This window comes from Cydia fagiglandana, chromosome 9 (genome assembly GCF_963556715.1).
Source record: "Cydia fagiglandana chromosome 9, ilCydFagi1.1, whole genome shotgun sequence".
Classification (NCBI taxonomy): Eukaryota; Metazoa; Arthropoda; class Insecta; order Lepidoptera; family Tortricidae; genus Cydia; species Cydia fagiglandana.
In genome coordinates, this window is record NC_085940.1 from 20,823,582 (window position 1) to 20,890,111 (window position 66,530).

The 66,530-nt window shown below is 38.1% G+C and overlaps 2 protein-coding genes across 2 annotated transcripts; both read right to left on the reverse strand.

The window, feature by feature from the left end:
• Positions 1-8,976: 8,976 nt before the first annotated feature.
• Positions 8,977-13,874, reverse strand: LOC134667809 (ceramide synthase 5-like). Its single transcript, XM_063525213.1, has 7 exons — positions 13,696-13,874; positions 13,311-13,414; positions 12,704-12,966; positions 11,042-11,263; positions 10,192-10,307; positions 9,507-9,651; positions 8,977-9,045 (listed from the first exon to the last, which is right to left on the reverse strand). The coding sequence occupies exons 1-7, from the start codon at positions 13,872-13,874 to the stop codon at positions 8,977-8,979; spliced, it is 1,098 nt and encodes a 365-aa protein (XP_063381283.1).
• Positions 13,875-18,450: 4,576 nt separating this feature from the next.
• LOC134667810 (serine palmitoyltransferase 3-like) lies at positions 18,451-47,452 on the reverse strand. Its single transcript, XM_063525214.1, has 10 exons — positions 47,426-47,452; positions 46,849-47,037; positions 24,074-24,310; positions 23,655-23,837; positions 23,059-23,213; positions 22,477-22,669; positions 21,919-22,146; positions 21,318-21,546; positions 20,614-20,788; positions 18,451-18,637 (listed from the first exon to the last, which is right to left on the reverse strand). Exons 1-10 carry the CDS (start codon positions 47,450-47,452, stop codon positions 18,451-18,453), a joined length of 1,803 nt encoding a protein of 600 aa, XP_063381284.1.
• Positions 47,453-66,530: the final 19,078 nt, after the last annotated feature.

A 66,530-nucleotide genomic window follows, 5' to 3' on the forward strand; every position in this document is an offset into this window, starting at 1 on the left:
GCAAAGTAAGTCATAGTTTCGACTGCAAAAACTACAACACAAATAATTCATATCTGTGATGGTGTTAGGGCAGCCTTCACAATTCTTCGGAATAGAGTATGACATTTTCCAGTATTCACCACAACGCTCAAGACTTTGAAGATAGTAGTGTCCTCTGGTGGACGTCGTGGTAATTATTTTGCAACTGTCTACTCAAACGCTCCGCCTTAACCACTGAACGCAGCTAAATAGTAATTTGGTGTGGCAATACTCGGATAGCTGTCAGTGACACGAAGGCCAATCAGCTGATAGGTGGTACCGTTAGTGCTCAGGAAGATTACGTTGAAAGTGGTTTCAAAGTTGAAATTGAGATTCAAAATCAAAACAAAACGGCTATATGTCGACGCTGGAAAGGAGAAATTGGATAAGCGACATTTTCAGAGATATTGAGTTATATACATCGTTGGAATCGCCAGATTTTTCTGCATCGAATGAACTAGGTTTCGTACCCATCCGACGACTTTAGTGTCGCTTATCCAGTCGGTGATTTGGAGAATCACTGGTACATTTAAGTTACTAAACGACTTAGTTTTCAACAAATTTTCGAAAAGTGGAGATTAGATGAAAAGTTATCGATGTAATGAACCTTAGAGTTTTCTACTTATTTGCTAGTTCAGCTTAACCTTAACTTGGATAATTTTGCCTTATGACAACTGACCTTTCACTGTCGGTTAACTATTTTTACCTGACCGAATAATAGGTTTTAATGTCATATGGATAAATTTACTTAACTGTCAAATGTGAACTATTGGCGTTTATCATCATTTACCTAATTTCCGATATAAACATTTTGTCGTTTATTCCATTTTACCTGAAATTTGTTGGAAGTTTACCTAGTAAATTTTCTTACTTATTAAGTACTTTCTTTTTGTTGTTATTTTTCATAATATCAGAAAATGCCAAGTAAGGGAAATAAATAGATAAAATTAAATTAAATTATGTTAATCTAAGGTATGAAAACACGAGATAATATTTTTTCCCATTTTGGTTTCAAATATAAATTTCCCATTCTTACTGGTACCTCGTAATTAAGTTGACCCTTTTTAAGCAATTTTGATCTCAAATAGAAAAGTGTACACTTGGTAACTTAAGACTCGTTACATAACTTCTTATTTGAAATAAAGCTATACAAATTCCTTAAAGGGTGTTTTTTTTATATGCGTAGGTATGACAAACATTTCCTTGTATTAGTAGAATACCTAACTATAAAACTCATAGAATGTAGATGTATCATAGGTTGAATGTGTCGCATAAGCAGTTTACGAGTTTGAAATTGCTCCTTAAAAAGTGATTAGATAATTTATCTTGATTTGTTTTTTGTCAAATTTTAGGTGTATACTTTTTTGCTTGGCTGTAAAATAAGCATACTTTGCAATTAGACAGTTTTTACTCGATCAATTCTGACAACAAATTAAGCTTGGAGTTTTTTACTTAACTAATTTCTTGTGAAACATGTCGGTAAGATAAATTAACCTAAATTTATTTTTACGACCATTTTGCTTAAGCGACACTAAATTCTTAAATAACTCATTTGAAGGTAAAATAATGATAGGATAATGTAGAATACATCACTGTAACCATATAAAATTTCTCATTTAGGAAATTCGTCATCATTAGGAATTTTAATGATTTCTTTTCAGAAAGTATTGCAGTTTTTTGGCTCCCCCGTAAAGTTAGTTGCGTGTCGCTTATCCAATTTCTCCTTTCCAGCGTCGATGTGTTTCTCACCGTTAAAGTGCAGCTCCTGTGCGCCTCCTACAAGTTGTTTATCGAGGCAAATTCCATGCAGGTATCTTAGCTCTTGATTTCTACATAAGTTTGATCTTCCGAGTTCTATTCTTCCAATTAATATTAAATAAAAACAGTGTAAGCTCTCATCTTCAGTGTTTACATGGCTAGGGTTGCCAGATATATTATTATAACCCGGCAACCTTCAAATCAAGAGTGAACAGGCACCTTCTGGGCGAGCTCGCTCCATCGTAGGCCACGTCTACGCCTCGGCTAGTCTGTGGCCATGAGTAAGCCCATTCATAATAAAAAAAAAAAGTTACGAGGGATTTTCTCGAATTGCATGAGGAATAAGATTTTATGCTATAAAAATAAAATGGTGGTCACTCACTGTCTCAAATATACTTGATTGGTTACGAGCATCGCTAGAACGGCGGACGATGATGATTTTACTGCATTCTTAACGCGACCGAATAGCGAGTTCGACTACTAAAATAACGGTAAGGGTAAAAGCCAGCCGTGATGATGGATCTATTCCTAAATTAGCTGCTCGTACAGGTCACACGGAAAAGCCGAAAGAAAGGTTAACCTTTAATTGTAATTACAACAAGAACTTGAATAAACATGTTAAGTATTGGATAATGGAGCGGGGCGCGGAAGGTTGTACGACGAGATATTCTAGTGGCTCGAATTAACCAATGTCCGTGATTACCTCACTCACCCCTAGTCTGAGTCCGAAAGGGCACTTTATGGCTTCATATAGAGCCTGTGCGGAAAGAGAAGAGTCGTGGAACCCATACATTCTAAACTCTTCTCTTCTTTTCGCACAGACTTATCGATTATGAGCAAGAGATAGGTACAGTCGCCATCAGATATATCGTAGCGGCCAAGGTGTTCACAATATCTGAACACGCACTCTAACGCCCTGGCAATAGAGGCATGTTCAGATGATTGTGAGCACCTTGGCCGCTCCGATATATCTGATGGCGACTGTACCTACTTCTACAAGCCTGCTAGAATATTCCGACTTGATTGATCCAGCACTAAAACGGTTGACAATAAATCGTTGTCCCTCAAAGCAATACTTGACCGTTATTTAATAGTTCCGGAAAATCTGGGACGGATATTTACATGTATATTTTATGGAACACAAAGCTTTGGGATAATAACGAGACCTTTTGTGGAGTTTGACACATTTTTCCTTTCAGCATTCAGCTTCAAAGAGACTGTTTTTGGAAATTACAACTAAATATAAATAAAGAAAGTAAATCGAGTTATTTTGAGAAATATAAATGACATGGTTATTAACATAATTGCAATATTTACGGGGGATTTCAGAAAAAAGGTGTAACAATTTCTTTTTTTCGGAAAACTATTAGCATCTCTTGAATCCAAGAGTTTAGTTGATTTAGACTCAGAATCAGGAATGCCGATAAAAAATGAAGGTTTTACTTTTATTCTAATTTTGGGTATCAGACAGTCGCTTTCGTAAAAACTAGTGCCTAAGTCAATTCTTGGGATAAGATACCAAGCGGACCCCAGACTCGCATTAGTGAGCAAAATGCCGGGATAACGCGAGGAAGAAAAAGATATATATTACAAAATTTTCTATTAAAGGAAAAAATGGAAAAAATTACGCTTCCGGCAGGAGTTGAACCCGCGACCTCCGCAATCCGTGCGTTTAATTGTTTGGAATACCTACTTATCGCTTTCAGACGTATCTGCTTGTTCAAAAATTAGACAAATTACTAATTTCAAGATCCTATGTCAGCCGATATCAAAATGGACTGTTTTTATTATAATTATGGTTTGAACTCTTTTTCGATTTCCAGAAACAACTTTGATATATGACCAGCACCGAAACCGTTAACAACATTGCCATTTTATATTTTACATTTTGTTCAAAAAATCCTAATATGTTCCATGATGGATACATGCCATTAATTGTGGTGACGTCACAATGATATGATGAATCACCCGATACGCAGCTTTGGGGACAGATTTCCGTAAAATTGTTAAGTACCGGAAGCAGGATTCGTGCATTTAAAATGGCAGATTTGATGTATGGTTTTGGAGTATGGAAGGCATGGTTTGGAGATAACACGTGGTTCGTTTGTTCATTTTATTTTGAACCTAACTCTTGACTTAAGTTTATCGAAAGTGACTTGAAATTATTTATGATTTTATCTAGTATCAAAATTTACCTTTTAGTGAAACACACTATAATTCTTTTTTGTTTTACGACGTCAACTTGAAGCGAACTGGTGATAAGAAATCTTTTAGTAGGCACTTAAAGTGCGACATAAAAGAACAATATATATTAAATAAAACGAAACTAAAAAATTTCCTTACTAAATTGTTGTCATGTTTAAGCAATTTACGTCACAAATATGACCGTTACAAGACAGTTATGTAGAAAATGGCGCCCTCGATTAATTACTACTATTTTATATCGTACTATATTTATATTCACCAAAGTTTCTATAATAATGATTAGTCACCATCAACCCATAAAATCACTCATAATCAAAGTTGAAATATCCTTCCCTGTGACGTTACGGGTTTTAAACTTAGTTCCGCGTCTAACTAAGAACTCATAAACACTCAGAATGGCCGCTTTATCACCGCTGCAGATGCGACCTTGCCAGGTCCAGAGACGAGTTCATGGTAAAGACTGTTAATCGACATGCAATGTTACTTCCATCATTGTTGTAAAATGCTGCTTAAAATCGCATTTAAAAGGTTTAATAAAAAATAGGAAAACGTGGACAGTTAGCTGGAACTACTGTCTTATTAAGAATGTGCCATAATGCGATTATCAAACCTGCACCAAATTAATGCAAACGGCCAAAGTTGTCCTCTAGGGCTAATTGTACCCAACTTTACGCAACGAATAAAATACACCTTACTCTTACATTCCACTCTCAATTATCTTATTGTCTCTGTCACCAAGAAACCAGCGGTAGGTAACCTTTTACCCTCATGTTTCGCGGCAGAGATCGTAATGTCGCTCCGGAATTTGGCTACAAGATATACCGTTGTATAATGCATGGCCTTTTAAATTTATGGCCAGTGCGGACCTGAACCTTCATATGCGAAGTTGCCGCCGTATTCGGAAACTCCCACGCAGTTTATTTTCGTTAATCTTCCACTACTTTCTTTATGTAGAAAAATATGCTAGGTCAATCGAGGCAGGTCATGTGGGGTAAGAGCAATATATAGAGTTCTCTATCCCTCCCATCGTACAATAACAATACCTTGCCATCGTATATTCTTGGAAGCGTTTGTATTTGTCATGCTACTTCAGTCAGTACTTGTTGTATGTATGTGTATGTATGTATGTATCACCTAACCCTTTGCCTATGTACTTATGATTGTTTTAATGTAATAAATTCCTATTATCTGTACTTGTTGTACTGAGACTGACTAAAGTAGAAGAACACGTTCGTGCATTTCCATGAAAATACAAATCAGAAATCAGAAATATGGCACCTTTGCCATTGTATTTTACTGGAAATATATCCTTATATACTATTCTGACTTTATTTTGGTTGAGAAAAGAGAGACATTACCAGTACCTATGAGGATTCCCTACAAGTCTAAGTGTTCCTTATGCTGGGGCATGTTGGGTGTTTCTCTTACCCCACCTAACCTCATATTTTTTTAAGTCCAGAATACGCTCCAATATTAATATTGCATGACGTTTCGCGTCTCGCATCGAGCGGTTACGGCCAACTTGGCACGTTTTCGATTCTATTTAAAGTCGATGAATTAGTAATGAATGCCTTTAGCGGTGCTCGCTATCTTTTCCCTTCAATAATGTAAGGTTGGATTCAAAAATGTTTACCGTCGTAATAGTGTTCGGGGTTTGTTTTAGGCATGTTCAGCATTTTAAAACTACGAAGGTTGGGACTAAAATAGAGAGACTTTTGTTACATTAATAGTTACGATTTCAAAACAGTTTGAATTAAACTTAAATTAGATGATAAATAATTGTAATTTAGAAGCCACAATTCAGAAACGACTAGCAAGAGCTTAGGCATAAAATCGACGAGTATTTCTATGGAAAAATGTGTATAAACTGCTATAAACGTAGAAAAAGTTTAAGATAGTCTTAAGATAATACCCATATAGTCGCGATATTTTTCTTTCACCGAGTATAAAAACGGAATTCCGTTTAAAATATCCACCGTAAACTTATTTCGGCTTCAAACTTATAACCTCAACTTTTCTGAATTTAATCAAAAGAAAATATAATTATAATCATTAGTATTAAGTACTGACCTATTTTTCTTTTGATTAAAGAACTTTTCAGAGGCTTACGAATCTGCAAATTCATGACACTGATTGGATGCGACAGAATTAAATCTTAATTGATGATTTTCAGAAACCGCAAATAGAACCGATACTTTACAAAATTGTTTTATTTGCATAGTTTAATTAAAAATACTTCGTTTGCGTACAGATTCCATACATTAACCCCGAGCTCTTTGTAAACTCAATTATCTACGAGAGTTTTTGCATACCCTGGGATTATTTGCGTTTATTTCGGTTTTGCAATTTTATATAAACTATGGCGCATAATTACATTTCATTTGTATCAATAAGTAGACCACATCTACTTAACTATACTTAAGAGTGAGATGCACTGCGAAATATCACATAATATATTTTTTTTTTAATTAAATTAAGATCAATTTGAAAAGTTTGATAAAAATTTTGTCTGTTCAGAACTTTCCAGTGACTTTTGCTTAAACGTAAGTCTATAAGTAAGGAAAATTGTCATAAAGTTAGACCGTAAAAAGTCTGCAGCGATTTTGATAGCCCACGCAGTGCAAGTGTAATTTTAAGCGTCAAACTTCTATGAAATTATGACGTATAAATAACACTTACACTGCGTGGCTATCAAATCCACTGCAGATTCTTATTGGTGCGACTATAATCAAACAAATATGTAAAAAAATCATGGGTTTTTCACTCAAGTATTTGACTTTGACCCAGCGGACTTTCGATGTCAGAAACATTATTAATAAGAGCATTTTATCACTGTACTAACATTAAAATACGGTTGATCTTTATTTAATGCAAGGCGAAATATAGCAATTATACGGGCTATAACAATATTTAACAAAAAAGTTCAATGCATATTTTGCCGCAACCGTAAAAAATGTTTCCCAATTGTCGCGAAAACGAAATCCACGCAAACATAAAATCGAATTGGAAAACGATAATCAAACGAGTGATTAATCCGGGTAGGCACGGATATGACTCGTATTCATCCAGTGGGCACAAAAGGTGTACCGTGAATAGCGAGCATTACTAACGCTCGTATGAAATGCAGTTTGGGCTCACAGATGAGTTCTTTGCAGAAGTTCATTATAAAATTTTGACAAATAATACTAAATATCTGGGAGACCGAGCTTTACTCGGAAAACATATAAAAACTTAAAAATGCGCGTTTTCTCAGAGATAAGACCTAGCTAGATCGATTTTTCGGCCCCGAAAACCCCCATCAGGAGATTATTCTATATACTTGTTTACTTCCTATATCATAAAATGGTAAGCAAATAACGTAGAATGCTTATTACAATATTATTTTTCTGTATAGGTAGGGGAGACCGAGATGAGTTGTGACAGAGGAGAGTTGTGACATTGTCGATTTTTTGGAATCTAATAACTGTTAGTGAGCTCGCAACAGTGTGCGTTTGTTAGCTCGCAACTTAAACCAAGAAACGCGCGCTATTGCGGCCTAGTTTTTAGTTAATAGATTCCAAAAAATCGACAATGTCACAACTCTCCTCTGTCACAAGTCACCTCGGTCCCCCTACCCACTGTTTGCAATATTTTTTGCTAGTAAATTTGACATAAAGCAGCAAGTTTCACGCCAACCTAAACACTTCCTCTTCTGTTCCCGCGTGTGGATATTTGTCGCGGGTTATTGCCTTGTTTTCGCACTAGTGCCATAAATAGCCGCGTTAAACAGCCTAAACAATAACATTCGCTATTTATGTCCATACAAATTATGCAAGCGCGCAGTGGGCCGCGTGGGGGGCTACTATCACATGCCTACGAGGGCTACAAGTAAGTAGTAACAGTGTAACCAGGCCGCGTAGCCAAGACGCCAATCGCTTACGCTTCGTAGCGATCGAAACGCAACTGTCACTGTCACACCAATAAGGAAGAGTGATAGAGAGACATAATGCTTTTCGTTGTCGAAGCGATAGCGATTGTAACCTTGGCTAGACCGGCAGGACCGATAGAAAGTTTAAAAAAGTGTAGAATAAATTAAATTAAATTAAATTAAAATTTCTTTATTAAAGACAACTTATGGTCCATACATTTGTCCAATAAATAGATTACGATACAAATGCGAAAAGTAGGAAATTCGCAACCAGTGACGATAAATTATCATATATTTACAGTTCGTATGGCCCTTTAAATTTTGCTGCGTAAGAGTTGCCTTTTAAGGCTAATGTAAAAACAAATATTAGCCGTACCACGAGTTGGCATTTCAAATTTACGTTAGTGAGTGCATGAATTCGATTGCATTCCCGCTCTGTACATACATCAGTGCGAGCGAGATGACTGCGATCGCATTCGACTTCGAGTTGATAAACTCATGGTACGGTAATATTACACCTAACGGGAAAAAAGTTGGAGAGAGCTTTCATTTCATTACACTTTTTAAAATATTCTTTATACTTTAACACCGCGTATTGTTATACAGTATTTTTTTATTCGACTCAGTTAATTGTAGTATTGCATTTTTAATTTGTAATGAAATGTACGCGGACCATACCTATTCTCGACCCTTTACCAGGCTGAAATTTCGAAGATGACAATGGAATGTCGGTCTTACTCATCGAAAATAGAACACATGTTTGAACGGCCGTAGGTATGTACTACTTACTTACTATTTTGGTGCGATAACCTAAAATTTGCCTTGGCCTCAAACACGAGAGCACGGCATTTTACTCGGTCCTGCGCGAATTCACGCCAGTTTTCACTGACGCCCAAACTCCCGGAGATCTGCCTCCACTCGATCCGCCCACATAACAAATACGAACGTTTCCGCGAAAATACACAGTAAAACATTTACACTATGCTCTACATCTGTAGTTAATACCTTTATTTTTTTGTATGAAGAGCGGCCTATCCTGAAATGAAATGTAGACCTATTCTTAATATAACTAGGTACTACTAGGTAGTTCAGTTGGTTGTGCCTTGGTCGGAGTTGTCGCTGATTTCAGAACTTGAACTGCGGATGTCTTTCTTTGTCTGCAAAAAATACCATTCAGAATGTAAATTAATATGAAAATCTCTAATTTCATAATAAGTGCAAAATTAGGTACGTCTTGTCTATCAATAAGAATATATTACATCAAAAATTACATTTAAAAATATTCAATTGGCCAGAACTTGGGCGATCTCGCTCCATCGTAGGCCACGTCTACGCCTCGGCTAGTCTGTGGCCATGAGTAAGCCCATTCATAATAATAAAAAAAAAAATTAAATCTGATCCCTCAGTATTTTCTTTAACTAAAAGAGGTACAGAGTAAACTGCAATAATATGTTACTCTTCGAAGGCCGCAAAAATATGTGACACGCTCTTATATGTAGCTCCATAAATAACATCGTGTCAGATATTTTTGCGGCCTTCGTTGATTAACATAATTATTGCAGGAGACTGTACAATAGAGATAAATGCTTGAGAAAGAAATATAAAAACCATAACTCACCTCTCCATGCACGGCTGCCTTGTATGCGACTTGTAGGATTAACCACGTCCAATACACGTTCAAAGCCATAAGTACGCAGAGCAGGAATAGGAAAACGTACACCATGGGGAACCTGCGTACGTATAACGCTGCGCGGTTTGGTATGCTGGAAAACATTAATGTTATTATTTTGCTAGTTACTTTTATGCATGTATTTGATTCTAATAATATCGTCACATTTTATTCAAACTAACTTTAGTCATGGGAATCACGATCACGTGATTCATATCTATGAATCATAAGAAATCGCAAGCTCATCACAGTGTAAAACCTAGTAGGTAAATATCCCGTAACAAATTCTTTATGATGTCAGCTTCAGCGAGGTAATAGCTGCATTTGATTTTTCTCGCAGTCGAAATGTTTCTGTTTAGTGTATAACTTTAAGTAAGATTCGGAAACCATAAATATAACGTCACCAAGATGTGTTTCACCAGAATCCTAACCTTGAGCATCAGATTTTTTTGTATCATTAATTGGTAAATACTCTAAGGCCCACTTGCACCATCCCACTAACCCGGGGTTAAGCGGGTAAACCGTTAACCTAGTGTCAAATTGTACTGGTAACCATGGCAACTCCAGGTTTAACCGGTTAAACCCGGGTTAGTGGAATGGTGCAAGTGGGCCTAAAGAAATCAAAATTGCTTACCTCCATAAAATGTAGGGATAGAACGTAAGCCTAGTCGCGACCCAGAGCAAGCCAAAGACGACAAACATGCAGATACTCGTTCTCTCGTAGTTGGCATACCTCACCGTCTTTGTCGCCTGCAAAAAGATGGCCACCATTGAATAATTACACAACAACAAGTAGACAAGTAGAAGTAGTAGTAGTAGAGTGACTAAAAACAAGTGAGTCTAAACCGTAAAATTATTCAATGTCTCACAACAGTTTAAATTCACCCGCTATCACCACTGCACTGACGGATGTCATATAGAAATAATTACTTATTAGAGTACTGCTTAGAATAATGTGTCCATCATCATCTGCTAGCCGTTCTCGGCCACAGCGACTACTTTATACCGCTGAGTGTCGCTGGTGCGCTTACAGGTGACTGACGTAGCAATTCTTTGCAGCAAATGTTCCAGTTGTGGGTGTGAATTTGACTCCATATATCAATTTCCTTACTTAATACCTATTAAATTGTGTGATGGTAAAATGTATTCTTAATATTTTAAAATTGCAAAAATCTTTATACTTATTCCTTTATAAATGTTTAAAAATAAAGCTACAATTCTTTTAAAAGAAGTTTTTGCAAAGCTCGCTTATTACCAAGTAACTATCTCGAATATAATTTTTGAGTTATCACCAACTAGTACGATGTGCGTTACCCACCAGCTCAAGAAAAGCAGTAACAGTGATGTTGCGTGATGTAACATCATCTTTCGGTGATCATTGGGTCGATCGTCAAAGTGTATTATTTAATAAAGTTTGTTCAAGACCAGTTAGAACCTTTGATGAGGCTCTGTATTTTTTATTGATAAGAAGAAAGCCTTCATACCTCGAGTAACAATTCCGAGCAATCACCAATAAGTAACACTAAGGATCCCGTCCTGTGTGCGTTACACACCCAGCTCAAGTACAGCAGTAAGAGTGACGTCACGTGGTGCACGGTCATCTGGCGGTGATCCTTCCGTCGGACGTCGAACTGTAGTGTGAACGCTTGGGACCAGTTGAACGCGAATGCAGTCATGTAGTACCACCACAGGTCGTTGGATATGCCCTGGAAGCGAATATTATTAGGTGATAACAATAATGCTGGAATGAATTAATAATTCAAACGTCCGCGTTTAGGGTTAAAGTTAATCAGGATTCTTAGCATATGTCACTGAAACGTGCTTATCTTGTTACAAAACCCATGTTGCAGTTTATTGAAAATGAAGGCTCGCAAAACTGTGTACGTACCCTAAACTCGCCCTAAACTTTGCCGTAACTGGTATTAACATTCATAAATCTTTTATTAAATTATATTATTATAAATCGGGCGGGGTGTCACGGGCGTTTAATAATTCTCCTACTTATTTATTTTTATTTACGCAACTCTGGGCCCGATTCGGATTTTGAAATAGACATCTATTAGATGTCTTTTAGACATCACCAAGATACGATAACGATATGAAGATCTAACCTGTCAAATTTGACATTTGCGCGATTCTGGAGATACTCTTCAACGATTTCCACAGGATATGACTTAGAGATCCAATTAACATGTAATAGATAACTTACTCTATCTAACGTAAAAGTGACATGACAATGGTTGCCCGAATTGCGCTGCAAAAGAGAGCTAGTTGATATCTAATCTATAACGTATCTAGAATGGATCTAGTACGTGCCGTCTCTTGTGAATATCTTGAAGTTCCAATACGGCAGTCTATTGATTGTGAATAGGTATAGGTGAATAGGTAGGAATGCCTACTTACTATTCGCAAAAAAATTAAGCGGACACCGCAGTTGTGTAGGTATTATGATACTACTTAATTAAACATTACATTACAAGTTTACTAGGTAATAAAATAAAATCTAAAATTCAACATGTCAGCCTTGACTTACAAGTCTTGATACTAGCAAAACAAACAACTATTTTTAGAACATTTGCGTCACATAAGTCGATAAACTCAAAATTTTCCGGAATAGAAGGTGAACGAGGTCATTTGGATACTATTTTAAGGTCATTTGGAGTAAGGTATATTTAAATTCACATAATAAAACAATTAGATTAGGACAGGGCAATGACATCTCAAGTCTGAGTCATCTAGGATTACTATTTGGCAAGTATTTTAATGAGCGTAAACCTACGCTACGCCCACGTATATTACCCTAAAAAAACATCCTCGTTGACACTAGGTATGTTTTGAGTTTTTTTTAATGTGTTTCTTTGTGGAATCCTGCAACATTTGTAAGTCTCAAATATTAAAATCACCTTTAATGGTTTATATTAGGCTCAAATTTATATATTTAGATAAATAAGTACATATATACCTATGCTACTAAACATACCCACCCACATACTATTTAACCCCCTCTTACTCTAACAAACAGAAATGTCATAAATATAGGATAGAAATTATGATTAGATTAGATTAGTCAAATGATTATTATGAATAACGCCACAAGTTATATTAAAAAAGTACAGGATGGTTCAGTATAATCAAAAAAATCTAACCTGATGTGGATACCCGATGAAACAGTAGTCAATATCCCACAGCCACTCCTTATCCCACAAGACGTACAATCCGAACATGAGACTATACAGAAGGTAGGTACTCCGCCAGGCGCTCTCACAGAACTTGACCAGCACTGACGGCTTGTCCTGGAGACGGCGGTGGCGCCACCAGCGCTGGATCTGCCGCTCGGACATGTCCAGCTGTTTTGATAATGCGGATATCTGAAATAGTACACACAATAAATAAATATTATGGGTTATGGGTTTGGTTTAACCAGGCTTGTGTCGTGGAAAATTACGACAATACATACATACCTATAATAGATAGATATATGTGTCGTTCCACGGCAAACGGTACCTTATGGCGGCTGGCGCTTACGCTGCATAGCGCAACAATAATATTGGAGCGGTGTTAATGATAGCGTACGATTGGTGGTTCTAGATAATAAAGGAACAAATACTTAAATACACAAAAAAGTGGATAAGTAAAGAGTTCTTTGTTAATGTAATAAATAATGCTTAATAGCTTCAATTCATTAACTTGACCAAAATTCGGCCAAACGCAGCTCAGCAGCCGTTTGCAGCTAATTTATTACCTTTTTCGAATCGGGATCGGCCGTGTAAGCGGCTTCCAGCTTGTAGTTTGGGAATGCCTTCTTATTTCTAGTGTATTTAATGCCTATTGACTTGCCAAATGGTACAAATACATAACTGAAACAAGATAGACACAAGTATATAACTGTAAAATAAACATTTGAAAAGGACGGAACTTGGATGCATTATTTCCAGATTGGTTTGGTAAGGTCGAGCGGAGGAAGCATGGGGAAGCCTATACCCAACAGTGGGACGCTAAATTAGATTATAAAAATTCCAACCATCCAGCCGCTCAGACACCAAAACTTGCATTTTTGATTTGTCGAAATATAGTATCAAATTAGAATGGAACGCGAGGCCTTTTTTAGGCCGCTGGGTAAGTGAAAAAAGGTACTCACTTATGTAACACGAAACGCAGCGCCATAAGCATGAATGCCATTGGAATTGTTAGCAATACATCCCAATGGTCAGTGTATGTAACTTTCTTGTTCGGCCCTGGGGCCACATCTGTCCATGAAGTGTTCGGCGGCAACCACACATCCTCGTCCCAAAACACGTCCAAAACCGAGCGAAGCATCTTGGATTTTAAAATAAATAAAACCTTTTTAATTTGGTGAAGATTATAGGTACGCAGGGCAAGTGATGGAGTCAATGTACGTCATAGACTGGGTAAAAAATTGTAAACAAGGTTAATCACGGATAAACACTGACTACCTGGGTCCCTGACCAATTTAGGTCCAGCTCCGGTCACCTTCAGTAAGTATCGGCAGGAGAGTTATTAACGGACATAGCTACAGAGACTAATAATCGCAAAAAGAGTATTGAATGGATAAATTATTGAATGCAAAAAAATATCTCAGCGCCATCATAAAAATAGAACAACGAATAAGCACAAGGGCCATGACGTACCTGAGTGTTCGTTATGTTTTTATATATTTATTTATTACAAATGCATCCTATTTGCTGGCGGCAAACAACACAGTCAAGGACGCGAAGTGTAAATTCTATTAGAGAAGCGGAATTTTTGCAAAAGCAAATTTGAAACAAAACAATTTATCGGCGCGTAGTCACGTCATATTGAAAACCTCCCAATGGTAAGGTACCTACTACTGGCGGCGTAGCACGGTCGCGTTTTTATCGCTTGTCACCATGCCTGTCACGTTCTAACAAGTACGTAAGTGCGAAAGGGACGCGTATAGTGATAGGCGATAAAAATGGAACCGTGCTGCGCCCGCTGGTAACTATGGTATCACTTCAATAAATTATAAAGTAGGCAGTTGTAGAATGGCCAATTGGCCACATCCTGTCTCTTTCATTAGTTCAGTCCCATGTCATCATAATATTCCATTGTCATCCGATTTACAAAATGTCAGCACTAAGCACAAATCCAAGAATAAGTTGTGGAAGTACCTAAGTGTACTTCCACAACTTATTCTTAAGATTTTTAAGTGGTTTACTATAAATATGTATGTACGTAAACACTTTATTGTACATAAGACAGGTTAAGATAAAATTAAACTGAAAGTATACAATGTGCAAAGGCGAACTTATCCCTATAATGGAAATATTTCCGCAGGTCACTCCTAATTAAGAAAAACAGTGGAGTGCTCCCTTAAGAGACCCGACAATATTTTCACACTGTTATTCTTCATTACGTAATTAAATAACCAAGAAAAAAATCGCTTTAATAAACTCCGCTGATATTGCACCACGTCTTATGCCGTTGGTTCTGAAAACTAGCACCCTATTGTCTATGTATTAAGGTTGAAAGTTCAATGGTTTGGTGGTATAAGACGCGTTTTATAAAATGCGTTAAGCTTGTAAGGCCTAAAGCTTTTAGCCGCCAACTAGACTGTTTTCATTAATAAAGGAAGATTATTCAGACGTAGCGAGCAAGTCGCCATTTAAGTAGGTAAGTACCTTGACCTCTGATTGGGCACAGTTAGAACGTATTAATGGGTAAAAATGTTTTAGGAATGATCAAAGACTCGTTTAAAACAGTGTTGGTAGGAACTAGATTATTTTGTCGTAACGTCGTCTTATAGAAAAATTTCATTTTTTTAATGAGATAAGTGTACAATATACATTAGCTTCGATTTAAAATAATAGGCAATTATTAATTTTCAACGGGTTTTTCAGTTTTATAAGAATAGGAAGTTAGCCAGTTTTCATGTTTTTTTACTTCCAATATTTATTTTTTGCAGATGCAGTGCATAATTTCTTTTCCATTGTATTTTTTCGGAAATGGTCGTATATTTCTAGTCATGCTACTTCAGTCAACCTGTACTTTTTGTACTAAGGCTGACTGAAATAGCAAGACACGTTCGTCGTTTCCGTGAAATGGAAAATGGAAAATACACTATACATCTGTAAGAACAGTTTACAGTCAATTTTGAATTAGTATTAAGTAACGCAGAAGAATAATAAACCAATATCCAATATGATTGATCTAAAGTTATGGTTTCCTTTAATTTTAAATTTCCCATCAACTGCTTTTATATTACACGTAGCTGTACTGATGTAAACATACCGGTCAAAATCATAACCCTCCTTTTGCGTTGCCGTAGTCGGGTAAAAATTAAGTTGATTTTTGGGTAAGGACTTACGTAAAACGTAAATATTGTTATACTTCCGGGTTTCCGGGTGTTAAAATAAGGATGGAATAGACGCGGAGTAAATCCCTGTGGGTCTCTTAAAACGTGATACCGGGTTGAACCAAGGGACCATTCGTTTCAGGTAGAAAAATACCTACGATATTTGTGTTTTCCAGTCCAACAGGCCTATTCGGATTTCGAGATAATTTCAAGATCTAGAGATGATTTAGAGATCAACTAGATCTACATTCGATATCGACTAGATGTGACTTGGATATCTAAGTCATAACTTGTCGAAATCGCTCAAGAGGACCTCCAGAATCACGGCAACGTCAAATTTGACATATCTATCTTACAAATTTCTTTAAATTATCCATATCGTAACATGTTGAAGTCTAGTAGAAATCTAATTCATTTTCCGAATCAAGGTGCAAGGTTTGGGTAAATATTCACTTCGACATAATTCTGGAGTCAAACCAAGCTATGGACATCTTGGAAGCTAAATTTGACTTACTTAGGTCAAAATTAGCTTCTAAGATTTCGCTGGCGCAATATTACAGGATGTTTCACTTTTATCAAACTTAATTTGAACATTAATATCATAGTGATATTAAGTCGAATATCAACTACCTATCTTGAAAATGTAACATAGAACGCTGTAATATTGGGACAGAGATTTGACCCACACTAACAAACTAACAGGGCAAGGTGAATAAAAGGTTCGGATGGGCACTGCAGCATACTGGGGAGAGATGGTGATAGGCTAAATAATCCATCTTGCCCCGTGTTCCTCTCTGAATGCATTGATGTTAATGTAGTAAATAGTTATAAGTGTTTTTATGTAAGTACTAATATAGGATGTAAGTTTTTCTGATTAACTAACAAACTTATGGATTGGATGGTCTATAATACTTATATATATTTTTAATTGTTACAACTATGTAGACAATATTATACTATTATACTGTACTGTAAGGTGGGCCGTGTCACTATCAAAATAAACAAGGACAATTTATTTTACACAAGGTAATTATATTTTATATTATAATAAGTAACATTAAAGTCCTAATACTGGGTATGCTAGTAATACAGAGCATATGTACCTATAGCAAAATTGTAGCAAACAATAGTCTCACATACATTGTCGTTATGCTCTTTAAATCTAGGTCCGATATTTGTTTAGATTAATTAAATCAACTACTTTTGGTCGTACCTAACATGGTATCTTGGGACAAAAGTAACGTTTTAAAAAAGGTCCATGACTTTCCGAGTTTTTTCAAAACAGATGGCTAGAACCTTGTACACACTAGTTGATGTGCTGGCAGGTTTCAGACGTGAGTATCGCAGGCCCAGCTCATCTGCTACATCTTCTATGGCCGCTAGCGCTTTGTCGAGTTGCTCGCGAGTGTGCGCTGCAGATATGCAGAACCTGCGATCAAAATACACCCAAATTAAATAGCAATACTTCGAACAAAAAAAAGGTAACGGTCAGCGGTAACGGATGGACAAGCTCTGCGAAAAACGTATCTTATTAAGGACAGACGAGTGAAAAGAGCCATAGGGAGTCGATGGTTACAGTTTCCGTAGGACCACTTTGTTGTTGATCGATGGAAGTTTACTATTGTTACTGATTTATCCTTTTCCCATTCGTGCCTATAACAGGCCTGGTGTGGAGGAGAAGCAGTAAGCTGCACGTATTACGCCGACATCTTGGTTAATTAAGGGCCACTTGCACCATCCCACTAACCCGGGGTCAACCGATTAAACCATTAACCCAGTGTCATAAAGTACTGGTAACCATGGTAACTCCAGGTTTAACCAGTTGACCCCGGGTTAGTTGAATAGTGCAAGTGGCGCTAAGACAACACTGACCTCATCCTCGCTTGGTACAGTGGCGTGGCGGGGAAGCAGACGCCAACGGACGCCACTTCACCCGGCTGTGAGCTGCTTCGCGCACGCCACCATCTTGGTTAATTAAGACAACACTGACCTCATCCTCGCTTGGTAGAGTGGCGTGGCGGGGAAGCAGACGCCAACGGACGCCACTTCGGCCGCCGTGAGCTGCTTCACGCACGCCACTATCTTGGTTAATTAAGACAACACTGACCTCATCCTCGCTTGGTACAGTGGCGTGGCGGGGAAGCAGACGCCAACGGACGCCACTTCGGCCGCCGTGAGCTGCTTCACGCACGCCACCATCTTGGTTCATTAAGACAACAGTGACCTCATCCTCGCTTGGTACAGTGGCGTGGCGGGGAAGCAGACACCGACGGACGCCACGTCGGCCGCCGTAAGCTGCTTCACTCAGGCCACCATCTTGGTTCATTAAGACAACACTGACCTCATCCTCGCTTGGTACAGTGGCGTGGCGAGGAAGCAGACACCAACGGACGCCACTTCGGCCGCCGTGAGCTGCTTCTCGCACGCCACCATCTTGGTTCATTAAGACAACACTGACCTCATCCTCGCTTGGTACAGTGGCGTGGCGGGGAAGCAGACGCCAACGGACGCCACTTCGGCCGCCGTGAGCTGCTTCACGCACGCCACTATCTTGGTTAATTAAGACAACACTGACCTCATCCTCGCTTGGTACAGTGGCGTGGCGGGGAAGCAGACGCCAACGGACGCCACTTCGGCCGCCGTGAGCTGCTTCACGCACGCCACCATCTTGGACAGCGAGTAGACCATCATAGGTACTACTGGAGACTGCGGGTGCCCGTATATCACCACGCCCATCGCACGGAGCCTGCAACAATATTAATTCGGTTGCATAAAAAATAATTAGGTACAACAGTTTGGTAAATAGCCAACCACACATCAATATCTCGTGCAACATTTTTGATTTATTTTCTTCCAAACAAACATAGGAACTTAAATACTACCTTTGACGTATTATGGGACCACATTTGAGGTAACCTTTTCCTTAAAAAATGCTTGATCATACTTACTTACGGCTGTGGCACAACCCAAAGTGTGTAGCGATGCTACATAATTTCCTACACCAAACATATACTTTCTCATACAACGTAACCGGTACAACATTAGTGTCGCATTTTCGACAGAATAACATACACCAGAGTATGACACTTATGTAAAACTGTAATGTACCTTCTCAGCTGTAGGTTGATTAACATATCTTGCCTCCTGGCTAACTGGTTTCGAAGAAACAAGTCCAAAGAGCATGCCACTCGAACGGAACTTTTCACCCAGATTGTGCAGAGGTTGTCGAACCAAACCTGGCTTCACGCATATCAAAATGATCCTCGTGATCCACCCTAACTGCTCAAGTAGGTCACATCCTAATTTAATTTGTATTTTAGAATCATTTATGAAATTATATAAAAACATAAAAAAGACTTTCGTTGGGTAGTCGTAAGTGTGACAGCCCGGTGACAGCTAAGAATATAGGCGTTTTGTTCAGGCATAAGCAAGGATATATTCCAAAGGAAACAAAGTAGAAACGTACGATAAAAATGTAATTATTAGAAATTTTTATTAACCACTTAAAATATTACAAGTATTAATGAGCATTGACATTTTTCGAGAATCATTTGATTTAGAAAAGATTTAAGTTGGTTTGACGTTTAATGTGTTGATGTGAATCGAAACGCAACGTGAACGGTAGGGGAAGATTTTCAGACTGTCACTGACACTTGGAATGGGAATACGTAAGCATGTGGATGGCTCCTAATTAAAGGTTGAGAGGAGTCGACTCGTCTCCTTCCGCCGCCTGGTCCGGCTGGTGGGAGACCGATTTGTAAATTGCGTATATCGCTGTGCGTGAATTGTGCGCGTGATTTACTTAGTGCGTCCCGTGTCGCCGATGGACATGAGCACGGTTGGTGATCGTGTTCCCTGGCGCGCTGTTGCGCGTCCCCGATTTTGCTGAGCGTCATGCTGGCGCTGCTTCTACGCCGTAGGACGCGGCCTTGACTTGCAGGCCGTGTGTCGGATGGCTATGCTGCCGTCCGACGACTCCAAGGTGTCTTCGTGCGGGTCCTTCCCGTGAAAGTCCGAGCGCCGCGGGTTGTTCTCGCCTTAGCGTGTCACAGCTGGGGCTCGATGAACGCCCGCCGCTGATCTACGTCGATCTGTCTGCTACGCTAAGTTCCAGGATGAAAGCTACACCCGGTATCCGTGAGTGCACTAGACTTTCGTTTTAGGTTTTGGCCAAAACTCCGCGTTTCGCCCGTCTCGCGATCGTAGGTTAAGAATTGCCATAGTGTCACCCCACAGCCGCCAACGGCTTATAGAAACAAATTGTATTTTGGGTAGCGCCCGCCCCGAAGCGGAGTGCCTTGTAATTATTTAGGGGGGTATATTAAATTGCATGTCAGATATTTGGTTTTATCTTTTCAATATCCTACCAAGTTCCCATTAACCAGGTTAGAATAACAAGAGGACCCTTGTACTCCAAAAGTCCAATGTTTTACCGCGGATCTTATCCGAGGCACTATTTCCATTAATTATTTAAACATTTAAAACATTATTATTTTTTATACACTACAATGTCACGCTACTTTAAATTATATTTTTTACACACGACAAGTGGATCTGGCCTTTGCCACCAAAGACTTCACTGTGTAACGCCGTTTCTGTCCAGTCGACTGCACTAAATATACTTATCTTATAGCACTTTCCAGCGGTACCTAGGACGGCCTTTCGTTTGATTGAAAATCTGTACATTTTTCTTTTCTCGCTCTCTAAGGAGGACAGACTGACCGTTCGCGAAAGTAGCGCGTGTTGTCCCTCAGCGCGGCCGCTCGCGCTTGGCCGGACGGCGCGCGCAGGTCGTGCAGCGCGCTGAGCACTTGCGCGACAACGGGCGGCGGCATGCTCTGCGCGTACGCGTGCGCATGCCCGTGCGCACGCACTCGGTTTACTAGCGCCGTGGAACCTGGCGAGACATGTGAAAAGTTCACTAGATTTCAACCGGCGGATTTTACGGCGCGATTCGGGAAATGGTTTAGAAATTCATTAGATATGAAATAGTAAAGATATGTGACGTTCCACGGCAAAAAGTACCTTATGGCGGCTGGCGCTTACGTCGCATAGCGCCGCAATAATATTGGAGTGGCGTTAATAATAGCGTAAGCGCCAACCGCCATAAGGTACCTTTCTTCATACCATCTTGGCCGGTTTCAACTGGTACTTTTACCCGTGGGACGTCACATATCTTTACTTTTTATTTTTATTTTTTATTACATAGGTACATGGAAAACCAACGGCTATACACATTTCTAAAAACTATTTCATATCTAGTGAATCTCTAAACCATTTCCCGAATTGCGCCGATAGTAGATTTGAGCAGTGTACCGAGCCAAATTCTGAAATTATAGATTTTATGCGTCCAGATTTATGAACCTAATAAAAAAGAAAATAGCAGATTTTTACTACTTGAATGACTGTAACAAATTACTACGTACCTGCAATATACCCGCCCATGCCGACAAAACTCTTGGTAAAAGTACCCATCAGAACGTCGACATCTCTCGGATTCACGCCGTACATATCCGTCACCCCACGGCCTCGCGGCCCCAGCCCGATGCTGTGGGCCTCATCTATATATATGTGGAGGTCTAACTGCTTCTTCAACGCGATGGCAGCTGGTAGCATTCCAATAGAACCCTCCATGCTGTATACGCCCTCCATCACCTGCCAATGTGGTTTTATAAAAAAGATTTCGTTAAAACAATAGCAGTCCTAAAAAGCGTATAACGTGCTACACACAATCAGGATCATAATCAGAAACATTTTTTTAATGTATGAAAACATAGGGACAACTTACGTGTTAAATTATGTATTATGTTTTCTCTATGTTTTACCCACGAGTGCAAGTAATTATACAAATTACTTATTTTATCACATGTAGCACGCAGATTAACTATAGGATAGCAATTAATACAGGATAAATAATATCACGTTAAAATAAGTGAGAGTAGCGAAATACTAGACGGTGATAAAATTCTAGGTCGTCTTCGCTGTGAACGTTTTTAACGCTATATATTATAATGTCTAAAAACTCACCACGACAATCTTCTCCCAGCGCCCCTCAGCGCGTGCCTGCCTTGCTAGCTGCTCAAGATGCCTCATATCGTTATGTCTGAATACCCGCACGGCAACACGTCCGAGCCGCAAGCCCAGTCGCAGGCTGGCGTGATTCTTCGCGTCGCTCAACACCAGCGTGTCAGGCTCCAGTAGCCCTGGCAGTGTCAGCGAGTTGGCTGAGAATCCGTTGCCTATCACCATTGCTGCCTGAAAATAATGCATCTGTTAGATGAACGAATTGATACGAGCTTTATTGACTTTTTTGACATGGATCACTAATAGTTAACCAGATGTATTTACTATATCTACTCCATTATCCTGGTAAATTATACTAAAATATCATTTGTACATAATAAACTTTACTTTCCCAATCACACACAGGGTGCCAACCCTGGCGAGACGAAAGCGAGATATGGTGAGCACTCTGATATTGACAACATAATTATAAACTATCTCCTGAGAACGCTACATGCTATCGCCTGCACAATGGGAAAGCACTGCTAGCTGTAAGCATTGGATAGCATTGATAATGCTGACCTCAACACCAAGGAAGTCCGCGAGCTCGTTCTCAAGTTGAGCATGCAGCGGGCACGAACCCAGCTCAGCACGTGGAGAGCTCAACGTGAGGCCGTAGCGCCGCGTGGCGGCCTCAACCTCGGCCTTCCCGCCGCGGTAGCCCAAGTAGTTGTACGAGCCCAGGTTCACGCACTTCAGCTCGCGACCGGTAAATCTGAAGTAATAAAACTTTACTTGGCGCCAAAATTTACATTTACTTTTCTGTAGCTCAAATTTTACATTTAAATTTCAAAATTTATTCAATTGCACATGTTCCGTAAAGGGCAGATGTCAATTTTAAAGCACTATAAATGGACAAAAAGGTTTGGTGTTGAGTCAACAATACTGTTGACCGCGCCGCGTAATATCGCTCGTCGTGTGACGCAGAATTACGCGGCGCAATCTAACGTCGTGTGACGTTACATGCGGTGAGATTAGAATTTAAACGGATAGGAAATGGTGGATGGCATCGCTAGTAATACGTATTCTCACATGAGTTAAAGCGCAAAAGTATTGCTCCTCACAAATTTATTTTAGTGATTATAGTTTAATTCAGTGTATCACCTGAATGTCCAGTTGTAGTCGTCACTAGTGCGCTCCATGAGTGTGATGTCGGAGAGCGGCGCGGAGCACACGGGCCGGTTGTAGCAGATGCGCCCGCGACGGTACACGTACTGAGAGAAGACCTGCTCGAATGGGCTGTACAGCGGCGCGTAGCCCTGTGGGGAGAATATCACTGTATAATGATTCACAATGTAAACTGTCAATTTTGAATTTTTATTATTAAATACATAAGGCCCACTGTGGTCAATTAAGAGTGTTGTTGTTGCTACTGCTATAAGTAGAAAACGTTTAACCGTGGCTTCTGTTTTCCGACAACATCTTTTACTTTCCTAACAATAATCTATGATATTCAGTAAGAACCTTATTGGGAATCTGATCTGGACTCTCTCATGCTTCCCAGATTATTATTTGTCAACACACACCACCAACCACCAACACCATAAAAAGTTACCTTCGAAAATAAAAAAAAGACATCATGTTCAACCGCAAGTATGGCGTCGTTGTTCCACAGTGCGGTGAGCCAACGTAGTTTGAGTAGCGGTGTGATCGATATTTAAACATGATCCGTATTGCGATTGTCTTTATAGCATAAATACCTCTCTATTCCTCTCTCTGGTGACGTTATGCGGAAAAAGAAATCGGTTGAGGTAGCTGAGAACCAGGTACAAGTAGAAGCCGAAGTGTACGAGCACCAGAGTGAACAGCGAGCAGCGTTCAAACGGCGGCTCTGTGTCGAATGAGGTCCAGTCGAGGGGAGGCATAGGCGGAGCGAGCTGCAGCTACGGAGAATTTTAAGGGAATAAGTTAACAGTCAAAAATTTCATTGTTGAGGTTGCTTATTTATCACAGAGTTCCTACGGCCACCTTGTGTCCATCATCAGATCAGCTCGATTGTATCTTAATTGGCACACAGGTATATGATGAATAAAAATTCGGTCAAATTCCTTAACATACACAGACATAAGCGATAAATAAATTGATCGTGATGATAAATTAATTATATATACTGCAATACCTCGTTAAACATTTCTTGATCTGGTGCTGCCTCAATCTGCTCCGGCACCTCAGAAGCTTGTTCTAACGAAGCCGTTGAATCAAGCCCAACATCCTCGACTGTCCAAGTCATCTCTGAAGCAGAACGCGCTTTTTTCTTTGGACTTCTCAACGGTGATAACGCTATCGCCAATCTCCTCTTCCTAATTCGAGTGCGTCGTCGTCCTTCCGAAGTATCTTCAGTATTGGATGCAAGAACCTTAAATTCAAAGTGTACATTGAGTCTAGGAATCGATGAGGCGTGATGAAGGTAAGTACCTAACACCTTCTAGAAATTTGCGAGATTCTAATTAAAAACCGACGAAAGATGAAAGAAGGTATGAAAAATCTCGATGGAATGCAAATATTCATTATTTTGTGGTGAGCGTTCCGACTGAACATCTGGCAGCCGTCATCAAGGAGTTTTGGCCGAAGGGTGTCAAATTCCGGCGGTGCGGTGCCGCGCCGACTGCGGGGTGGCGTAAAGCATCGCAGCCACAACGTGTTATGTAGTTAGTTCTATAACATGTATGCTAGTTTTATAGTGGGTATTTATGGGCCACTAGTTGCCTGAAATATTTTTTTTTCATATAATTTTTAATCGATTTGAGTTTTAGAAAATGATGTTCACTAATATGCGAGTATACATGTTACAATAGAATAGAAAGAACGTTAAATAATATTTGTATTAAATTGATTACCTCTACCTTTATCTTTCGTATTTCAGCATAGAGTAACTGATTATTGATAGACACTAGACAGGGCTCAAGTGACTTTTAAAGATGACTTTCATCACTCATATTTGACATGGAAGAGGTTTTTTGTATCAAACTAAGGTAAATCAATCGCCACCTTTTTCTATACTTCGTTTTTTTTAGCATTAGAAATTAGGTAAACAATCTTGATGTGTCTTTTAATTTTAAAACACATTTTAAAAATAAGTTACGGCAAATATGTAACAATTATGAATCTAATACGATCATTTATATTCTTCTGCTTTCATAAGTAATAGATATTGATTTTTAAAAAGCGTTTTTCAATTAAAAGACATGCCAAGATCGCTTACCTTCTTTCACGTTCTTTCTAATGCTAAAAAAAACGAACTATAGTGTGTTTCGGCTTGATCTTTACCTTATAGGTACCTCTCACGTTGAATGATGGTCCCTATAACAATTCATTTTTATTAGGGGTAGACTGTCACGTAAATGTTTGTAGATGTTTATTGGAAGTTCAGCGTAAAATTTGGTAAAAATATATTTATTGACCATTGACGGAGCGTTAGCGAAGCTCTCCGTTTCAGAATGGGCAAAAGTGCTTTCGTAATCCCGATGTTCTCCTCTCTGTCGCAATCCTCAACCGATTCTCTTGAAATTTTGTGAGCTGGTTCGATAGTTAAATAGTTTTTTTTGTAAGTAGATTCAGTTTTGGTTATTTTTCGAAATGTTGGAGCAATACATATATTCAGTTTTAAGTTATATAGCTCACAGAGCCACAAGTTTAAAAATACTTTTAAATTAACTTAAAGGGCCCAACTTAAAAAGACTTGAATGAACTGTCATAAGCGGCATAATAGGAGAAAAACTTCTTAGGCCCACTTGCACCATTCCACTAACCCGGGGTTATGCGGTTAAACCGTTAACCTAGTGTCAAATTGTATGGGTAACCATGGCAACTCCAGGTTTAACCGGTCAACCCCGGTGCAAGTAGCGCTTAGATACTTAAAAATACATACCTCATGGCGGCCATTATATATATTCGTAACCTTCAAGTATTTATTTTTATAATTTATCTTTCCATCACTTTTGTTTCCACATGTTAACCCCTTGGCTCGAACAAAACGTCCGTACTCTGTCTCTGCCATATTTCTAATGTCCAGTGTCAAGTTAAAATAACAATTTGATTTATGAAACTACTAATTCAACCTCTAGCCGCCTACGATCCAAAATTTTAAGTCAATATGTTCATTAAAGGTAACCCAAAAGGAAAACTTAATTATTATAACAATTGAAAAAGGAGTTATAGCTCTATACAGCTACAACCAGCAGTTTGGCACTTAAACGCTAGCGTGAACGTAACTATCTATCCATCTCGCTCGTACTGGGCTATTAGTGCGAGCAGGATATATATAGGAGGTAAATGACGTATGTCAGTGTTGATACTGTCTGTGACTCGTGGTACGGGTACTAATTTGAAATAAGTCTAGCCTAATATACCGAGAGAAAAATATTTGGGCTTATTTGCGATATTATGTAATATGAGTTACCTATAAATTATCAAAAGTTTACAAAAAATACATAATAAGGGACATTTTTACACACATTTACCTAGCCCCATAGACTGTAAACTCAGTAGTAAGTAGTGTTATGATAGACAAATAAAAGCCCTTACCAGGATTCGAACCCAGGACCTCCTGCTTCGTAAATAGGCGGGGTCACTACCACGTCACTACCTTCCAGGCTATGCACTCTAAAAAATGAAGACCAACTAAGAGCAGTTTTGTCTTAGTTGACGTTAAGTTAATTACAACAATAACGATCTTATATAACCCAAAGAAAGCTGATTACTTAAAACAATAAGTGTATCTGTGATTGAACTAATAAAGTAGGTATGTTATTAATCCTAACAATTGTATACTTTGCATCTATTATTAACTTGTTGGCATAATTATGTAACGTAGGTTAATTCAATCCTTAACAATTTAATTAAAACAGATAAATATGTTAATAGTTATGAACATTTTAATAGTTTATTTGATTATTTTGTCTTTGTTGATTTACATAAGATTTGCTAGTTGAATCAACTAAACATATAATATTTAGAACAACGAAGATAAAACACTCAATCCCATTATGATCAAGTTATTGTATTGATTACGAAACTAATATTCCATTCTACTAAGAATTATTTGTTAAATCGATTTTCTTAATAATTAAATTAAATAATCGGTTAATCCGATCAATCAAGAGATAAGTAGGGGGATCGCCTGTACACCCGCTCTCCGCCCCGCCTGCGCCCCTCTCGTGGCGCGTGCGACCGAGCAGTCAGTCTCTGTAGCACGCAGTTGCGTTAAGCTCATTCAATTACTTATTCCTCTGGAAAAACCTGGTGTGTACAAAGTTGATTGCAGTTGTGGTAGTTCGTACAGTGGGCATACCAAACGCACTATTGCCTGCAGAATTAAAGACCACATCGCTGCGGTCAAGAACAACGACGCTCGCAAGTCAGCTATTGCTCAGTGTCACCTTGAGTCGGGTATAAGTCACTGGATCGAGCTGCATAGTCCCAAGGTCATTTCGACAGCACGCCACTATATACCAAGATTAGTAAGAGAAGCCTTAATTCACAAATACAACAATTTTAATCGTGAAAATGGGTTTTTAAACTGTCAAATGTGTGGAATCTTGTGATTTGTTTGACTAAAAAACAACCAGTGACATCCGAATCAAACTCGTGTAGTGACACTGTGAGTGTAGTGTGCTTGGATAGACCAACAAGTGTGAACGTGATTGGACCAACGAGTGTTAACCCCTCGTATGCTTAGACACGGATCCGTGCGTGTGAATTAAAATGCAAAACGTTTACTTTCTAAATGAATAAATAACATCTTATTATAATATTTTTTGTTTTATTCATTTACCCCCTTTTTATAAAACTTTACGGGCTTGATTTTGTTTAATTATGTTTTATCCTTTTCTTTGTTGTTATATTTATAAGTAGTGACCCCCAGCATTATTCAGCACGGCGAGAGATCCGAAAGAAATGTTTTAGTAAATGCGACAAAGTAAGTCATAATACAATTGAACAAGAATGGTATTGTACTAAACAAGCTTCATAGTTGAAATGATTAAACAATTAAAATTCAAATTGAACAATATCTTAGTTCAGGCTAATAAGATGCATAAGTCGATGTAATCATGTTCTTAGTTGAACTTATTTGGGTCAAATAGTTAATACAGTAATTCTTCATGTTAACATTGATTTACATCTTAGTTAAACTAACTTGTTTGTTTTCATTATCAAGCCCTTAGTTGATCTTACTAGGATCAATTAGTTAGCATAATTATTTTTCGTGTAAATATTGAACAAGATCTTAATTGGTTCAGTTACCTAACAAAGTAATAGCAATCAGAATTACCTTGTTTGATGTGTTTATGTTCTTGTTAGGCTCGTATGGAATCAAGATGCTTGATTACGGCCATCAAGATATTGATAGGGCCAACCAAATTTTTTTTAGAGTGTGAGATCGTCAAAATAAAACAAAACAAAAAAAAAACACATACTAAATAGGTAGTTATAGTTAGACCGTAAAAAGTCTGCAGTGTTTTTGATAGCCCACGCAGTGCAAGTGTCATGTTAAACGTCAAATCTATGAAATTATGACGTATACATAACACTTACACTGCGTGGGCTATCAAATCCGCTGCAAACTTTGTTTGGTGCGACTATACTAAAAATCCAGTTTAAAAATATTTTAGCTTTATTTATTTCAGCAACATCCTAATGCTGCATCCTGTAACAGCCCGCAACAAAAAGTCACTTTAAAAAAATGGCACCGCGCTATTAAAGGCAACACTTCACTGGCCACCGTCCAAGCGCTGGCGCAGACATGTATATGAGTAGACCCCTACGAACTAGAATAACTACAGAAGTCTGATTAAAGCCCAATTATGACCATAATATAATATTATGTTATGTTTATTCTGCCGTCAGGGCATTTTCATTTAACTTGTACAAGTTAAGCGCGACTTAAGTCGTGTTTCTGTAACGTTTAACCGTTACATTCCTGACAAAATGTATGGGATTTGACATTGGCCGTTAGTTTTGTAACGATTGCTAACCGGCCGTTAAAGGTGTTCAATTAAGTGAAAATGCCCGTCAGCGACTCAATTGTATGAGTATTTACCAACATATTACGCGCAGCTTGACAACGATGTCAAATTGAAAGGTGTTCGACATATACAACTTTATTTAGACAATCAAAAATTTTAGTGGCCCATCACAACTATAGGGACCGTGCGCATTGGAGGGTCTGCCATCTTGTGGCCTGAATCGGAAACATATGTGCACATGTTGTACATTGCCCAAGCAAGTGCTACCATCTACCGTTCTCGTCGGTACGTTTCCTTGTGCATACTAGGTTCTGTCATCTTGTGGGCTACATCGGAAGCATAAACGACACATTTAGGCCTCGCGCCAAAAATCTGACGGCTCCTATGCTGCCCCTATAGTTCATGCACGGGGCCTATTTTCTTAAAATAATGAAATTTGTATGTGGAGTTCTGTGAGTGATACGTGTAAAATAAGTGTCAATCAGTTCGTCTATATTAAATAGCGGTAAAGCGGGTAGGCGCTAATGCGAATGTATAAGTTGTAATAATTATATGTTAGAATTGATTCGGTTATAATTTGTTGTTGAAAAAAAAAATACAATCAGCGATAAAAACTTGTATCAAAAACAAAAATAAATACTTATTTAAGCCAACCTTATTATAATATGTCTGTGGTGATACACTGACCGCGAGATTTGTGGGCGGGCTATAAAGCGGTTTGATTGAACGAGCCTCTCAAGTGCCTTTATGCCGATAGCGTTATGGTGTGGGCACTAGTTTATGACATGTGCTATGAGGTGCGGTGAGTGGTTTGATTTCGGTGAATTGTATAAAGGAATCCAGATCCTTATCTTCAAAATTTAGTATCTAACTTCAACCTAAAATGCTATATTACTGAACCAACAAGGGGAAAAAACTGTATCGATCACATCTATAGCAATATAAAAAATGCTACTGGTGCAGTTCTACCTCTTGGCCTCTCTGATCATGACACAGCACAAACGTTATCCTTTAAAGTAACTAATAAACCAATTCGTCCTAGTTATAAGCCTATAGTTATGGCTAAAAGAGACTATTCGAATGAAAACATATTAAAATTTAAGCATTGCCTAAACAAATTGTCATTTTCTGATGCGTACGAAACTCCTGACATAAATGATAGCTTTGACAAATTCCATAACAACCTATGTCTCTTTTACAATCTCTGTTTTCCTGTCATAAACGTAAATGTGTATGCAAATCCCAAGCCGAAATGGATTAGCAGGGGGTTAAAAATAAGCACAAAAAATTAAAGAAGGCTTATGCTCAATTATTATAAAACTAGGACGGAACAAAGTAAAATAGAATATACCAAGTACTCGAAACTTTTGAAGAAATGTATTAGATTAGCTCAAAAAAACACAAATAGTAAATATATACAAAATAGCAAAAATGTATGTAGAGCATCTTGGAAAATTGTAAAAAACGAAGTAATGACTTCTCAGGATAATGGGTGTATAAACAAACTTATGATAAATGGAAAAAGTGTTACCCAGGCTTCTCACCTTGCGGAGGAACTAAACAACCACTTTATAAATTCTACAAATATGTTAAGAGACAAATTTTCAAAGACGTTAGAAATTGATGCTAATATAATTGCAAACAGTCTATTCCTGATGCCTTTTAGTGAACAAGAAATCTTAAATATTATGACAGCATTGAACAATACTAATGCTGAGGGCTATGATAATATCGCAACAAATATAATCAAACAATGTAAATACGAACTAGTACACATTTTGACATACTTAATAAACTTGTCTCTAGAAACTGGGAAATTTCCAGATAAATTAAAATTTTCAATTGTGAAGCCAGTTTATAAAAAAGGAGACAAAACTAACATTGACAATTATCGACCTATTGCTTTAGTACCAATACTCTCAAAAATCTTTGAGAAAGCAATGCACTTACGACTGAATGATTATTTCCTTAAATTCAACATAATCGCAAACGAACAAAATGGATTCCAGCGAAATAAATCAACCACGTTAGCAACGTTTAATCTCATACACGAGATTGGGTCAAAGTGTGATGATAGGAATTTTACAACTGCTGTTTTCTTTGACATGTCAAAGGCCTTTGACTTCGTAGTGCATGATAAACTGCTAAGTAAGCTTCAATCCTATGGTGTCAGAGGACTAGCGTTACAGTGGATTGATTCATATCTGAAGAATAGATCACAGTGTGTGGAAGTAAAAAGTATTAGTAGCAAGAATGAAAGCATATGTCATAGATCTATGTTTAGAAACAATAAATTTGGGGTACCACAAGGAAGTATCCTTGGACCACTTCTTTTCTTAGTATACATCAATGATCTTGTAGATAAAATTAATTACAAATGCGTCCTATTCGCTGATGACATATCCATTGTAGTTACAAATGATTTTTCGATGGGCATCAACCACCACGAGTCACAGGTGAATGAGACGGTAAATATTGTAGTTGAGTGGCTTGAACGTAACAACTTAAAGACTAACTTAGATAAAACCAATTTCATTAATTTTAATAATACTAATCAGCATTTAGACATACTTTATAATGGACATAAATTAAAAGAAAATGACATTACAACATTTTTAGGATTAATTGTTGACAGTGATTTAAATTGGAATGACCAGATAAATAATGTGTGTAATAAAATAAATAGATTTGTATATGTCCTTCGTAGATTAAGAAAAACTACAGATCACAAAACAGTTATGGCCGCCAACTATGGATATGTTGAATCTGTATTAAGATATGGTTTGATTCTTTGGGGCAATAGTGGTGACATCCAGAGAGCTTTTGTTGCCCAAAAAAGATGTATTCGTGCTATGTGTGGAGTTAGCCCGTTGGAAACTTGTAAACCTTTATTCTTTAAATTGGGTATACTACCTCTTGCATGTTTATATATTGAAGAAGTGTCTAAATTTGTAAGAAAGCACAGAACACTTTTTAAAACTGCTAGTGATTTATATCCACGGAACACAAGAAACGGTAGCCGACTTGTGGTGGACAAACAACAAAAAACAAGCCGATTTAGGAAGAATTGTACGGTGATGTGTGTAAACATTTACAATAAAATACCACAACAGCTCAAAGAAGTGCCCGATGGCCAATTTAATAAAAAAATGCGTGAGTGGCTTTTAGAACGCAGATTTTATAAATTAAATGATTTCTTGCTAAATTAATGTAAATTATAATTATTTGAATGTAATGTTAGAAAAAGATTATTTGGGTAAATAGTGTTATTTAATATTTTAGTAAAGTTCAATTGAAATTGTACATATGTAAATAATTGTGAATATTTTGCATGCTATAGATTATGGCTAATTAAGGAATGTGCATAAAAATATTGTAATAACACCTGTAAACCAACCCTTATTATAGCAAAATAAATTGATTGATTGATTGATTGATTGAAGTTAAATTTATTATGTCTCTTTTTAGATGACTGGCGTGTTAAAACGAGATTTTATGGATTTTTGTTGGTGTTTAGATTAATTACTAACTAGTCCCACAGTAAGCTCAATGTGGCCTGTGTTGTGGGTTAGTAGTATTAGTACTTAGATAATGATATATTAAATACTAGCGACCCGCCCCGGCTTTGCACGGGTTAACTAATTATACACCTAAACCTTCCTTAAGAATCACACATTTCATTGATAAGTGAAAATCGAATTCATTCAAGTAGTATTTGAGTTTGTCGCGAACAAACATACAAACACACACAGCCAGACGCGGCGGGGTACTTGGTTTTATAAGGGGTTGTGATCTATAAATACCTACATAGAAAACCTTATGAGCTCACACGGAGAAAAAAATCTAGTGTTCTTTACCAGAATATTGTAAATTTAACTTGATTTTATTGTATTATATGTGACAACTAGACTTTTTTTACACATTAATAGAAAATTCTAGTTCTTTAAAACATCATTTCTAGTTCCTATTACCCACTTACCTAGTATCGTAGAAAATAAAATATTTTGTGTAGTATACAAAACCTATCTGTAGCCATCATTATAGGACAGGGTAGAGTTTATCAGATATTTCATTAGTGTTCACCAGATTTTTTATTAGTTTTAAGTATAATTTTAGCTGACTGAAATAATCAACAATTTCTGTTTACTATATGCAGTATTGGAGAATACCAGATTTATGTTTGTGTTAAATATAATTGTTGTGGCATGAAATAAACAGTATGTTCTGTTTACTATATATATTGTAGAGTTTAACGGGTTTTATATTTGTGTTCAGTAAATCATTATTGCGGACTGAAATTGTAATATACTGTCGAGTGAAACAGAGTTAGGTTAAGTATCTTAGGTGAGTCTTCGCTTTAACATGCTTTTGTTGCGACGAAGACTTACCTAAGGTGTTTAACATTATTCTGTTTAACTCGGCAGTAAGTACCTACATTGGCTTAGTCCCCAAGATGCATGATGCATGATGCATGAATAGCATGATGTTTGTGGTATAGGTGTGGTGGCCTGAAACATAAACAGAAAAATCTCAATCCTAAATAATTACTATGAGTAAAGTAAAAACAAACTTTTTTTTAAAATTCGTTTTAATTTTAGTAGTACATAACATAAATTATCGGCCGCAATTTTAGTGAGCGTATGGCAAATATAACACAGAGATAATTTTGGTAGCAAACACAACACACAAACAGAACACTCCAATATAACCTTATCACTATTAGCAACACCGCTATTGCTAAAACCGGTGATCTAAACAGGAATGCAACCTGATTCATTTATTATTGGCGACACTTGAAATGAACTCTGTCCGGACTTCGGTGAAAATGACAGAATGTTCTAGGCGCTGCGGGCGGCGACGCAGGGGTGCGGGGGGCCGCAGTTAGCTCATATCGTGGACTGAACAGTTTTTCGTTACAGGCAAATAATATTTTGTTTAGTGTGCAATAATATTGTAATGCCAACAATTTTTATTGTTGCTGGAACCACTCTTTATTGTTATCATTAAAAAGAGTATGTTAGACAACAGAGAACGTATCTAGTTATGTGTAAAAATATTCATGGTAATCAAGAAATTTCGAGTAAGTAATAGGTATTAAAAATCCGCTAACAGGTACGAGAAAATCTAGTACGTATAAATGGATTACATAAGGTGGACCCTAAACAAAGATTTTGTAATACACACTTTTATTATTGGTGTGTTAAACTAGATGATGGTGAAGCGAATTAATAAATATTGTAAACATTGCAATTATTGTAAAGTGTTGTATGCTAAATGCATATTTTACTCTGTTACTATTAGATTGTTACCAAAACGATACCAGAGTTTTAGTGTACTAGAATATTTTAACTAGAATATTCTAATATTGTCCAAAATACGAGTCTATTAAACATGGCTGAAATCTGTTTTCCTACACCAGAATCATAACTACTATACAATCTGGTAATATTGTAAAATATTTTTTTCTCCGTATGACTCAAGAACTTATATCCGTGCTCGTCAGTCTCGTCACACGAATAAATGCCCTTACCAGGATTTGAACCCGAGAGCATTATCAACTACCCAATAGGCCAGACAGTTGGAGTTTCATCATTGTGTATGGTGAGTTTCATTAGTAGTTACTCTCATAGAGTACGTCTGAATGTCTGTCAAGTTAAACCAGTTTGACAGCACTGGCTTCCCTCGAATGCGGATGACCCAACTGTTGGACAACTTTATATCATTTGCAGAAATTGAATTGAATCTCATTACCCATTTTAACACTGCAGATTAAAAAAAAAATACATTATAGAAACCCCGCAGAACTGAAGTTGAGTGCTCATCTTAAATCAATATTATGTAAAGTATGGACACAGTAACTCGGGATCCAGAAATCCGATTCTTATTATAGGAATGGCTGGAATGGCTCTCTTAAGCGCTATGAAGCTTATATATGGGCACTGCGTGTCTGCCCGACTGCATCGGAAGTAACTTAAGAGATATTCAAGTTTTTGTGAGGAAATGCGGATTATCGTATGAATTATGAGAAGCTGGAAATTTTGTAGAAATTTTGATTGCTTAGGTTATTTTCTCTTATTTACATATTATATTATTATCGAAGGAGCGATCGAACTTGTAACATGGGGCTGGCTAGCTGGCTAGCTGAAGGTCCCGACACTTCGATGTTTTTGACTGCACTATCAGAGGATAGTTTGTTCCGCAATAACTTTAGTAAATTTGTTCTAATTTAGCTTTGAAATCTACTTGTTGTAGCAAATTTTTTAGGAAAACAAGTATATACTTAAACATAACTTTATCAAACTACCTATAGTTAAAAAAATCGAGTGACTTCCCTGATTTCACAGCAGATTCAACATAAAGCCTCAACAGTAGGTACACTGTTAAAAGGCAACGTTTTATTATAATAAATCTTAAGATCTTAGGAGAGCACAGGAATAAATAAATGAAAAAGAGTAACGGCGGAACGGCGGCGGCGTTATCGAATTGAATGCGTTCCTGCCGAACTCTCTGGGAAAAGTAAATTTTGATATATCGGAGCGGCCAAGGTTTTCACAAAATATCTGAGCAACGCCTCTATCGAGATGTTAAAGTGCGTGTTTAGATAATTTTGACCACCTTGGTTGCTCCGACTGACCCGCGATTTTACTTCCCCAGGTGGGCTACTTACATTTTGAGTATGATGACATTATCATGCGGTGTGTTTTAACTTTTATTTATTTATTTATTTCCATATGTTACTCTGTCCATTTCCTTACTCCTCTAGTAAAGGTTAACAAGTTATGAGGAGCAGTTGTGAGTTAAATCCTTTTTCATTTAAAGTTCTGTGGCAGCTGCAACACAAAGTTTCCACGCGACATTTCCAACTTAAATTATATTTTGTTGTCACTTCAAACGCAGTTCTGTTTCATTTTAGTGTGAGTTAGGATGCCTGTTCTTTCGGGTTTGTTGGAGTTTGTTCTTTTACCCGACTACGGCGATGCAATATGAGGGTTATGTTTGAGTCACGGGTTTGAGTATAGCTTGAAATATGTGTCGCAGTATTGGTGCCGCATACATACATCTGTTGCTGTCTAGATTTTCGCGCCAGCAATACTACAGTCAAAATTAGGTATGAAGTTTTTGAAGTCATGTTACTGCTGCAGTAATGTCACCAGTTCCGTTCCGTTTCATTTTGGTGTCAGTTAAACTTGTTACCTATTAGGTACTTATTTTATGGAATTGTTTACGAGAGATCAAATGTTAAACAAGATCACATAATATAAGCAGAGATATATATAACTCCGTATAAGATAAATAAAGTCTAAGAAAAAAACGTGCCTCGGACGGCCAAGGAAAAGTCGTTCTCGAATAGATGGCGCCATTACCTTTTTACTATTCTCGGCTAGATGGCGTTAACGACACCGTTTGGTATTTAACAATTTTAACACATATCAGTGAAAGAACATGGGTCAGTAGGGAACAATAAAAATTAAGAATCATTTATCCGTAAACATATTTTGATTATTTTATACATTTTCAATTTTATTTTAAGTTTTAATCGTGTGTCGATAGATGGCAGTAAATGTACCGTGACTACAAAATTGACAATGACAGGACCCCTCTTGATATAAGTATACTATGAAAACAATTTTCGTGCAAATTCTTGCCACAAAATATAATACGATCCTAGAAATCTTTTGCTATGTGATAAGCTCACGGAACGTAGTAATTAAATAAATTAGCTGTAATTAAATGTAATAAATACGTCGGTCGTCGGTGTATTAAGTTAAGTTTTTTTAATTTTTAGTTTTAGTTATTTTAATTGTAGTTAGTTTTAGTTTTACATTCCTGTTTATGTCTTTTAGTAATTTAAATTTATCGTATTAGATTCATAATTTTTACATATTTGCCGTAAATTATTTTTTAAACGTGTTTTTTTATTAAAAGACACTTCAAGATTAGGTACAAAGCTCCTCTTGAACATATTTGAATTATTTTAAATTACGTAACCCGTACGTGGTGACAGCGGACATGCAAGAGAACAATCTCACCTGAGGATGCCGAAGACCGGGCAAAGTGGACAAGACTGAGCAGGAAAGCTGACCCTGGCGCTAGGCCGGTAAAACGCTAGGTTGAAGAAGAAGAACCCGTTTAAAATAATTTTGAATCACTTTAAACCCCGACTTTATTCATAATCACTAACCGGCCACTGGATCGGTCCCATAAGTCCCGAGATCCCGTAAGTCCCGGGATCAAAATCCCGGGTGTCCGGGCATTAGTGTCGACACTGTAGCGGCTTAGCCACCTTTATAATGCTAATATACTTGTCAAAATTCACCCCTACTCTGAATTATGTGGGGACAAAGACAGGTAAATATTAGAGACTGATGATTTTCTATATTACTTAATCCAGTTAATCCAGTATCGAAATGTTAAATGGAACAACTATGGATATATGAGATAATGACGCAATTTTTTAAGGTAAAATGAGTAGGACTGCTGCACATCAGGAGCGTCAGGAGCGAATTTTATTGTAAAATATTAATCACTATGACATTTTGTTTTGTCACCCATCCATTTTGGTCTAAGTATCCCGCAGCGAACACAGGAAAAAACTAATCTCAGTCTTTCACTACATTTTAGTATAGAGTGTAGATTATTTTTTTACAAAGGCACAACTCTCTCAGAAGTATACTTTCAGAACTGAGATCTCTCCTAAGGGAATCTACAATAAACAAGACAAATAGCAGTCTCTTCTTTACTCTGTCTCTGGTCATAACCCGAATTTATGTGCGAACTACAATTTTTGGCGTATTCTCCGGGAGGTCAGACATGATTTTTCCTGCTTTTGTGAGAATGTTAACGAAATTTTAAATGGAACGTAAATGGGATTCAGAAAGTTTTTCGTTTAGTTTAGTTTTGAATTATTTCGTGTTGGTAGGAAATAGGTGAACTTTGTTTACTATAACTTTTCCAAGTATATTTAGTGTACGTACCGTAACATTCCACATTTGTTCCTGAGTTATGGATGTTACTTAGTATGAATAATGTATTAGGTAGGTATTTAGGTACTGACTACTGACTACTTAATTTTAGTAGAGGAAATCCAAAACGATTGCAAGTCATGTCCATGGACCTTTTTGTATTTTAACCCAATGAAAATGCTTGCTCTGACTGGGCCTACAAAAATTGTGCGAACGTGCGTAGTTTTGCCACGGCGAGTGTACAGTCACATGCAATAATATGTTACTCTACGAAGGCCGCAAAAATATGTAACATGCTCTAAATAATGGCTCTACAAATTTAATAAGATCGTGTCAGATATTTTTGCGGTCTTCGTTGTGTAACATATTATTGCAGGTGACTGTACTCGTAGATTAATTTACACCCGCCTAACCCATTATTATAACCTCTGGCCGTCCACACGTCAACACTTGCCAATACAATCTGCTTGCAATAGGTGCCTAGTTGACAGAAGCCATTGGACCGGTGTTTCAATGGTCGCAAGTTCGAGTTTTGCTGGAGGTGTAGGTACATATCTCCAATGTTTAAATTAATAAAATAAATAAATAAATATTATAGGACAATTTTTCTCAATAAGGCTTGTGTTGTGGGTCTAGACGACGATATATATAATATACACATATATATAAATACTTATATACATAGAAAACATCCATAACTCAGGAACAAATATTTGTGATGAACACACAAATAAATGCCCTTACCAGGATTCGAACCCGGGACCTCCTGCTTCGTAGGCAGGGTCACTACCGACTAGGCTAGGAGGCCGTTAATGTTTCCTTTAATATACAAATTTGTAATAGTACCTATCGGTCGCAGACGTTTCTGAATGATAAAAAATTAGTTAAATTTTGTTGTCCACATGCGCGCTGTCCAGCAGTCGTAATGTCAGTGTGTGACAATTTCACAGTAACGTTTTTGATCTCTAATCAGACTTGTATAGTTTTGCCGCAGACATATTTCTAGAACGGTCGATAACCGCACCTCGTCAATGGCGTGGAAGGCCTGTCAGTCACAGCTTACATGTGAGACCGCAAGCTACGAGTTATACACAATTCTAGTGCTTCTCTGGTAGCTAGTTTACCATACACACACACACATTCCGTAAAACTACTATATCACAGTAGTACTACAATTACCTATACAAGTTTAGTTTGTAATTGTACATATATCAATATCATAGGGCAGAGTGGCGCTCTTTTGTGTCAGAGCCCAAGATCGTTTTTGGATCACTGAGCCAGTGAAGTTAGTAAGTATGGCTTAGAGATTTGACAAGCAAAGGTTTCAGCAGAAGCTGGCAGAAGTAAACCAATCACCAAATGTTCCGCGCGCGCCACCAGGTATCATATTTTGTTCCTTTCTAATTTCCTGACTTGACGCCTTTACGGCTTTACTCTTAACATATTTATCAAGCAGGATATATTCCTGATAATATCTGGTTTCTAATTTGTTGGCGCGAGTAACGGGACACCGGGGCTGTCAATCAGGCGTTTCTGGTCTCGGCAAACATGTCGGCAAGTTTACCGTAGGGGGCTAGGGGTGGGGAGAATACAATACCGATATTAAGGCGCCGTATGATTGCAATATCGGTTTGATATCAGTGGTGAATTGACCTGACTCAGTACCAATTAAAATCTTGTAAGGCTTTAAATCAATTATTTAACTCCTTACGCTACCAGCTCACAAGCTCTCTAAACAAAGTTCCCGGAACTTCACATAATACGTAATCCACAAGCCCGGGGCAGCCATGGAGATGCCAATCAAAAATGGAAGTTGCTGATCCTGATTTTAACTTAATAAAACATATAAGATTTCCTATTATGCTGCGCTGTTCGGGGCCCGGCATGTGGTGTGGCGCCACTGTCAGTGAATAGGTAGTAGAAAAGGTTTTTGTCAATTTCGTTTTTGATACAAGCTTTTATCGCTCACTATACTTTTCTTTCCCAAACGAACCCAAACACAATCCCCAAAAACATTTATTTAATAGAGAAAATCATTGGCTCGGGCGAGAATCTAACTCACGGTTTTGGGACACCAATTTACTGCTTTACCAACTGCAAAATCAAAGTTTTGCAATGGGATTTTTACCATTTTTCGTTTTTTATTGTTCTAAATTTTACGAAACGCCCGCCGTTGAGCCCAACCCCTTAGCCGGAGTATTAATAGATATCTCTCTGCTCGTATCAAATGTTAATAGAGAAGGGGTTCTCTAGACATTAGGTACTCAAAGCAAGAATTTAGTACTCAAGTGTATCAAGTACGTGCTATGTTATGCTATTAATTCGGTAGGTACAGTCAGCATCATTACGTAGTGGATGAAACAATGATCCTTATTTTCCAAATAGAGATATAAGTATTACGAGTACCTATCTCTACAGTTTACGTGTGGTACCCAATAGAAATACTTTTTCTAGTTTTAATTTTACCACTTTGTCTGAATAATTGATTTATATACCTATCCTTGCCAAATTGCAGCTTTCTAGCACTAACGATCACGGAGAATAGCCTCGGACAAACAGACAGACAAGGCGAAATTAGACGTTCCCAGTTGACTAAGGAAACCTAAAAATACAACAGTGCCATGAAAATATTTTGGCCCGAAATGCACCAGCCTAACTTTAAGGATCTAGTGGAAAATTCTCTGAATATGTGAGACATGGGTAAACATACAAATACATAGAGATTTTCAGCGTTAAAGCTATTAAGTTACAATATTATTTCAATAGTATTGTCAACACGAAGCGTTGCTTGTATAATACTCAGACGATAATTATACAACAACACGTCCTAACCGAATTCCGAACCTAACTAATAGACCATTGCGGGCGCAATATCACGGCCTGAATATTTGATACACGAAGCATCGAGCTGATGTATTATTGTGTCACACCGAGCGACGGAGATATGGATACAATGACGTATATTATACTGTTAGAGTTACACTATATTCTCTATTGCACGCCGCATACAATCTAAATATAGCTAACCTACCAACAACCTACCAACCAACAACCTACCAACCTACAACGCAAATAAATTCGTATAGGTGAGTTGTGACAGAGGAGAGTTTTTTGGAATCTAATAACTGTTAGTGAGCTCGCAACAGTGTGTGTTTGTTAGCACGCAACTTGAACTAACAAACGCGCGCCATTGCGACCTAGTTTTTAGTTAATAGATTCCAAAAAATCGACAATGTCTCACCTCGGTCTCCCCTACCTAATGCTGCCGGCGTATTATGGATGGTTTTATCCACGTGATAAAATAATGGTCACTTTTTAACACCGCGGGACACTAAGTGACGGATATCGTTTTATCACGCTATCAGAACGGTCATCATATCTGTACTGGTAAGACATAGTGATACTAAGTAAATAATTGTAACACCTAATAATTGTAGTACCTACTATGTTTAACAAATAAAATTATTGATTGATTGATTGATGATTGACATATAAAGATATTTAAGTAATTAACCAAGAAAATAAATTTAGTAATAAATTATTGCACATTTATGCGATACAATATTTATTGAAGTTAAATATTGCATTCTTTTTCTGGTAGAACATCATCATCATCAGTCGTTCCCTCAATGCTGAGGATCGTGACATCATGTCCTAATGTTGCTGACCAGTCTCTTCCATAGGCTTCTGTCACCCGCCATATGTAGATCCTGCAGATGTAGATGCAACGGTGTAGCATCTTGTGCGCTCCATCTAGCGGGTGGTCTGCCGCGAGTCCTCTGTCCCTCAACTTTGCCCGTCATAGTCGTCATTTCTAGGCTATCAGGAGAACGTCGTGAGAGGTGGCCAAAATACGCAAGGATGCGGTCTTGACATATGGTCGACAGCCGGCGGTTTATGCGTAGCTCTTCTAGAATGGACTGATTTGTACGCTTTGCAGTCCAAGGTATTCGCAGAAGTCGATGCCAACACATTTCGAAGGCATCGATGCGATTTTTCATTTTGGGTCGGATAGTCCAGGTCTCTGAGCTATACATAAAGATCGAGAATACTAGGGATCGCACTAGTCTGATCTTTGTGCTCCTCTGGATAGCACGACCCCTCCAAATCTTGTCTAACCGGCTCATCGCCCCCTTAGCCATCTGGATCCTCCGGACGATATCCTTGTCGCAGCTCCCATCACTCGTTATGAGTGAGCCCAGGTAGGTGAAGCTATCGACGCACTCTAGGTCCTGAAGTTCGAGAGTCGAAAGTAGTAGTGTGGTAGAACATAAGCAATGTTTTTTTATGACTATACCTAATATAATAATAATATAATATATATATTTTGCAATTTAATTTCCTTGTCAATGAATTTAATTTCCGTATCATTTCGTACCTTGCCTCAGTAACAAATTGACAATCAACATGAAAATAGATATGGACTTCATAGGTAGGTACCTACTGTCATTTTGACAAAATACGAATTGGTACTGAAATTCAATTCCTCGACCGTACAGTCACCTGCAATAATATTTTACTCTTTGAAGGCCGCAAAAATATCTGACACAATCTTATTTGTAGAGCCATAAGAGCGTGTCACATACTTTTGCGGTCTTCGAAGAGTAACATATTATAGCAGGTGACGTACCGGGTCTCTATTGTTTCCCAAATAGTTTTAAGTCATAATGTATTGTTAGTCCGAATTTTCGTTAGTCATAATTGGTTTTTCTCAGAAACGTGTAGCTTTTCAGGATTCCCATAAAACAAACCTAACCTAACCTAACCTATCTATAGAATAAACTTACGAAAATCCTGAACAGTTAACGGTTACAGTTTTATGACTAACGATAATATGACAAACAATACATTATGACTTAAAACGTTATGGGAAACAAAGGGACCCCGACTGGACCATATAAATAAACCGTAACCGTTTTTTTTTTTTTTTAAATCTGCGTATTTAGAAGGAGCCTTTATCTATGGGACATGTCGGCTCCGTTGGGCCTCTACATTACATTACTCTACATTACATTAGTGTTGCTAGATATCAAAGAAATGGTACACGAACTTCGCATGTTTAGATAGGGGTTCCGCCAATATCGACTGGAAAACCCCAACATCTGTTGCTGTATAGCCCCCAGCTTCAAATAATTGTGCCCTCTTGTCCCGAGTCCGAACACATTCCATTAAAAAGTGCTGTACATCCTCCACAGAGTCGCAGATATCGCAGTTGGGCGACTCTGCTTTCCTCATCAGATGAGCAAACTTATTTAATGGAATGTGTCCGGACCGAAGTCTGTGAGCACGTACAATATTCGCCCGGTTTAATTCAGCAACTTCCCACCAGGGTATCCGAGGAGGCTCACATTGAATGGTCTTGTACCAGATTCCTTTCTCATGCGATCTTTCATCAAAAAACTCCTTCCAGCGACCATACATTTTACTTTTATACTTTGCGACTGTTTCTGAGAAGTCTGGAGCGACATCAAACTCAATTCCCTCAGAAGCAGCCGCTGCCGCCAACCGGTCAGCCTCCTCGTTTCCCGCCAAGCCGATATGTGACGGAACCCATTGTATTTTCAAACACCTTCCGCAATCACGGAGCTTAAAAATTTGCATCAAGATTTTGTACGCCAGCGAAAAGCACCGTTCCCCTGAGGCACACCGGTTTAAATGCTGAATGGAGCTTTTACTGTCCGTGAAAATTGCCACATTGGGATAATTTTGATTTTCAACAAACATTAAAGCCTGATAGATCGCACTGAGTTCCGCGGCCATTATAGAAACTCCAGTTGAAATTTTATATTGTGCTCTTGTGGCACTAAAAGGATCAAAAAAGGCAGCCCCTATTTTTTTACCGCACTTCGACGCATCAGTGAATATTCTATAGAAACTGATATATTTTCTATTCAGTTCTTGAACCACATCGATACGCAGAGCATCGGCGTTGTGTTTCTGTTTTGCACCAACAACAGATTCTAAACCGCTGTACAAGACGTCATGTAATTCAATTTTTGACACCCAAACATCTAATTGAAACATTGGTAATGGGAATGACGACTGAATATGCTCTTCAGAGATTTCCTCATTTACGACAGCTAGCAAAGGTTTTTTCCTTGTCTTAGTCCAGTACCCTCTTTGGCATGAGTCCCGCAACTCCAGAACCTCATCAACCGTGGCGCTATTTGAACAGGTCAGTGATTTCAAGCAAAACCTAGTGGCCAGGAACCATCTACGGAGATGCAGTGGCACAAGACATAGTTCACTTTGCATAACATGAATCGGTGTAGACCTGATAAAGCCTCCGATTACCCTTAGACCTTGGTTTTGAATTTTTTCAAACTTATAGATATGTCTGTTGGCGCTATTGTGAAAAAGTGCACTCGCGTAATCCAGCCTACTTCTAATCAAGGAGATGTACAACCTCCGCAGGTGCTTAGGATGTATTCCCCAAGACGCGCCAGCTAAAGTTTTCAAAATGCTAAGGTATTTTTGGGTTTTTTCGACTACATAGTTAACATGCTCTCCCCATCGTAGATGTTGGTCCAGCAATACACCTAAGTATTTAATATATTTATCAGAGCAAAGCGGTTGTCCTCGAATTAATAGGTTTACTTCATGATTTTTACCACCTTTGCTGAAAATACAAAACTTTGACTTACTGGCTGAGACCTCAAGTCCTAAACTGTCCAAAATGTTTAACATTGAGTTTAAACTGTCTTGCATTAAGCGGGCACTGTCATGTAAATTCTTTTGCCTGACATACAGCACGAAGTCATCAGCATATTGGGAAATTGAGACATTGACTATGTCGTTACAGATCTGGTATGTAGCAATGTTAAATAGAAGAGGGGAGAGTGGATCCCCTTGAGCTAGGCCCTTGTCTGTCCACCGTACCATAGACAAACCGACATCAGGGTCTCGTAGCAGAAGATGCCTTTCGCTCAAGAAGGCCCATAAATATCTACAAAAATTGCCCCCAACTCCTAAGGTGTCTAGAATATCAACGACTTTAGAAACCGAAACATTGTTATATGCACCTTCAATGTCTAAAAAACAAGCTAGAGTGCAAGTGTTTTTGGCAAAACCCACTTGTATGTGGGATATTAGGCGAGCTAGGCAGTCCATACATGATAGACCTTTCCTAAAGCCCGCGGTATTTCGTGATAGAATCTGGTTGTGTTCTATAAACCATTCCAGGCGTCTCGCAAGCATTGTGTGGAATATTTTAGATACACAGGACATCAAAGAAATCGGCCTTAGCTTCGAAGTGTTATCTTGGCTTGACTTAGGGATAGGTACGACCTGGATAACTCTCCACTGCCTGGGCACCTCGCCTGACACAAAAATCAAGTTATACAGCTTTAGTAGAAATAACAATGCTTGTGATGGCAAATTGCATAACACAGCATACGTTATTCCGTCTAACCCTGGAGAAGATTTCTTATTTTTTAGACACCTTGTTAGTTCTTCTAATGAAAATTCTGCCTCTAATTGTGGGTTCACAGATGTAAACGTCGGTGACTCCTGTCGCACAAAATCAGGCGTGAGAGAACGCAACAGTTCTACTTTTTTTTCCTTAGATGCAACAGCCCTAGAACGCATATGGCCTTTTATCCACCTCATACGATTCCACATGTCAGACGCGGAAATAGTTTCATCTATACTTTGGCAGAACTCCCGCCAACTAGACGCCTTAGCATTACGAATGAGGCGTTGTGCTTCTGCAACCTTTTCTTGCAACAGTTTTAGATTAGAAGGGGTCGGATTCCGTCTGAATTTTGCTAGTGCTAGTCGCCTTTGAGCTACAGCCAAAGACAATGAGGCATTCCAATAGCTTTTGGGTTTGAAATTCCGAGTAAATAGGATCAGTACACGTTTTAGTTACAGGGATATTAATCGCTAAGGACTTACTGATACCTGTCTCAAAGATGTCATAAGTAACTTGAATATCGTTTTGCGTAGTGATTGGCTGCTTAGATAAGTATTCTGTTAGGTAATCGCGAAAACCGGGCCAATCCGCTTTTTTAAAATTTAATCTTTGCTCAAAGTGCCTGATGTCTCGATAATCTAAACTAAACTTCACAATTAGATGATCACTCCCTAAATTTTCATTGGTGACCTGCCAGGTAAAATCAACAGCAATATCCGACGAGCAAAAGGAGATATCTGGAGCGCTTTCCTGGAGTGACCCATTTACGAGTTTAACCCTTGTCGCATTTCCATTATTAAGAGACACAAAACCATGCTCAAGTGCCGAATCAAACAGGTGATTTCCTCTACCGTCACATTTATATGACCAATTAGTATGATGGGCATTGAAGTCCCCTGCTACTAATGATTTACTCGGAAGAGCCGTGAAAATTGAATCCCAGTCGAGTTGAGTTGTTCGCACTGATGAAGGGCAGTACAGTGATATTATATTATTTAAAGTGGTACAGTTTAAAAGCTTAACACATACAATTTCAATACCAGGGTTATTTAAGGCAATGTGAAACGACTGGGCCTTGATAGAGTTATGTATAATGACCGCGACACCCCCATACGAGTCGGATCTATCGTTACGAAATATAGTGTAAGAGTTTATGTTAAGTGTAGAGTTACCATCAAGCCATGTTTCACTAACTAAAGCAATGTGGACCTTTTCGCTATTCAATAGGGCTTCAAATTCAGTTAACTTAGGCCTAATACTTTGCGAGTTCCATTGTATGAAATTCAATTTAGCTTTTTTACAAGAACTAGCCATTTACATTTGGAGAAAGCAACTTAAAGAAATCTACGGAGTTGAAAATCCCCATTAGCAGTACAACAAATTCCTTAACTAAAATATTAACTATTAGGCTTAGCTTATTGGTCCAGTTATCTTTAGACATAAGAATGTTTTTCACACTTTCAATAACTCGTGTAAAAAGCGTAGAACCCTCGTTGCTATCCCTAGCGGTAGAATCTTCGGTATCAGGGGTGTTCAAGTGTGATGGGGGTACCGTTTGTATTGGTTGTTCAGCCTCTTCGTGGCTTTTTGCATTCTCGTTCTGTGGAATGTCTTGATCTGTCTTCTCTTGTTGCAGTTGTGTATTATTCCTCAATTCTTGAACCGCGCATGATTTGATGACTTTAACGGTGTCATTGGAGTCTTTACCGTAACCGTTATTTCCAAAACTAGCAGTTAAAATCTAAAATCATATAAAAACCAATCAAATGTTTACTCTATACGCTATTAGAAAAAAAAAATATGTTGTTAACTTGTTATTAAATTATCACAGTAACTCGGCAACAGGCGCTTTGTTACAAAAATCCACTAAATTTTATTTGGTATAGGCACGTATGTTCCAGATTTTTTAATTGTTTGAATTTGAACTCACAACTTTATGCTGTTGAATAAAAATTGCACATTTTTACAAACCACAGTTAAAAGGTTAAAACTACTGTTCTATTTCCATTTATCTTCAGGGCGTTGCTTGCTAAATTACACAATAACAAAAGGTTTTTTTTTTCAAAACTGTTCGGCTTGTTTTTTTATAAAACAATCCCTAACGAGTCTAAACCACTTTCATTGTGTACCGACTGACCTATAAAATAGTTTCCCATTTTTCCGCAATAGCGCCTGTTATTTTGCTATCCGGCAATGCTGTGAATTTTCATTTACGAGTATCTGTTAGTTTTTGCAAAGTGCAATTCCGAATTTGAGCAGAAAATACTTTTTAATATTGTGTTTGCAAAAACTCCAATTACCAGAGATGCCAATTTAAACTTAACTAGTGATATCAAAATGATGTCAGTTGCCCGTGCGTGTGACTGACATCATTGACATTGTAGTTTCATGTCAAAATGTAAGTTTGAATTGGCCTCAGGGAAACGGTTAAAATACACTCGAAGGAATAAAGACTGATCTTAGATTCAGAAAAACTGTCTGCTTTTTTTTTCATAGGTACTTAGTTTGATTTATATTGTCACTTGTTGTTTACTGTCTGTGACATGAAGTCCGTACAGTAAAAAAATTGCGTCGAAATCAGTCCATCCGTCGGAGAGCCATGACACCACAGACAGACACACTCAAAAACTTCACTCTTACTCGTAAAATATAGCTGACAAAAGAGACGACATACACGCAATAAGCTTATGAACTTACAAGTACCGAAGAAATGTTAGTCACTCATGTTCTGTCAAGTATGCTACTTAAATGCCATACAAGCGTTACTGTTAAAATTTTCTTATATATACGAGTACGTGCAAGTTACAAGCTACAAGTATTAAAACAGCCGGCCTTACATACTTGAGACAAGATCACAAAGTAAGCGAGTGGCGTCCAGTCTTGGTAATTAGTGAGCGGCACAAACACTTATCTGGTCTATGTCACGAGAGAGAGACTCCATTCAATAAAACATTGGTTTAAAGATTGATGATAAAGGAGGCAGACGAGCAAACCAATCGACTTATGGTAAGGAATTACCGTCGCCCAATGGACACCCAGAAATGAGCATGAGCATGGCATCAGAAATGCCATCCGCAGCAGAACCAAAGTAACCGATGTAGCCCTCCGAATCGCTAAACTTAAGTGGCAGTGGGCGGGGCACATTGCCCGTAGAACCGATGGCCGTTGGGGTGGAAAGGTTCTCGAGTGGCGACCACGTACCGGAAGGCGCAGCGTGGGTAGACCCCCCACAAGGTGGACTGATGACCTGGTGAAGGTCGCGGGAGTCCGCTGGATGCGGGTGGCGCAAGACCGATCATTGTGGCACTCTTTGGGGGAGGCCTATGTCCAGCAGTGGACGTCCTCTGGCTGATATGATGATGATGATGAATGGACGCCCGCAACATCAGAGGGGTTGTCAGTGCTTTTCTAGCCTTTAAGATGGGAGTACGCACTATTCATGAACGTTTTGGTGAAGGTGAATCATGGAGACAAAATATTTTTTTTAAATGTTTTATATATGTGATATATGATATGACCTAAACAAAATCGCTACCGCTCATAACAGTGTACCAAGCCAAGCACTGATTGAGACAGTCCAAGCGTCTAACTAAGAGTGTGGTCACCAGGGTAATTCCTGGAAGCATTGATAGCATGGCCACTTTGTAGTGGAGCCCCGGGGTGCGGTTTACTTAACTTCGTATATTATAGTTATTTCCTTAGTGTCTTGTTATACGGCGTTCTAGTTTGGGGTAAAATAACCAATATACAAGACAATTTCGAGTTACAATAATTTTCAGTAATAGTCATACCAACCTAGCCGCCGCCATACAATCGTAGCTACGCTCTAATTTGAAAACGATATTCTGGTAAACATGGAATTGGACATTAATGTTCAAGTACCTACTTACCGAATATTTTTTTTTGGATAGTAGAAAATAGTTATTTGTTTTACAAGGGGGCAAAGTTGTTGTTTAACCGCTCGTGCTAAATTGATACCTGAGCAAGCGAAACATTCCAAAATTGAACCACGAGCGTAGCGAGTGGTTCGACAAATGGAATCTTGAGCGTTACGAGGGTTTCAAAGCACGAGGGTTAAACAAAATTTGCCCCCGAGTGAAACACAAATTTTTTCACCACACCAACCCGAAGCAAATATTAAATGTAAAATACGAAACAAAATCAAACCAAATCAAATCCAAATGAATGTTATTAAATATTTATCATCCAAAATCATCATTTAAAAGTCAATTCTACCAGCAAACATAAGAAAACCACTCAAAATTTGCATTTGATTACTTTGCCTCACATGTGAATAAAATGCAACTTTGCTATCAGTGTTTGAAGTGCAAAGTAAGCCTTTCCGAGCTGGTGTGATGAAAAAACATTTATTGCATAAAAAGTGATACTGATATAGTATTTTACAAATAATTACAAAGAAAGTAACTATTAGTCAAACCCGTTCTGTATCGCTTCTGGTGCAAAAATGTCCATAATGCTCACGGCATTACCCCGCTGGATGGCAATGGACAGCCTCTGCACCAGAAACGATTCGGAGCGGGGATCCTCTCCCGTTGGATTAAAAACCGGTACCAGCTAGACATAGACATATTCTTACATAAATGTTCATGCAAAGTTATACATACAGACATACATACATAATTATAATATAAGCATATTGCCTTTAAACTGAGAGCGTTAGTGGGTTCATGTGACTCTGTGCATAGTAGGTACTCACTTTATGCTTGAATTCTATTATTTTTTGCAGTTTGTAGCTTTTTAAGAAGGTACTTACATTAAAGAGAATTTCTGCCTTCATAATACCAGAGTTCAGAGAGAAGAGAGACAGGGTTTACAATACCCGCTTTGTTTTATTATATTAGTGTCTTATTACTCGTATTGTATACCAGTCTCATTCTTTATTATTATCTGGAGTAGCAAGTTAGTAAAACTAATAACAGAGCGATAACGGAGAGCCCTCGATTCCTCCCCGATGGGTTTATTATATCGCACCTATGATCCACTCCACTTCATTGGAACAAGAATAGTCGGAGTCAAGGTAATGGAGGCGTTGTTACAAGTAGGGATGGGAAGCTATTCCTACAGATACCAGATTGTTGCTATTTTTGAAAATGTCTTCTATCTGTGCGAGACAATTTAAAGGGGCCCTGGTCCTGACCGTGTCTCCACATTAAAACAACTCACTGCAACATGTATTAAAATAAATTTATTTCAGCTCCACCAAAACATACATTTTTATATCATGACAACACAATATCTTCTCCTGTTTCTATTCAATTGTTTGCTATCATAGGTAGACAAGAGTAAAGTAAAAAACCTAAAGAGTTTTAATATAAACTTAACTTGTGTTCGGTTATGAATACTATCGGTATGGTAGGAATAGTTTAATTTATTGTCAGTAGGTATGGTTGTAAATAGGTTTTTATTCAGTTTCTTTTTTTATTTAAGTATGTATTTACTAAAAAAAACTGTGATTTTGACACTAGCCTGACCCTGACTCGTCGACTCCGCCTTTAATAGCATGACGCAGACGCATGCAAGAAATATTTCAATTTTCGAAATTTAGGATTGAAAACAAAACAAGACTTACCGTTTTAAATAAAATAAAGTGCTTTTGCATTATATATAAGACGAAAACTTAATGAATCATTCTCTTATTTTATGTCAAGGCAGTCAAGGGTCTCCAGTGGATATGTTACGCCTCAAAGATCATTATTTATCTCTCAGTCTGGTTCTTATCTATCTTTTCGTCTAAATTAATGTTTTTTCGTGGCTGAATAATTTAGTGATATTTATTTAGAATATAATAGAATAAAGAGCGTCTATTCTAAGGCAAAATAAAATAAAAAAAGAACACGTGACACAACTTAACGTAACAAGCCACGAAATGGTCCCGACATAGCATGCAGCAGCAGCGCTGGTCTTCCGTCGGGGCTATGATTTTGTGTAACACGAAGTGTGTATATTAAAATAATAAAATATTTTATGTTCAGCTATAACCTTAATTGCCTGCCTACCTATACCTACCTGTTTATGAGGGTATTATTTAAGGTTCGATAGGGTAAGAATCATTGTTTGTTTCCCTGACAATATATGTTTCTCTTACCCCACAATTACCTGTTTATCTTTTTATTGTTTTAAAATTATTTACCTACACAATGCTACTCACAGAAAATATCACAACACATATAAGTACCTATTGGTTTTATTTTGTGTTCTAGATTCTTTAGAATTCTACATTACGGTTACTAAAAGCCGGGGGTCATACCTATCTATAATCCGCATAGAGTCTAGAGTGCTCCATTTAGTCTAAATCTAAATAGCATTTGAATTGATATAACCCGTCGATTGCAAAACGGATTATTCGATTGAGTTAAAGCTTATCAAATCAACGCCTACATCGATTTGTGTGCTACGGCTCAGTCCAAACGATTATTACAATACTAGTTCAGGAGGTCAATTCTATATATTAAACCTTATCGAGTTAATTTCATTGGTAATTTAAAACTCAATTCAATCGTCAGGTTTTGGAAAATAAATACTTATTAGGACACGTTGTGAGAGTATAAGTAAGAAACACTTAGGCCCACTTGCACCATCCCACTAACCCGGGGTTAAGCGGTCGATGTTGCCAATGGTTACCAGTACAATTTGACACTGTGTTAACGGTTTACCAGTTTAACCCCAGTTTAGTGGAATAGTACGAGTTGCGCTTAGTGTATAAATATCAACCCATACCTATACTTAAAACTAGTGAAGCACTTAGACGAACTCTATCGTCATTAGCATGACAATCCCTGCGGCGTAATGACGGATGGCCCGGCCGGCGCGGCGGCAACCGACGGGTCACGTACTAGCACAGTCGAATCCATGGGAATTTCAAAATGCATTCAGCTTATTTTTCAAGCGATTAATCAGGATAATCCATTAATATGTTTCAATCTGGCACGAGAAGTTAATTTGTGTTAAATTCGGCAGGTAACAAGGTATTTTGTTGAATGGTATAAAAGTTAAAAACCAATTAGTTGTTTATTAGATATCATATTTTTTTAATATACCCACCTAATTGAACATAGCAAAATGTACAAATGGTGGACTTAATGCCAAAAGGTCCACAGGTCAGGTCAATCAGTTAGCCATTGCGTCAAACAGAGGCATAATGTTGGTGCAGGAGAGATTCATAACTTACAAGCATAATCACTACGAAGTCTGCTCAATTATCTTATTAGACGGATTATTGCTATCAGACGGACTTTAACTCACTAATTAGGGGGCTGTATTGCAGCCCACGGCCCGCGTCACAAGAAGTGACCCGCCCTATAAATCTACTGGGCGATTGCTGCAGCTTACAGAATGAAGGAATGTCTTATAATAGTTATAATTTATAATATCTGAGACCAGATTATTATAGAATCAAAACATATTTCTCAAAATATACACGACATCACGATCCGAGTCTCATAAAAATGAGTCCAAAATACTTCAAAGGCTCGAAATGGCTCGAGTTAGTGTCCCGATAGACTTCAGTCTGGAAAAGTGTATTACTGCCAATTTTGTGGCAGATTTTTTTAATAAGCATAGTCGTTAAATTAAGGATGAGTCAAGCTAGAGCGGTCCGGATCCGGGACGAGGCGTCCGCTACTCTTTGTCTGTGCCAGGTTATCGGAGATCACGTGTGATGCATTCTGCATAAAACGAAGTGTTAGACGCCGTGACCCGGATCCGGACCGTTTAACGTTAGCCATCGTTTATGCATAACTGAGATCTCGTTTTTATGGCTAACCTGAGAATCTCCCGTCCAGACTCGGGCAGCGATAGTAACGCGGCCTGGACACGGACAGACGTGGCATGACACGACGCTTTGACTTGGCATTTCGTACCGTGATGGACACCTTCTGGACTTTGAACGTGATATTATTATAAGGGCAGTTATGATGGAAACAATCTGGCGAGTAGAAGATTTATTTACCTACAAGTCTGATTCAGATCTGTCTCTGCCAAGATTTTCGTGAAAATTTAGCGTGGTCGGAGTTTATTTCCCTGTTGATTTGTAGGTAGGTATTTATTTAATCGTAAGGCAAAAATATATCACATTTTATAAATAACTGAAAGTAACGCTTGATTCTATTCACTAACTGAAAGTACCTACATAATATATTATGTTCGTCACAAATCAAAATTTCAATCCGTTTTGTAAAAGAAACTTTGATCCTAGAAAATTTATAAAATTTTGACTAAAACTAAGAAAACGGACCTAAAACACGTCCAAGAAATGCAAATAACCCGGAACAGAGTAACCGGAGTGCAGAATTATTCATTCCGAATACATTCTGTTTGGCGCTGATTAACCGGCCCTAATTGAATAACGAACTCCGTCGTCGGCTAATCAGTCGAGGCGCTGTGTGGAACAAACCAACTAAAGGTAGCGGTTTTAACCACATGCACTTTTAATGTTCGAACGTTACATGTCTAGAGCAGAGACGCTTTCTAGATAGGTTTTCGTACACTGACCCGCCTGTTGCTATCTCTATTACACGCGCCCCGCCCCGTTGTCCCGGCCATGATGCCAGTTGACAATGTCACTGTGCGAGTTCGACAGCAATATAGTTATGCGCGTGCAATAAAGATAGCAACAGCGTCTACGTACGAAAATCTATTTGGAAAGAGTCTCTTCTTTAATACAGACGTCGTTGTTACCAACACTAAATAAATATTGGGGACATCTCACACAGATCAACCCTGTATCTAGACACGCGGCAGCGTGTCAAGCCAAGTTCAAGCAAAGGAACTGGCTAGCCAGCGCCGAGTGTAATATTACACGAACCACTTGGTGCCACTTTTGACCCTTCTATAACTCAAAACATCTTTGACGTAAATACATAAAACTACGTGTGTTTAATTATATCCATAAGGATATCTAGAAGCCCAAATTTCATTAAGCTAGCTCAAACGGTTATAAAGGTATGAAGGTCAAAAAGTCGTAAATTTTAAGACTGACTTATGACTTATAGTACCTAAACCTAACCTACTTCCAGATGACCTAGAAGGATGAAATTTGGAATCCAGCTTGGTTATTGTGTATAACCGTAGGAAAAAATCTAAAAATAAAATAAAGTTAAAAAATAGGGGGGGTCCCCATACAAAAAAAAACACTTTTTATTGGGACTGACATATAAGTACCTAAACCTAACCTACTTCCAGATGACCTAGAAGGATGAAATTTGGAATCCAGCTCGGTTATTGTGTGTAACCGTAGGAAAAAATCTAAAAATAAAATAAAGTTTAAAAATAGGGGGGGTCCCCATACAAAAAAACCATTTTTTATTGGGACTGACATATAAGTACCTAAACCTAACCTACTTCCAGATGACCTAGAAGGATGAAATTTGGAATCCAGCTCGGTTATTGTGTGTAAGCGTAGGAAAAAATCTAAAAATAAAAAAAAGTTAAAAAATAGGGGGGGTCCCCATACAAAAAAATATTTTTTTATTGTAGCGTTGGAACCGTTACAAGCAGATATTTGAAACCACCCCAATATATGTATTATTATATTTGCTATATTAAAATAAAGTTTAGTCAAAAAATAAGTGGTGTCCCCATACAAAAAAACTTGTAATACGCTCTAAACAACCGGCCAACGGTGTGTCGTCGGCGGCGCGCGGCACCACATAATTATACAAAGAACAGAAGTAAAAACCATACAGCGGAAACACAAGAAAAAATATTAAATCTCAATACCTGCCTAGTTTTCTTTACAAAAAGTATTGATATCCCACCAAAAACATAAATGTAAAAAAGGAGAGCCAAGTTCAATACAAAAATTATGCTTGGCTGTGGGGGTCGCCGCAAAAAGAATGGAGATCTAAATGAGTGCCACTGCCAAGTTCTATGCAAAATCCAAATATGTATTTATAGGAACAAAATAACATTATAAACAAGTATTAAACTCTATTTCTTTGCTTTATTGGATACCTATAACAATTGCTGTTATTTTAAAAAATGTGAGATCTTAAAGTAGGTTAGATTTGGCTTGGCCAGGTTTTATCAGAATTACAATATATATAAAATGATTGATATAATGAAAACTGGCCAAGTCAAAACTAACCTACTTTAAGATCTCACATTTTTTAAAATAACAGCAATTGTTATAGGTATCCAATAAAGCAAAGAAATAGAGTTTAATACTTGTTTATAATGTTATTTTGTTCCTATAAATACATATTTGGATTTTGCATAGAACTTGGCAGTGGCACTCATTTAGATCTCCATTCTTTTTGCGGCGACCCCCACAGCCAAGCATAATTTTTGTATTGAACTTGGCTCTCCTTTTTTACATTTATGTTTTTGGTGGGATCTGTATAAAAAGAGTGACTTTCGCCGTTGCATTACTGCCGCGATTATGACGTTAATTCCGTCACTAATTTTATCAAGGACATTCACAGATTGAGGGTAACATCCCATTTCTGACCGCAGCTGCACTAACTACTAGTACCTACGAACGCTTCGGTATTATTGCCAATTTCCATAGTTAAATGAATGGTAGTGCTGCTGTCGTTGGAAATGGACTGTCACCTTAAAGCAGCGGGAACAACGACGCCGCAACAGTAATGCAGCCGCAGTTGACATCCAAACAACTTTATGAGAATTTCTCGATCAGAAAAGAAGCGTTGGTTTTGGTGGCTTAGCGATCGCTTTGAGTTTTCGGAACTTATGTACGATATGATATGCCTAATATCATTTGATATTTTCCAGTTGCTTTTCGGTGAAAGAAAAAACCGTGGGAAATGCGGACTGATCGCAATAAGGCCTAGTTTCCCCTCTAGGTTGAAAGGCAAAACTAGGGCTTACGCAAATTATCGGATTAGTTAACACGCGGACCTTAGGTTCTCATAAGCCGTATAGCAATAATGCGGGACAGCCCTAGGAAGATGAACGCACATGAAAATGATAGTAGTATGGTTTTGAAATCGTTGTAGACCAACGCTTGACACTTGCACCGCCTCCTCCGTAGTAACTCACTATTCGCAAGTCTGTGCAAATTCGTTATCACAGCTATTCTTGCTAAATACATCCGTCTAATTGTCATTATAATCCGCAAACTGACTCGGTTGAGTTTAAACTAAGGCTCAAATAGTCCTGATTGTGGCTGTTAACTATTTCTTTTTTCTTCTTTTCCATGACGGCATTGGAAGAATGAGTAGTGACGACCTTGGTGGTCGGTCATCATCATCTCAGCCATAAGACGTCCACTGCTGAACATAGGCCTCCCCCTTGGACCTCCATTCGTACCGGTTGGAAGCGACCCGCATCGAGCGTCTTCCGGCGGCCTTAACAAGGTCGTCCGTCCATCTTGTGGGTGGACGTCCTACGCTGCGCTTGCTATTTCGTGGTCTCCACTCGAGCACTTTTCGACCCCATCGGCCATCTTCTCTGCGCGCAATGTGACCTGCCCATTGCCACTTCAGCTTGCTAATCCAGTGGGCTGTGTCGGTGACTTTAGTTCGTTTACGGATCTCCTCATTTCTGATTCGATCACGCAGAGAAACTCCGAGCATAGCCCTCTCCATAGCTCGTTGAGCGACTTTGAATTTTGAGATGAGGCCGATAGTGAAAGACCAAGTTTCGGAGCCGTAAATCATCACTGTCACACACATTGATTAAAGACTTTGTAACACTTTAGGGTAGGCACCCAGTGTTATAAATGTCTGAATGTTATTATAGATAGATACTTTATAGGTTAGAAAAGTAGATGTTTGTTTGGTAAGAATTTGGTGGTTAATATACGTTCTACACGGGTATTAGAGTAGATAGGTCAAGGTCGGAGACCAGAAATGTTGTTTTTAATCTTCACATATACGCTTTTGGCTATATTTAGAGGATAAAACTTACCGGAATGGTAGGTCAACTCTCATCTATAACTCGTCGCATTTAGCGCATCCATTGTTCGTTCCTGCGTTGCGCTGGGACATAAATACTTTGTTTTCTTTGGAGATTACACATTTCACCATGAAATACATTTGCAACATGGTTATACTACGTATAAATAGCTTTAACTTGGTAAAACGGGTTGAATTGGTGTTGTTTACTATCGCGGTAAACATTGACGTACGTCAATGTCAGTTGGTTTGTTGTCTGTGGTTTGGCACAGACAATCAGTCATACATAAAGAGTATTTATGAATAAACATTTAGTATGTGTTCTTTTATATTTTGCAATTCGTAGTTATAAATAATGTCCTTATTTATAGCTTTCGAAATTAGTAATTCTTTTTATTTTTGGTGACTTCGGTTTTCTATAAATTGGATCCGGTCAGTTGCGATGTCATTGTCATGTTTTCCATTCACCACTCTGTCTGTGGCTTTGCCATTTTCATTTTTCGCTTGATCACTGGGATCTTTCGTGACAAGATGTAAGACGTAATGTGTACATCATGTCGGCAATTGATTCATGGGGTATGTATTTTATTTAAAGATTGTATTTCCTAAAACTCGGTTAAATTCGGTGTTCAATGTTTTAATCGTTGATATATTTTGTTCCAGCTTGGCCCAAAATATGATTAACCTAGCTTCCTATGCGCCTGTAATGGCGGCATAACCTTTTCACCTCTTTCAAACCAACTTGGTGAGTTGTCCACACTTTCTAAATATACGGAAGGAAAGGCGAAGTTGTTTATTGTCAATTGCAATTAGCTAATGTCGTGTTTTGGTGTGAATTTCCAGTAATTCCTTGACAAAGATGAGACATCATCTTGTTTCACCTACGTCGCCACGGCTGGTGTCTAATATAAGGGACTCGGCTTAGAAACCGGTAAGGATGTTTTTAATCTCATTATTTCCTCAAGATAAATCGCGCTTTGTCCCAAGTAAATTTAAAATATAACTTGTTATAACATAACCTCTCTAAAACCTAGAACATTCTCTTTGTTTCTAGGGTCCCCTCTTGGCTTGGCCTGTCCCTTGGCTTGCCCTTGGCCCTTGGTCACTTCTTGGCCCTATGGCTTTTGGAAGATCTAGGGGGGTGTCGCACCATGCTAGTTGGGAAGCCGTCTTCTCCACTTAATTTTTGGACTCGAGGTGAAGTGTTTATTCGATAAAACTGTGAGTTAAAAACTTATATTTACATTAGTGACTGCGTTCCTTTGCTGGAAAGGATAAACAATATTTAAGTCTGAATTTCTTTTTAACGTGAACTTTCTACATGGTAAATTCTATTATTAATATGAAACCTGTAATTCCTATGTAGGATTTTGTGTGTATTACAGGCCCAAATATGCCTGAGATGTACTTAAGTTAAATTTAATTAGTAATAGTTACGGTACGTAATTTAAATGTTAAGTCTCGAGGCCGTAGCAGGTCTTATTGTGGTGCAAAGTGAATAAAAGTATTTAGTAAATAAATTTGTATTTTCATTTGGATATGTCGTACGTTTGATGAGTATAGTATCCTGGCGTCCTATTTTAAATATTTGGATATCTATTCTCACTCCACAGTGGCAGAAACCACGACCCTATCTACGCCCGTAGTTAGCCGTAAGCATTTTTGATTTTTTAAGTAGGTAGATCTTGGGGGTTCTGGACCACTTCATGGAAACGCGTTTCCGTTTGCGGAAACCGTCTTAAAAATATAAAATATAATTTTCTCTATATCCAGAGCTCACCCTCACCTATTACAACTTTCGTCTTGAGCCACTGAGGTATGTCGGACGAAAAGACATTACGTAATAGTTTCCCTAGTCCCTAATTGGACTACTTGTCCTAGGTAGATGTACGAGTCAACAACTTCGAGTACCGAGTTCCCAACAGAGACTGGGATGGGCACAACATTGGCATTTGACATAAGTTTCGTCTTGTCCATGTTAATTTTCAAGCCCACCCGTTGTGAAACTCGGTTGAGGTCATCGATCATCATGCTGAGTTCCTCCATCGACTTTGCCATGACTACGATATCGTCGGCAAACCGAAGGTGAGTGATGTATTCGCCGTTGATATTGATGCCAAGTCCTTGCCATTCCAGGAGCTTGAAGGCGTCTTCCATTACGGCAGTAAACAGTTTCGGAGAGTGGTGATCGGTACTACGACAATATTTCGCAGATCTGAATGCCCACGCTTCAGGTAAGCTGTAGCTCAGTTGGGTTCTTTCTTACCCAACGACGATCGACGTAAGATCGGACGTGAGTGACAAATGATAGGGATGCCTAAAGGTTGCCCAAAACGGTGAATTTTTCAATTTTACTCTAATATAAAAATATTGTATCTCTCGCAGACGTATTTGCTTATTAAAAATTACTTTAGAGAACCTTTTCAATTGAGATGTTTCATTCTGCCTAATCTAATTTGTCCCTAAATAAATACAAATCTCGTCACAATTCGCTTCCATATTTGTGGACAGCGGTTGTTTGTATTTTAATACACGAGTGGTGACAATTTCATTAGTTTGGTTCAGCAAATATTGATGTAATTATAGCTTTATTTGCATTAGCTACAGGTTTACCGCAATCATTCAAATAAAATATATCGTATTTAGGATAACGTTTGTGATAGCATAATACCATTATACCTAACCATAGGCAGTTTGACCGGTTAATGTGTAGGCACACAATATCGGTGCAAAAAAACTTTGGTCTCGTGTGGCATATACAACAATTCACCTCAGCAGTATGAACATATAGGTAAGAAAAAATATGCACCCAAACACCCATTCACCCGTACACCCATTCCCCTATATACACTAACACCCACTTACACCCGTTCATAAAATCACCCATACACCCAATAGATGTATGGGACATCTAACACCCATTTACTCAAACACCCGTTTGCACTCACAAACGTACCCATGCATTCATCCAAACACCAATATCCATACCCATACCCATATTCCAATTGATATTAAATTACACTCCGCACATTGAAATGCTTTGTCTCAGTGAGTAAAACTGAATTTTGCCGCATTGCAAATTTTTCTATCCCTTGGGGTTATGCGAATGCAACTCCACGGTACCCAACATTATGCAACGAAGAACATCAGAATCAACTTTTGAACTCGTTGACATAACTTACAAAAGTTAGGTTTAGCCTTCTAAGATAATCCTCGTGAAGTAGAAAGTTACGCGTTTACTGCACCTCAAGTTTGCTTAACTTGATTTTACTACTTACTATCCAGTATCCGTGTTAAAAGTCACACGAATATGCCACATAAAACGGCTCCCATACAATCAATGTTATGCTCTCATATACGATGGTATGAGTATTAAATGCTTACTAAAAAAATATTCATAATTTAAGTAACATAAGATATGTCTATGTCTGTCTGGTAGGCACTATTAGACTTCGTTGCAAACAGGCCAGTTTCGGCGGCTAGCTTCGTGTAATTCTTACCTGTCTAAAACCTTATTACGAAGACATAAGATCCACGTATGGTGAGTTCAGAGTGATGTTACTGTAAAGTAATACTACAGATGCCTCGGGGCTTGGGCCATTGACATATTTACCTAGTCGAGGGCGGGCGTTTGGACAACCGTGCAATAGAATCTACTGTTTACCTTCATGATACATATTCGTGCCTAAATTGACACTGTTTGAAAAAATATATTGCCATTTAGGCATAGTGTCTTAAAGGAGCCTTTTTTCCTTGGAAAGGAAAATGCCAAAGACCTTAATTATTATAGGTAAGCTGTTTACTTTAATTCATAAAATATCCATGAATCAAGGATCGAAGAAGTATTGAAATTCACGAGTACAATTTTTGATTGCGCATCTTTATACGCCTTGTATCTCTGTTGAATTACTTATGAAAAATAACAGCTTTGTTTACCTCATAATGACATCTACAAAAATAAAACTCCTAAAAGTATTTAATTAATTTCAATGAGCGGCTCAAATTTCTCCTTGTCAAACATTTACCGCTTTGAATTCATGAATTCGGCGGGTCTTCCAAAAACACGCCAAACTTGGAACAAATAGCGACGTCGAACTTTGATGAGAATTTATTAAATTGAGGTAAAACGAAGAATTTGAAGCAATTTATAATCTTTCGGTATTTGGAAGCGAATCGTCTGGTGGATGCTAGGATTTGTCAACAGTAGTTAAAGTATCAAATGGCCAGCAGTATCTCTTTTCATCCCATGTGCAGAAATTGGATATAATTAGGATTTAATTAAAAACTAATCGTTAAACAAACTAAAAGTTTAGTTTCGACTTCGCAGTTCGCTGGCTACTTTATATCTCATTTATACTTACCGCGCATGGTTAAGAAAAAAGTATTTTATTCAGTCTGGTTTAGACAAGTAAATATTAATAATATCTCGTTGACGATTAAACACATTTGAAGCTAGGATAGTAATTTTTAACAAGATTACAAATTTGTTGATTAATCGCAAAGTCGTTGTAAGCTTATTGGTGGATTATTAACCGATTAACCCAGCAGAAATTCCAAAATACTGAGCACTTGACGATATTGCATTTTCGTTGCATATTTAACAGTTATCAATCCGACTTATCATAATAAGTACCTAAGGTAAGTGGACCAGGTGATCAAAATTATTATTTCCTTTAATGTAGTTTATTCAATAACAAAACTTATACAAACTATTATTAAAATTAAGTATAAACTAAATAAATTAAAACTAAAACTAATAAAATAAATAAATAAAACCTTAGGTCCCCTTTCCTTAACAAACAAAGTAGTGCCATATTAATTTTGAACTCTGCTTACTTAGCTTCTGCGTTGGAATGGACGTAGGTATACAAAGACGAAGGCTCCTATTCATTATATTATAGCCCTGGGTTAACCTAACCCAACCATGTCCGTTACCCATCGCACCCGCCATTTCATCAGTCTTATACACGATAAATCAATTTAAACCCGAACAAGGAGGCCAATTCAGATTAACAACTTGTTACGGTTTCGATACGGCCTTGACAATCTTCTCGGTAATTGGCATGCATCTTACGCACGACTTTCACTTCATTTCGCATGCAATAATCAGCATGAGTGATATTAAAGGTCGTATCAAAATAAAATCAGAACAGTCAGAACTTTAAATCTGAATCTGGCTTAAGGTTATCGCAAGAGCGTATTACGCCATTTACGCCCGCCGCCCTGCCATATTCCATTTTACGGTTTCGCGAATCATAATTATGTATATTATTTTATTCTAATGAAATATTTGAAAATACATTATTATAAGTATTTGAAAGAGTTCGACCATTTTTACAAAACACACTTGATAATTTGAGATTTTTTGATATTGGTATGAATTATGATACGATCTTGATACCACCTCAGTGTATTTCATGCGCACCAACAAGCATGATAGCTCGACTCGAACTTTAAGATAGGTACGTCCGTTAATAGATCTAGACGCGATATGGATTAGATAATGTCAGTGTCAACTGTGACGTTTCTTCAAACTAAAATGTCACTTTTGACGCATACATCTGATCCATATCGTTTCTAACTATATTAATTGACGTATATTAAAGTTCGAATCGGACGGTAAGTGATTCTATAATATCAATATTACAACCATCACAATTATTAAGTAGAAAATTCCGCTTTTCATTATTATAACCCACGTACTTTAGTAGGCGGTATATTTAACGAGACGATATTAAAATCCGCCATGTTGAAATTTTCAGTGTTATCTTTGGTATAATTGCGAAATTTTATTAATAAGCCCTAGGAGCTTGTGTATTCTGTTCCTTACTTAAGGCTCTGCTACATGTTTAAGACAAGTCCGAATTGAAACCATCCCTCTAGCCTAGTCGGTAATGACCCTGCCTACGAAGCTGGAGGTGCCGGGTTCGAATCCTGTTAAGGGATTTTATTAGTGTGTTTATCACTACCATAGATTAGTATATGTTATTATCACTACTAACCGTTTGTTCCTGCTATAAAATATTTGTTTCGGTACCGATACGGCCTTCTAACCGTCAATAAAAAACCGTTCATATTATAGATACCTTCATAGAAGGCTTAAAGCCCTCGTACTGCAAATCTCACATAGATAAGCCTTCTTCGAAAAACGGGCTAACGTATGTACGTTAGCCCGTTTTTGAGAATTTATTAATGGCTGCTGCCCACAACTTCGTTGTGCGGTTTATATTGGTTGTTATGATTCTAAACTGAATATTGTGCAACACAAAATCACGGTCGGGTCAATAATTTGACAACTCGTGATGTTTGTGATAATGATTTCTACGAAATGTCATCCCCTCCCCTTGAGGGACTCAAAATCATATTTGTTCTCGGTAGAATATTTCAAGATCTTTTTAACCCTCCTACCTATACGAGATGATATTTTGTTGAGTTTCGTTGAAATTACTTTTCTTGTTTTAATTCAATACGCTTTTTCGAAGTTTCAAGTTCCTAGCTTACAGAAGGGGCGTTCCCTGTAGTAAATAAAAATGAAATAAACTATTTTTTTTTTAAATAAAAGCTGCAAAAAATAACAAACCAAAGCGCAAAATAATAAGAATTATGAAAAACAACAAAGAAAAAAAACATAATTTTCCCTAACAATTCCCATCTTTAATTGGCAACGCACTTACAACCCGTCTGGTGTTAGGGGTGTCCACGGGTAAGCAGGCCTCATGAAAACTGCCATTGGGACATTCGGCGCGATAGTTATACGAGTAGCCATATATGGACACAGAGAAAATATACGCCTGGCTAGGTCCAAATAGGTCTAATTTGGTTCACAGACGTCAGTCCAGAATCGATTTACGTCTGGGTTGGTCGGGGCTTCGTAACGTCATCAATTAAAGGGACCACAACAGAATTGCCGAGCGTTTTAGAAATAGGTAATGCTTAATGGAACAATCGATTTATACTTTACGATAATTTCTATACATTAATTTATAATTGCTGAAAGTTTCAGAGCTGGATCTCTAGAGCTGTGAAACGGCAGTTTGACTTGAACGTAATGAGTTTGAATTTGAATTTGTTGTTGTTGCGTAAGAAAATTGAAAGAGTGGACAACTGATAATGCCTGGTAGGGCAGTATAATTTTTATTATTTACAATATTACGGAACAGTGGTTTTCCAGACATTTGGGAGGCGTGTGCGCTGATCAAAAGCCATCACGTAAAGGCCACTCTAATGCGATGTAAGGTACACCGAGCGGGTGCTTTCCTTGTCCGGTCATGGGACGCACGCAGAGGTAGCACACGCCAGGGTGTAAGGAGTATTGGGAGGTGATGGAATCTAAAATGAGGGTGAAGGGATGCTATTGTTACACTGCTGTTACTGATTTGAAACTATGTTTTTCTTTTGTTTCCGATGAATTTTCGATCTTCACTGTGTTGAGTCTATACTGTTCACGCACGTATTAAACCCTTGGAGTTACAACTCCTTAGCCTTCGAGTGCCCTTTGTACTCGTATAAAAAATCGTATCGTGTCAGTGTCGTGTTGAATTATGTATAACGAATTAGCTACAAATCGTTGCAATCACTAGCTTAATCAATAAAAAAACGCTCTTAGTGTTGTGAGTGAGGCAGGTGAATGCTGGATGTCTTACTCATGACGAGTAGAACTCGATGTCGTGTCGCACACGTGTCGTGTCGTGTAAACCCGACCGCAGTCCGTCTACTCGATTGATGAACAACGCTTGACGTGCGGTCGTGATTGAGGGTTTATACTGACCATTTTGTGACCTAGATTTTACAGATTTGTGTCTGTCGTCAGATTACTAGAAAAATGTTCTTTAAGACTCACTTTTCTAGACACTTAATATTTTTATGAAAGTACCAAGAAGTTCTGCACTATATCAAGTCGGTTCTAACTCCAAGGTTATTAGGATTTTAGTAGCTAGGGTTGTAATGCATAGATGTCTCTGATTATTACACATAGTCAGCACCAAAAAGACAGTGACGGGCAAAGCAGCCAAATATATCGTAACACACCTTTGTTACAATAGGAATTGGAATGTGTCCCGATACCTACATATTCAAGTACTTTGGTCATCACTATCTATTTAATCCTTAGTGTGCCTACCGAATCTAAGATTCACGTTTATTACATCTAAGGAAAATATCATTCATAACATCATAACATAGCCTTCAGTTCTTAGTTCATATTGGTCGGTTGTCATGGTTGCGATTTCATGTATCCATTTTCAGTGAATAGTTATTATACAAGAGACTGCACATCGCCCGTGCTCACAGCCAATAACAACAGAACTAATAATAAACGTAAGTTAGCACGGTAACCTTATACAAAGCTCGTTAGAACTGTAATAAAGAAAATATATAACAGCTGTTCCATGAATCCCGCGTGCTAGGATTAGCACCGGTTAACTGTTTATCTTTGTTTTTTACCTGAGAACATTCTCTACAAAACATATTTGAAGCAATTTCTCAAATCATTATTACTTAAATAATGTGACTGTTCGCGTCCGTACTCCCGTGGATACTTTTATACAAACATGTTTACATACCAAATATCATGCGAGATGGCGCTGGACTGGAAGCGACGATTCCTACATCGTGCTATTGAAATGTTTATATGGATTGTATGAATGACTGAAGGCTCTCTGGCATCATTTTTATGTAACAATGTAAGATTGAGTTAGCTGCCTGCTATCTCACCACACGGCAGTTTTAATTGGTGCCTCGGCCCGGGACCGGGCCTGTTTGTAGTTGTACCGTCTGCATTCATACCTATCAGAAACACACACAATAAGTACTAGTACGGCAGTTATGATTAGAGCCTCGGCCCGGTACCGGGCTACCGGGCCCGTGGTGCCGGCTCACGATCGTAATGGTATCAAGATAATCTTGTACCGACTGCACGACACGTTATCCTAGAAAGATTTCTTTATAAAATATTTCTCCTTTGCAACTTTTGAAATTTCTAGCGTCGTAATTTACTATTAAGGCCCCATGTCGAATCGACGATGATACTGGCTGTCAATAGCACTGTGCGAGCGGGACAGGAAATTAATCATACGCATGCGATAGATGTAGGAAATGGCGAGTCAATGAACGAAAATCTTCGAGCTTAGCTTCGTTACTTTAGACAGATTCTATCTATATTATAACTCCTTTATTCATAAACGCGCTACAAACCTCAATTAGCTAATAATCTTTTGTCCTTATATGTAATTTTGATTAATGTATTTGCAAGAAAGGGATAAAAGATAATTTAATTAAATCAGGCCCGTAAAGTTTTATGAATAAGGGGGTTAAAGTATACACCTTCGGTAAAGTGTGAAGCAGCAGGTGGTAAGTAGTG

Excerpts from the sequence above, each read along its gene's own strand:
- LOC134667809 (XM_063525213.1), bottom strand. The coding sequence starts at position 13,874 with ATGCTTCGCTCGGTTTTGGACGTGTTTTGGGACGAGGATGTGTGGTTG. Across the intron at positions 12,967-13,310 it reads CGCTTACACGGCCGATCCCG|CCATAACCCATAATATTTAT; the intron begins ATTCGAAAAAGG and ends GTTAAACCAAAC. Across the intron at positions 10,308-11,041 it reads GCTCGGAATTGTTACTCGAG|GCGACAAAGACGGTGAGGTA; the intron begins GTATGAAGGCTT and ends ATCTTTTTGCAG.
- LOC134667810 (XM_063525214.1), bottom strand. The coding sequence starts at position 47,452 with ATGGGAAACTATTTTATAGGTCAGTCG. Across the intron at positions 23,838-24,073 it reads ATCAAGAAATGTTTAACGAG|CTGCAGCTCGCTCCGCCTAT; the intron begins GTATTGCAGTAT and ends AATTCTCCGTAG. Across the intron at positions 21,547-21,918 it reads GCTGGGAGAAGATTGTCGTG|GTGATGGAGGGCGTATACAG; the intron begins GTGAGTTTTTAG and ends CCACATTGGCAG.